This window comes from Miscanthus floridulus, chromosome 17 (assembly GCF_019320115.1).
Source record: "Miscanthus floridulus cultivar M001 chromosome 17, ASM1932011v1, whole genome shotgun sequence".
NCBI lineage: Eukaryota > Viridiplantae > Streptophyta > Magnoliopsida > Poales > Poaceae > Miscanthus > Miscanthus floridulus.
The window spans coordinates 32,487,885-32,559,779 of record NC_089596.1 but is presented as its reverse complement, the minus strand read 5'-3'; the positions used below and the strand labels follow the sequence as shown (position 1 = coordinate 32,559,779).

At 43.6% G+C, this 71,895-nt stretch overlaps 4 protein-coding genes across 6 annotated transcripts; 1 reads left to right on the top strand and 3 right to left on the bottom strand.

Annotated features, from left to right (window-relative positions):
• Positions 1–21,005: 21,005 nt before the first annotated feature.
• LOC136516945 (uncharacterized) lies at positions 21,006–22,604 on the top strand. Its single transcript, XM_066510449.1, has 5 exons — positions 21,006–21,383; positions 21,504–21,552; positions 21,888–21,950; positions 22,074–22,138; positions 22,248–22,604. The coding sequence occupies exons 1-5, from the start codon at positions 21,021–21,023 to the stop codon at positions 22,341–22,343; spliced, it is 636 nt and encodes a 211-aa protein (XP_066366546.1). The 5' UTR covers positions 21,006–21,020; the 3' UTR covers positions 22,344–22,604.
• Positions 22,605–22,762: 158 nt separating this feature from the next.
• On the bottom strand, positions 22,763–26,607 carry LOC136516944 (adenine nucleotide transporter BT1, chloroplastic/mitochondrial-like). Of its 3 annotated transcripts, XM_066510446.1 has the most exons (5): positions 26,551–26,607; positions 26,280–26,473; positions 25,307–26,003; positions 23,642–23,803; positions 22,763–23,524 (listed from the first exon to the last, which is right to left on the bottom strand). In XM_066510446.1, the coding sequence occupies exons 1-5, from the start codon at positions 26,590–26,592 to the stop codon at positions 23,054–23,056; spliced, it is 1,566 nt and encodes a 521-aa protein (XP_066366543.1). In that variant the 5' UTR covers positions 26,593–26,607; the 3' UTR covers positions 22,763–23,053. The 3 variants fall into 3 exon arrangements, with proteins under 3 accessions (XP_066366543.1, XP_066366544.1, XP_066366545.1); XM_066510447.1 differs by lacking the exon at positions 26,551–26,607 and having other exon boundaries at positions 25,307–26,224; positions 26,330–26,512; XM_066510448.1 differs by lacking the exon at positions 26,551–26,607 and having other exon boundaries at positions 26,335–26,469.
• Positions 26,608–31,215: 4,608 nt separating this feature from the next.
• LOC136516612 (uncharacterized) lies at positions 31,216–31,846 on the bottom strand. The gene is made up of 2 exons (XM_066510054.1): positions 31,498–31,846; positions 31,216–31,418 (listed from the first exon to the last, which is right to left on the bottom strand). The coding sequence occupies exons 1-2, from the start codon at positions 31,844–31,846 to the stop codon at positions 31,216–31,218; spliced, it is 552 nt and encodes a 183-aa protein (XP_066366151.1).
• A 2,392-nt stretch (positions 31,847–34,238) lies between these two features.
• Positions 34,239–35,247, bottom strand: LOC136518833 (embryo-specific protein ATS3A-like). The gene has a single exon (XM_066512524.1). It carries the CDS (start codon positions 35,054–35,056, stop codon positions 34,511–34,513), a length of 546 nt encoding a protein of 181 aa, XP_066368621.1. The 5' UTR covers positions 35,057–35,247; the 3' UTR covers positions 34,239–34,510.
• Positions 35,248–71,895: the final 36,648 nt, after the last annotated feature.

Here is a 71,895-nt window from a genome sequence, read left to right as displayed (position 1 = left end):
AGATCAAGGATATCCTCGTAGTCGTAGAAAAGGTCCTTGGATTCGGTCGCTAATGCTCCCAAAGTGGACCAACAGAAAAGAAAAAGGCCATTCAGTGGCAGCGTTATCACCTTGATGAAAGAAAAATTTATAGCACACATCTCGAAGGAAGATTGTGTTAGTTTCTTCAATCTCTGTACCTCACTGCCTTCGTATTTGTTGAAGTCCGAATTCGAAAGGCAAACACAGAATAAATACGCTACAACAAAAGATGAAGAAATACACAATAAAGATTTAAGGAACATACAGAAGTACATCGAAGACAACCTAGGATTAACCATGGAAGAGGCCGCGACCATCTATTATGATGTACAAGGGACGGCAACACCGGCAATGAAGTATGAAAGGGGCAATCTTTTGGTTCCCGATGAGGAGTATAAAAATCTGACAACATATATGCGCCAGTTGCATGAATATTACATGGCTCAAGCAACAGAGACGGACAACTTTAGTTTTGAGGTTATTATCCGTTCACCACATGTTTTCCATTATCCTGAAGAAGAGAAGTTCGATATCGAGTGGGAGTGCTTGTTTCAGCTATACCAGAAACGCTCTCTCAATGTTCAAATGTTGACGTTGTGGACTATGTAAGTACCCTACACGCATAATATTACAATTAACTACTCTCTCGAGACAAATTGTTAACTTTTGAGCACTTTCTATGATTTTATGTAGGTGTATAGCAAAATTTTACATTCTAAAAAGCAAATGGGATTACGTAGGCTTCTTGGACCCCTTGCGAGTCAATAAGAGGACATGTCTAGGCCTCTATGGATGTGATGTGGAAGACCTAAAACAGAGATTGATTGCTGTTTTCGACGAATTCACGATGAAGAAGAAAACCCACATACTTATAGCCTACAACTGCGAGTATGTGTTCTCGACTTTTAATTTTATGCTTCTTTTTTCATTAAGATTATTCGATAATTAGGATTCTGTGATTGTAGCAACCATTTCGTCTTCATTTATGTCAATCTTGCCAAAAATCTGATCGAGGTGTGGGACTCGAAGAAAAAACCATTTCATCATCTAGATGCACCGGTGGCAGTGATGAATTAGTAAGCGATCCTAATAACATATTATTTTCTAATCACACATACCGCTTTCTAATGTTTCTCCCTTTAATATTGCTCAGTGTCCGAAGAAGACATATCGGTGGGACGCCGGTCCCATTCAAGGTTGTCGGAATGGAGAGGAAGTGCCTATCACAGCCGGCGGGAAACAATGAATGCGGGTTTTATGTAATGTGGGCAATGCTTCGCTACATCGGCGGGAAATCGGAAGAAGCCGATAAGTTGGTGTGTATAATCCCCATTTCATTTATGTCTGTTAATAATTCAACAAAATGATTTAATGTTCCTCTTTGGATATCATCTTTTTTGAACAACAACGCAAGAAATATAACCACCAAAGGCTGTTAGACATGGAGATCGTCGCACTGCAATCAGAGCTCGCAAAATTCATCTTAGCTGAGGTATTGGAAAAAGATAGAGTATTTTCCATTGCACAATCCGTGAGGTACAAGGACCATTATGGCCCAGAGCAGCTCGTCAGATTATTGTAAGAAGTCCGAGAAGCATTGCACAATCTGTGAAGTCCGAGAACAATTTTTTTAGGGATCGAGATCTGGATAAGAACATTTGAACTATAACTGTAACATTTGTAATGTTTAATATTGATGGACGTGTCATCTACGTAGCGTATATAAAGCGAAACCCGATTCCACGAAAAAATATAAATTAAAATCAATTATAAAACAATAAAATGTGAATGGGCCATCACTGCCGGTTAGCCACGAACCGACAGTGTTGTCTTCCAAAACACTACCGGTTATCAACAAACCGATAGTGTTGTCTTGCAAGACACTGTCGGCTTGAGCCATGAACCGAAAGTGTTGTCTTGTTCAACACTGCCAGCTTGAGCCATGAACCGACAGTGCTGTCTATATCAACACTGTCGGCTTGAGCCATGAACCAACAGTGTAGGCTTGCTCAACACTGTTGGCTTGAGCCAAGAACCGATACTCTTGAAGCAACCATCACTGTCGGTTGGGACTACAAACCGGCAGTGTTGTTCAACTAGACACTGTCGGGTGGAGCCAGAAACTGACACTGTTTCCTGCAGATCAGTGTCGGTTTTTAAGAACCGACAGTGATGTCAACCCCTCATCATTGCCGGTATGCCACTGTCGGTTCAAAATCCGGTAGTAAAGGGGCTTTTTGAACCGACAGTAATGTTCAGATCTAGGGTAGTGCTACTCACCACCGCTGGAGGGCAACACTCAATAGGACAACGTTGTCAGCTATTCTTGTCCATGTTTCCATCTACTGCTCAAAGGCTCTAGTTTGGTTTTGGTAATTGAGTGACAACCTATGTGGACTAATATGTGTTTGGTGTGAGATAATACACAATGATTAGTCCATAGGTACACTAGTGTGAGCAACACTTAAAGCCATGGTGGAGAGATGGCTTGGTTATGTTGCAAGTGCTTTGGAGGAGCTCATTGCATATGAGACATGACATGGTGTCATGTGGTTAGGTGGAGAAGATCAAGAGACATGGCTTGGATACGAAGGACCAGGTTGCTAGTGTGAAGAGCAAGTCAGAGGCTTGGGTGCGATGATGGACCGGGTGCAACAGTGAAGAGCAAGCAAAGTTGCGATCAATGAACCAACAAGGACACGTGATGACATGAAGTGGATCATATCATCTATAAGGTATCAAGCCATGGGAGACTTGTGTTGACTACAAGTGGCTTGATGGTGGTTGGATGCTTGTGTGGCATTACAGAGGGAGGAGATGAAATGGGATGCGCAAGGCAAAGGTATGTAGTATGTTTATAGGGCATTTTATTTCACTGGTCTAAGGTTGAGTAGAGAAGAGCTTGATTGGGTTTAGGATTGATGACCCTATTATTAAGAGGGATAAACTTGTTTGCATATCGGTCATCTAATGCCACTTGAGCGATCTAAATTTGCATGCGTTGCTAGGATCGAGTGGGGATTGAAAGTTGAGAGAAAAACCTTTGAAAAATGGTTTGAAAATGCTACCTAAGGCTTGAAGGTGTTGATCATCCTGTGGGAGATCATTTGAAGTTGGCATACTTAAAAAAGGGTTTTTCGATGATCATTGGTCGGTATAAATACTAGCATCCAACTATCGATCAATATAAACCTTGTCAGTCGCTATAGATTTATAGCGACGTCACTTACCGCGACCATTACATCGGTCGATATAGGTTTATAGGGATCGATTTAGAGTCGTTGTGCAAGTTCAGAGCATCACACACCGGGCTCACACCCTGCAAGAACAGCCTCGCCTAGTTGCCTTCATGACCTCGAATTATGAAACCCCAGGCATGCACCAGCCTTGGCGTCCTGTTTATAAGCTCCATCAACATTGGTTTTTAGGCACCGACCCTTCCTCGGGTGGTTTCCAGACACTCTTCTCAGTTTTCCCTCTGATCACGTGTTACGCATGCAAACACTATATGCTCATGTTCATTATTATATTGTTCGTCTCCGTACGTGTCACATCATCAGGCCGTTCGGCCCGTTCCGAGAGTCCGAGACGCCCATGCTGCGTGACCCGGTGCCCTTTGATGAGCAGAGCTGTCCCAAGGGTAAGACACATGGCGTGTTGCTCATGTTCATTATTATATTGTTCGTCTCCGTACGTGTCACATTATCAGGCCGTTCGGCCCGTTCCGAGAGTCCGAGACGCCCGTGCTGCGTGACCCGGTGCCCCTTTGATGAGCTGTCCCAAGGGTAAGACATATGGCGTGTTGCTCATGTTTGCTTGTCTTATAATCTATACTTTTTAGTTTATTTTTTAGTTAGTATAGTATTTTTCTTCCACAATAAATCAGTCGGAACAATATTTCAGTTTATTTTTTCAGCGAAGCGAACGGGGCCTTGGATTGTTCGTTTTCAGCACGTGTTCCTTTGCTCTTGCTAACTACATCGGCAGATTTTGCTGCTATGTTTTGCCACGATTTGTGTGAACTCGGTCTGGAAAGGATTGAACTGGATTCTAAACATTGAGGCAGGAATGCATTCATATTGACTGGGACAAGATGAGAGATGAATCGATCTCAATCGTCTGGCATGCAGACGTACTACGTCGGATCCGGTCCACACAGACCACAGACGCCGGAACTACTGGACCGGTCGACGGCGTACGTTATCATCTGCGCCCAATCTAGCGTTCCTTGATTACCATATACAATACATGATGCATCACGCATGTCTGTCCATGATGCATACATAGCTTACGGTACACCTGAACTTTGGTTATTGAAATCAGGAAAACAAAAACGAAAAAGAAAAACTGTTGGACGGACATCGGACACCTGTGGGCCGCCGTTGGTTAGAAGCTGTCTTTTTCTGACCACTAGCACTATCTGATAGCATTTTTATTTTGGAAAGATTATCTAGCTGATAGTTTGTATCGCTGTTTCGACATACAGCCGTGGTATTACACCTACTTTTTCAAGTGTTCTGAAAATATTTACGTCCGATATAAAGTAACCACGACAAATAAACTAGTCAGTCCGTGACCTCGCCACCTCCACCTTCTTTACCGACCGACCCCCCAGTATACTAATGTGATATGCCGTGACACTTTAGGGACGTGGAGAATGTCTTTTGCATAAAATGAGACCCCGAGACCTAACAGCATCCTAGTCATTCACCTGTCTAAAAAAGCATATATCAACTTTAGAGACAGTATGTCCACTTCAATTTGTCGACACAGATCGAGCAGCCATGCAAAACGACTGAGAATCTGATGGAGTAGCTAACAATGCATGCATGGACCTGTAGTGAAAGTAATCCTTCACTGCCAGGTTGCTCCCCGCGATAAGAAATAAAGGACAAATCAAATCAACATGCCTATCATTATCATGTTCAGGAACAACCAGAGTCCTGCCATTTGCAATCTGATTACTCATGTCGTTTGGAACCAACTTTATATATATATATATATATATATATATATATATATATAACTACTACCCTATAGCTGGCTACAAAAATAACTTATTCTGTAGCCACTTTGAATTACGATAATTACTATGTTAATTTACGAGATTATAGTAACTCCTTACTAAGTGGTTAAATATCCCCATGTGTTATAGTAACCCAACTATCGTAAATATGTATTGACATTATCGTGGCTACATAATAACTTATTTTGTAGCTGGCTACTGAATATACTCTCCATATATATATATATATATATATATATATATATATATATATATATATATATATATATATATATATATATATATAGCGCGAGCGGCGAGACGTGCGAAGCGCGGCGAGCGCGAGGTAAGTCCACGCTCCTGTATGCAAAACTAAATGGAGACAACCAACTACGTGATGCCACCTAACTGCTTAACTCACCCACCAGGAAGCATGCATGCAGGGAATCTTTTGTTGATTCGAAACGAAAAAATGCGATATCTTCTAAACCATATATCTGATTTTAGTTCTGTTTGAAGTAGGTTGTTGAAAAAAATATGCTTAACAAAACGAGATCCATGAAGGCTATATTTGATGAAGTTTTTTTTTCAAATACGTAATTGCAATATGTTGTACTATGAGTTGCAAGCACTTCTACAACATAATTGCAACTTGGTTGTAGCGTATTTAGCACTGGTTGCAATGAAGGCTGTATTTGATGAAGTTTTTTTTCAAATACGTAATTGCAATATGTTGTACTATGAGTTGCAAGCACTTCTACAAACACAATTGCAACTTGGCTGTAGCGTATTTAGCATTTGTTGCAATGAAGGTTGTATTTGATGAAGTTTTTTTTCAAATATGTAATTGCAATATGTTGTACTATTCATTGTAAGCACTTCTACAACACAATTGTAACTTGGTTGTAGCGTATTTAGCACCGGTTGCAATGAAGGCTGTATTTGATGAAGTTTTTTTTTCAAATACGTAATTGCAATATGTTGTTGTATGAGTTGCAAGCACTTCTACAACACAATTGTAACTTGGTTGTAGCGTATTTAGCACTGGTTGCAATGCAGGCTATATTTGATGAAGTTTTTTTTAAATACGTAATTGCAATATGTTGTACTATTCGTTGCAAGTACTTCTACAACACAATTGCAACTTGGCTGTAGCGTATTTAGCACTGGTTGCACTGAAGGTTGTATTTGACACTAGTAGAGAAACGAGGTGTAGTCCCGGTTCTCAACCCCCTTTAATCCCGGTTTTGGAACCGGGACTACGAAATCGGGACAAAAGGTCTTGATGTTTAGTCCCGGTTCCTCCAACCGGGACTAGAGGTGTTTATTGGGTAAAAAAAGTTACAGCTGTGGAGATTCAAACCTACGACTTCTCACTTCAGCTCTTGCACATGTTACCATCTCACCTACCACCACATATCTTACTTAGATAAGATACTCTTTCCTTTTAAATTTAGTTTGGAGACACCTTTAGTCCGGGTTTGAGACACAAACCGGGACTAAAGGTACCTTTAGTCCGGGTTCGTGTCTCAAACCGGGACTAAAAGTCACACTTTTAGTCCGGGTTTGTGTCTCAAACCGGGACTAAAGATTCTCGCACTTTTAGCCGTTGGGCAGGGACCTTTAGTCCCGGTTGGAGCTACCAACCGGGACTAAAGGTTTCGTTAGTCCTGGGTGCGAAAAATACCGGGACTAAAGCCAAATTTTGAAGTGGATCAAAGGTCGTTTCTCTACTAGTGTGATGAAGTTTTTTTTTTCAAATACAGTTGCTACTCAGATATGATTGCAACTTAGAATTGCAACTTGGTGTGATTATAGTGACCAGATGCATATAATACACAGAGTTATAACTAGTTGCAACTAGGTGGTAGACAGAGTTGTAATCGGTAGTACATTGACATACAACTCGTTTAAAGGATAAAAAAATATATCCATATTGGATCTAGTTTTGCTCAGAATATTTTATTGAGTCGGATGCAACAAACGGTTTGTCACTCGGGGTTACGGTTTAGGAGAAAATTTGTTTCAAAGATTCGAACCAACAAAAAATTCCATGCATGCATGTATTCGCTTGGGCGCGCTGATTGCTCCAAGTTGGTACGCCCGCCAGCCTGGGTGCATTCTATATATAGGATGTACCCAGGTGTATTATAGCAAAACAGTATATATATATATATGGAGAGTATATTCAGTAGCCAGCTACAAAATAAGTTATTCTGTAGTCACCTTCATTTACGATAATTTTATATACTAATTTACGATAATGTCAATACATATTTACGATGGTTGGGTTACTATAACACATGGGGATATTTACCATAACGTTATAGTAAACCACTTAGTAAAGAGTTATAATAATATCGTAAATTAACATAGTAATTATCGTTACAGAATAAGTTATTTTGTAACCAGCTACAGTAGTTATATATATATATATACACACACACACGTATACTCCACCATCAGAAGCCGCTATTTTGTTTTATATGTTTCGGGAGGCAACTTTATATTAACAATTACTGCAAGAGACAAAACTCAGGCGGTGATATGTTAATATATGGTCAACATCTTGCTTTGCTACGTTACGTCTTTAGTTGATGCCAATGAGAAGAGATAACCAACACGTTGCCATGACATCTTGCTTTCTCAACACTATGCATATGCTTGGTTTCTGACGGGGTGGAATGGGATGGCTTCATCCCAGTTTTCAGGATGGGATCGTCCGAGCTATCTAGTGTTTGGTTTAGAATGGGTTATTCCTATTTTATGTTTGATCAGAGTGATTGAGTGAAATGGGATTCATAGAGCTTTAAACACTGTCAGCTACAACTTTCACGGACCTCACCTATTATTAATAGGCTCAACCTATCATCCTCTGCCCCAACTCTTCTCCACTGCCCATCTCTGCGCAGCGCTGCCTCCCCACCATGTCGCTCGCACCTCCACGCTGCCTTCCCATCGCAGTGCACCACGCTGCTAGCCTCCACGCCAAAGCATGCTGAAGGGACCATGAGATATGCAAACTCCCGTCGACGACTCCGGTATTTTTATGGAGGTATCGAAAAGCGTGCAAGCTTCCCCAAATCCTCGTTGGAGCCCCTCGCAAGGGCCAAGTTCCCGGTCGGGTAACTCCGTGGATAGCCCCGGGCCTTCTCCACGCACAAGTGGGTCTCCGGTGTGCCTCTCCCGGACCGCTCCCCGCCATCTTCACTATCAAGCTTCCGGACGAAACGCCGCGGACCTTGTTCCCTCTGGTACACGGTGGATGCCACACCACAAACGCGGTTAGTGTGATCTCGCAAGACTACAAGCCCCTCCGATGTACAACAATGGTGCGCGCAAGCACTGAGTGGCGAGAGGTATGCAAACCTCACTAAACACTAGGCCTAAACCTAGAGTAAGCGCATAAGCGGTGGTCTAATCAACCTAACCACTTCGCAAAGTACCTACGCTAATCAACTAATGAATCACTAAGCACTATGTAAGTGGAGATCACTAAAATGGTGTATCAACACCCTTGATATGTTTCCTCAGCCCCACTAATGTCAAATGGCCGGTTGGGGGTATATTTATAAGCCCCACTGATAAAGTAGCCATTGGGGATGAAATCCCTCTTTTCTGCTACTAACCGGACGCTGCTTTCGTCCTGACAGGACGCGTCTGGTCGTCCTGACCATTAGAGCCGCGATCAACTGATCGGATGCTGGTAACGTCCGATCACATGCCACCGGACACGTTCGGTCGCAATTTCGCCACTCTGGAACCTTTCTATACTCGATCAAACGCTGCAGTCCCACATCCGATCGATTTGCCGCCAACATCCGGTCAGTACTGAATGTGTTGCCGGTGATTATGAACAGTGCCATCGATGCATCCGGTCATTTACTGTTCAGCGTTCGGTCGCTGCTGCTGACGCCTGCTACTGTCGATCCTCTTGATCAGAGCGTCCGGTCACCACTGTGAGCTCGTTTCCTCGCGATCTTGCTTCCGGCTTAGTTCCTATCTTCGTGCTTGGATTTTGCTTGATATCTTGAGTCTACTCTTGTGCTTCTAAGGTCTTGCTTATGGTGTTGATCATCAGATCATCACGTCGCCTTCGTCCAAGTCACGTCTTGCACCCTATTGAACTACAAAACAATCACTTGCAAATTTATTAGTCCAATTTGGTTGTGTTGGTCATCAAACACCAAAATCCAAAGTAAATGGACCTAGGGTCCATTTCCTTACAATCTCCCCATTTTTGGTGATTGATGACAACACGACCAAAGCAAGCAAATAATAAAATTTTGGAATTTAAAAACTATCTACTTGCTAGAATGCAATGCAAAGGGCAAGGTTATATGATACTAAAAGGTACCACTTGTAAGACTAAAAGATACCAATTGTAAAGCTAAAAGATACCACATGTAAACATCTTTGAAAACTTATCTTGCCCTTGCAAATGTCCCCATGTGGCATTATAGATTTAAGCCTTGCTTTTGATCCTACAAATTCTCCCCATTACATAGACTAATTCATAATCCACTATACTCCCTTTCTTGAACCATTACCACTTGTAGACCATTACCAGTTGTAAATTATTATGATCTTGCTTTTGGTCCTACAAATTAATGTTTGTTTTTTATCCTCTAAATTCTCCCCCGTTAGAATCAAACACCGAAAAGGAAGACATTAGTAGCACAAGGGAGGGTCAAACTTTGTGATCCTTTGTATGTGGAGTGGAATAGGTCACAAAATTTCACTCTCACATTACATAGACTAAGCTCCCCCTAAATATATGCATACATATATTGGAGGATGTAGTTTATGCATAATTGACAAATTAATGCTCAAAGGAGTTTAATCTATATAACACATGAAGAAAGCATATAAAAACCAAAGTGAAATCAACATGATGATATCGGTTTTAAATACCACATGTGGAAACCTCTCCCTAAATTTGTGCACACAAGTATGGATATCGGTTTTAAATACCACATAGGTGGTGGATATTTTAAGTATGATGCTTAACTCCGGGGACTCCATTTTCCTTGCAATGAGACTACTACACACATGATAAGCTTGAAAAGGTGTTAGTCTCAAAGCATCCAACTTGTAGAGTAACATCTCCCTAAATTTGTGCACACAAGTATGGAATACTTGTAGGAGATATGCACATTGATTTTAGAATAAAAAATACCACTTGAAAGATGACATCACATGAATGTGAGAAACATTTTCGAAGGTGATATTCGGGAGAAATTATCTATGATTTGGACTTTGGCACATATTAAATGAACAATTGTAAAACAAGCTATGTGCCATGCTTCTAAACAATTTGAACCATGTAGGTTTGCTCCAAGGATTAAGAATGAAGCCGAGCAAGCCTACCATAAGATATACCTAGTGTATGCATGACAAAAGATATAAGCATACAAACGCAAACCTAGGCATGAAAAGTAACTAGATGCTAAAAGATACCAATTGTAAGAAATTAAATCTAGTTGCCTAACATGGAAAGGGGAATTTGGGTCTATAGTATTCACTAACCCACTTGGCAATATACATGATCCAATGTGATGCACCCCATGAAATGTATCCATACTTTGCCAAGTCTCCAAATTCCCCAAAGTCCATTGGACTTCTCACTTTCCTTTCGGGATCTAAACCTTCTTGGTGCTCTTCATATTTGCAATGATTTCATTTGGCAACCAAAAACATTTGACCCATTTGTTGACTTGCTTGTTCACCTTGATGGCCACCACCTTGTCATTTTTCTTCTTCAAGAGAGAGAAGGTGTGGAGACCTTTTTGTCCACCTTGTTGGTATAGGTATTAGAGAGCTTGCTTGTTTGCTTTTTCTCTTTCTTGTTTGCTCCTCCCCCATTATTCACCTTACACTCATAGGACTTGTGGCCTTCCTTATGGCACACGTAGCAAACCACAGTTTATCCTTCATCAAGCTTCTTCACTCCCTTAACGGTGTTATCTTGATGAAGTTGGATTTGCTTCGTCTTGCCTTTCACTTGAGTCAAGTCCTTGGTGAGGTGAGCCACTTCTTGCTTGAGTTGCTCATTCTCCATTGCAACCTCTTGTGTGCATGTATGTACAACAACTTTCTCAACATAAACTTGGTTGCACAAGGATGAGTCTAAACATAAATCATTGCAAGAAGTAGAGGCATCCTTTTTAGGCATGTCAAAGATAGAATTTTTCTTTTTAGGTACCTCCGTGGGGGTAGAACCGATGGCTTCAAGATTAGCAACTTTATTAGTTAGCTCATCACAATGTTTGCACATAGTTTCTATTTTAGCAAGCAAACTTTTATAAGCATCTTGTGAGCTAGCTAACTTTTTCTTTAATTTTTCATTTTTCTTTACAAGTTGCTCATCATTGATTGTGCAATTATTTGTGTTTGCACTAGTCTCAAGTTGCTCAAATTTAGTAGATAGCTCCATATTAAGGTTGGCAAAAGTTTCATATTGTTCAAGCAAAGTAGCATAAGCTTGTTGTGAGCTATCTAGTTTTTCTTTTAATTTTTTAAGCTTCTTTTGTTGACTAGTGTAAACTTTAGCAAAGTTAAGATTTTCTTGCACAATTTCATCATAAGAAGGTAGCTCATCATCACTATCACTATTATTGTCACTATCACTAGGGATAGACTTTTTGTTACCTCGTGCCCTAAGGAACACACGTGAAGTGCTTGATGATGAGTGTTTGTATCCTCGCCTCTTGTGATGGTCTTCTTTGTCACTTGAAGAATCATCCCATGACCTTATTGATGTGAGGGCTTTGTCCTTGCACACCTTCTTTTTTGTCTTGGGTGTGGGCTTGTTTGGACAAACTTCCACAAAGTGCCCCAACTCACCGCATCCATAGTATCCTTTCTTTCTTTGCTCATTTCTTTGATTGGTGAAGATGAAATCTTGAATTTGAATGGGCACACCCTTGACATTGAGCCTTTGGATCATCTTCTCCACCTTGTTGATAAGTTTGATTGATTCTTCATCAAGGTCGGAGGTGGAGGAGGAAGATTGATCATCATCACTTGAATCATCATCATCATCCTTATCTTCTTCTTCATCTTCACTTGAGGAGCTTGAGCTTGAGCTTGTCTCAACTTGCTTGCCCTTCATCATCTTTTTCTCACTACATACGAGAGCTTTGCCTTTGATTGATGAAGAGGCTTTTTCTTAACCCATCTTGCGTGACATTTCAAATGCCACTATCTTGCCAATGACTATCGACGGGGTCATGGTGCTCAAGTCCTCCATGTTATGAAGAATGGTGATGATGCTTGCATATTTCTTTTGTGGTAGCATAGAGATGATCTTCCTCACAATGTCCGCATCATCTAGCTTCGTTAATCCTATTGAATGGAGTTCATTGATAATTAGATTCAAACAAGAATACATATCACGAATAAGCTCATCATTATTCATTTTAAAGAAATCATAATTTTGTTTAGCTAGACAATGTTTTTGCTCACGGACATTAGTTGTGCCATCATGGAGCTCTTGGAGTTTTAATGAAATTTCATGTGTCGTATTTAAATTGAACACTTGGTTAAACACATCCATGCTAAAAGATTCAAACAAGCAATTTTTAGCTCTAGCATTGAAATGAATTTCTTTTTCTTCACTCTTTGTCGGTTATCGGGGTTCTTAATGGATTTCATCCTGTCACGAGTGACTCTCCAAACACCCAAATCTACCGCCTCAAGGTGACAAGCCATTCTAGCTTTATAGTAAGGGAAGTTAGTGCCGTCAAAGTGTGGAGGCCTAGAGGTATCCATCCCAGCCACTCTAAATAGCATTGGCTCAACGATGTTGAAGCCAATGGTCCAAATCGAGCCAATCAGCTCTGATACCACTTGTAGGGGACCATGACGCCTAAGAGGGAGCATGAATTAGGCAACTTAAAATTCTAACTCTAAACTATGGCCTCTTTTACTAACCTTAGCAAAACCTATGCAAAAAATAAACTATCTAAATGTGCAACTACGGTTTTGCAGTGTGTTGCTATCTCTACCACAAAAAGGAGTTATGCAAATGATGTAAATGCAGAAGCTAAAGAGTAAGGTAGAGATATGCAAACTCTTGTCGGCGACTCTGATATTTTTACAGAAGTATCGAGAAGCATGCAAGCTTCCCCTAGTCCTTGTTGGAGCCCCTCGTAAGGAATCCCTCGCAAGGGCCAAGCTCCTAGTCGGGTAACTCTGTGGATAGCCTCGGGCCTTTCCCATGCACAAGTGGGTCTCTGGTGTGCCTCTCTCGGACCGCTCCCCGCCATCAAAACACCGTGGGCCTTGTTTCCTCTAGTACACGGCGGCGGCCACACCACAAACGTGGTTGGTGTGATCTCATAAGACGTACTACAAGCCCCTCCGATATACAACAATGGTGCGCACAAGCACCGAGTGGCAAGAGGTATGCAAACCTCACTAAACACTAGGCCTAAATCTAGAGTAAGCGCATAAGCAGTGGTCTAATCAACCTAAGCACTTTGCAAAGTACCTACGCTAATGACCTAATGAATCACTAAACATTATGCAAGTAGAGATCACTAAAATGGTGTATCAACACCCTTGGTATGTTTCCTCAGCTCCACTAATGTCAAATGGCCGGTTTGGGGTCTATTTATAAGCCCCACTGAGAAAGTAGCCATTGGGGACGAAATTCCGCTTTTTTGCTATTGACTAGACGCTGCTTTTGTCCTGACCGGACGCGTCCAGTCGTCCCGACTGTTAGAGCCGCGATCAACTGATCGGACGCTGGTAGCGTCCGGTCATAATTTTGCCGCTCTAGAACCTTTCTGTACTCGATCGGACGCTGCAGTCCTACGTCCGGTCGATTTGCCACCAACGTCCGGTCAGTACTGAATGTGTTGCCGGTGATGATGAATAGTGCCATCGGTGCGTCCGGTCAATTTACTGTTCAACATCAGGTCGCTGCTGCTTACGCCTGCTGCTGCTGAGCCTCTTGATCAGAGCATCCGGTCGCTGTAAGATCAGCATCCGGTCACTGGGTCCGGTCACCACTGTGAGCTCGTTTCTTCGCGATCTTGTATCTGGCTTGATTCCTATGGGGGTATGTCCCCCAGTATCCTTAAGAAAAGACATGGCCACACCATCAGCAGTGGCCCAGCCCACAAGATCAAGGCGTGCACGGCGCTGTTCGGCGTGCACCGCAAGATATTGTATAGTACCAAATAGATACTTTCCTTGTAACCCTACCCCTCCAGAGTATATAAGGAGAGGCAGGGGTCCCCTAGCGGACAAGCTACATAAAGATACATACATCTGTAGGCACGCAATATCATATGATAGTCAATACAAACCAACAGACCACTGGAGTAGGGTATTACATCATACTGACGGCCTAAACTTGTCTAACTCGTGTGTCTCTGTTGCCTTCTTGTTCTTGATCTCACGCACCTCTATCGATCAATCTACCTTCGTGGGATACCCCTTGGAGGACTGCCGATGATATTCTCTCGACAGTTGGTGCGCCAGGTAGGGGGCTGCGTGCTGTTTCCTTGTCGAACAATATGATTTTTCCGTAGGCTCTTTGTTCCTCTCATAGCCCGGCCAGATCTTCATGGTTGGATCAATCTCGTGGATCATCAATGCTAACGGAGCCGGAGAGCTCCTCGAGCCGGTGCAGGTCGATTCTTCATCGATCACCCCTGCACCTACGGCTATAGATCCGATCTCGAAACCACCTCTGAGGTCACCTTTATCAACAACTCGCCACCCGCTTCCTCGCTGCCAGAGGAGGTAGATCAACAATGATGATCTAATCGTATCCATTGATCGGGTCGGTCTAAAGCTCGCCGATTGCCTCTCCATCGTCGAATCAGCTCTAGACACTCTGGTTCAGCACCGACCACCCTTCGATCTAGATCTATTGGAGCCTACTCGGGAAACTCCAGGGGTTATGGCCCTACCCTTCGGGTTCACCAACGCCGCCGCCGCTTACCAACATGCCCTGAGGGGCAGATTCGCCGACCAGGTTGAAGATGTCCATCCTCTCACCGACCCGATAGCGCCATACGTCGCCGACCAGACGTTCTGTCTAAAGCTAAGTCACGCTTTAATATTTTTCTAAATATTCTCCTATCTTCGTTAATCGCCATGATGTTTCTCCAACCTGTTTTCTCCATGTTTGCTCTCCAAATGATTTTCTGAACCCCCGAACAGTCCTGTTGATGCTCGGACGCCTCCAGAGACGGCCATGTCTCCGGCTCCTCCCTACACATGCATGAGCGTCTGCCCTCTGCATTATGGGTGGTCGGCAACGGCTCCTCAGCGATGCTTGTTCCTCCTACACATGCACGGGCTCCACGCTCCGCGTTATGGTTAACAGGCTAGTTAGGGCTGGAGACTCAGCTACACACTAATTGTTTGGGCGGTTTATATTAAATACATCTTCACACCAACTAATCGCCGAGCTACTTATGCTATTTCATCACCATTGCTGATTTTTCTCCGGAGTTCATATATTTGTACATCATGTACTACCCGTTCTATATATTTGTATTGCAGGATCATCGGACCACCTGGTGCTCGGGCTTCTCCACCAATCAACTGGTCAGACCGCTAGGTCCATAGACTTTGTCGCCGACCAGTTGATCGGACTGTTCGTCGGTCGCTTCTACTCAATGTTCACTTCGCCGCCGACCAGTTGACCAGACTGTTCGTTGCTCATGCTTCATCGCCAGCTACGTTGGTTACTCCTCGATCCTCGGATTCATCATGCTCGAGGACTAAGTGGGCACACTTCACCCCCACTTCACCTTGCGGACATCGCCAACTACGTCGGGGACTCCTCGGTGCTCGGACATCGCCAGCGGCGCTGAGGACTCCTCGGTGCTCAGACATCGCCAGCTACGTCGGGCTCCTTGGTGTTCGGACATCGCCGCCTACGCCGGGGACTCCTCGGTGCTCCAATATCGCAAGCTACGTCGGGGACTCCTCGGTGCTCGGACATCGCCGCCTACGCCGGGGACTCATCGGTGCTTGGACATCGCCACCTACGTCGGGGACTCCTCGCTGGTCGAACATTGCCAGCTACGCCGAGGGCTCCTTAGTGCTCGGACATCGCCGCCTACGCCAAGGACTCATCGGTGCCCCGACATCGCCAGCTACGTCGAGGACTCATCGGTGCTCCAACATCGCCACCTACGCCGGGGACTCCTCGGTGCTCGGACAACGCCGCCTACATTGGGGAATCCTTGGTGCTCAGACATCGCTGCCTATGTCGGGGACTCCTCGGTGCTCCGATATCGCTAGCTACGTCGGGGACTCCTCGGTGCTCGGACATCACCGCCTACGCCGGGGACTCCTCGATGCTCGGACATCGCCGCCTACGTCGGGGACTCCTCGCTACTCAGATGTCGCTAGCTACATCGGGGACTCCTCGGTGCTCGGACATCGCTGCCTATGCCAGTGACTCCTCGGTGCTTTGACATCGCCAGCTACATCGAGGACTCCTTGGTGCTCCGACATCGCCGCCTATGCTAGGGAGTTCTTGGTGCTCGAACATCGCTGCCTACATCGGGGACTCCTCGATGCTCGAACATCACCGCCTACGCCGAGGACTCCTCAGTGCTCGAACATCGCCATCTACGTCGGGGACTCCTCGATGCTCGGACAACACCGCCTATGCCGGGGACTCCTCGTTGCGCGGACATCGCCAGCTACGCCGGGGACTCTTCGGTGCTCGGACATTGCCAGCTACGCCGGGATCTCCTCGGTGCTTGGACGTCACCAACTACGCCGGGGACTCCTTTGGTGGTCGGATCTTGCTACGTCTCATCGGTGTGCTATCAAGCTGCTCCATGCTGTTCGGATCAGAGTGCTGATCTTGGGCAGCACATCTGGGGTCTTGATACGCACATGTCGGATGATGTCGGCAAAGCTTTTAGACTTCTTTTTCTTTGACCCTACTACAAGATTTATTCTTCATCTTACAACAGGCTTGGGGACTAAGTGGGCACACTTCACCTTACGATGAATGTGTGCTTTTCTCATCTTGAGGCTACGCCTAGGGACTAGCTGAATACTCGGCTGGTCTTCTACTTTTTTGACCTTGCTACAAGATTCATTCTTCATCTTCCAGCAGGCTCGGGGACTAGGTGGGCACACTTCACCTTGCGGTGAATGTGTGCTTTTCTCATCTTGAGGCTACGCCCTGGGACTGGTTGCCTGCTCGGCTGGTCTTCTATTTTCTAACCCTGGCACCACGTGACTACGTCACCTACTGTCAGGCTCGGGGACTAGCTGTGGGGGTATGGCCCCCGGTATACTTAAGACAAGACATGGGCCACACCATCAGAGGTGGCCCAGCCCACAAGATCAAGGCATGCATGGCGCTGCTCGACGTGCACTACAAGATATTGTATAGTACCAAATAGGATATTTTCCTTGTAACCCTACCCTCCAGAGTATATAAGGAGAGGCAGGGGTCCCCTAGCGGACAAGCTACATCAAGATACATAAACCTGCAGGCATGCAATATCATACGATAGCCAATACAAACCAACAGACCACAGGAGTAGGGTATTACGTCATACTAATGGCCTAAACCTATCTAACTCATGTGTCTCTGTTGCCTTCTTGTTCTTGATCTCATGCACCTCTGCGGATCAATCTACCTTCGTAGGATACCCCTCAGAGGACTGCTGACGATATTCTATCGACAATTCCTATCTTCGTGCTTGGACTTTGCTTGATATCTTGGGTCTACTCTTGTGCTTCTAAGGTCTTGCTTATGGTGTTGATCATTGGATCATCATGTCGCCTTCGTCCAAGTCATGTCTTGCACCCTAATGAACTACAAAACAATCACTTTCAAATTCATTAATTCAATTTGATTGTGTTGGTCATCAAACGCCAAAATCCAAAATAAATGGCCCTAAGGTCCATTTTTCTTACACATGCCGCCTACAATAGCACCTCCCCATGAACCATTCCCCCACCTGCCTAGAGCCGAGTCGTATTCCCACCACCTTGCCCTGTCGTTGTGGCCACCCGGGTCGTGCTACCTCGCCAAGCGTTGGCTCATCTCGCATCGCCTGTGCCTTGCCTGCATGTGTGAATGAATGGAAGCCGATGACATGTGATAGGGACCATGAGGGATATGTCCCGTCCCCTCAATTTTGAGGGTTGCGGCTCCGTTCCACATCTATGAGGTATATTCCTCGAAAGGGACAATCCCATCCTCCATGTTTCTCATTCAAGCACGCTCAATTCTAGGAGCGACCCATTCCATCCTCTTCCATCCTTGAAACCAAACACATGTTATAAAAATATTGCACTTTATTTTTAGTGTAGTTCACAACATTTTGTCGATACTACTTTCCTATAGAACATCCTAAGTAACTCCAGCAATGGTTATCAAATCAAGGCCCCTACATTTGATGTAAGGACTCTCTTACTCTTAAGATCTCAGTTTTCTAGGCTCAACTCTATTAGGGGTGCACAAATCAATCCCCCTACTTTCTTACGGCATGAACGACATGTCCATCATTAACATAGATTTTTCAATTTTTTATTTACTTTGCTTTCTCCTTCCACACCCCGTTTTAGGGTAGGGGTGGATGGGTGTAGGCGACATGTCATGGAGGTTGGCTTCGAGGTAGTGGTGGGCAACCATAGCCAATGTGGTTGAGGTTGGGGTCAGGGTTGAGGCGGTCGAGCGTAGATACGGTTAGGGTGGCTGTGGTCAAGCTCAATGCCGGCCACTACTCGAGGTTTGGGTAGGGGCAATTGAAGCTCAACCTATGCCTGGGAAAGAACACAAGAAGGGCTGGCTAAAGGTCAAGGTTGCGGTTGGCGGTGGTAGAGACTGGGCAGAACTAGGGTTCTATTTAGGCACCTAAATCCATCTAGGAAACTTGGCGAATGGGCTTGGGGGTTTAGGGGATGTGATCCCAAGCGACAGGGAGGGCAGATTTTGGCAGCAGGATTTGGAGGTGGCAACAGAGGAGTGGACTAGGAGGGAGCATGGGCGAGATACAAGCATGTGTAAGGACCTAATGACCCCAAGAGTGGGGTGAATTGGGATTATAGAAATTTAATTTGCAACAACCATAGCCTTTGCAATTCTATCATCACACCCCACTTGCGGATGCCTAAGGACTAAAAGATTCACACTTACATCAAGTGATTCAAGTCCTTAGGGCTATCACATTAAACATTAGTTAATATATTGTCCTTAGTTGTTGAACTTAGCCCTATAGCGAAGCATACTCTAGTATGCAATCCTAGTTGTCACACATAAGGTTCTTGCGCACAAACTAGCACTAACACATAAGTTAGAAAATTTAACTAATGCAAGACATAGGGCAAGGCTAAGAGACAACCAAATGTATCACGTGCTTGCAAAAATGCAACCCCTAGCCCACATTGGAGCTCCACTGAGGCACACTCCTGAACACCAAGCTCTATATCTCAATCACGGTGTTTGCTCAACCAACCAAAGGCAATGGAGGGAGAACTCACTGCCATCGCATCCTTGCCGCTACTACCAGAAATTTGGATCCCTCACCACTGTCATTGCGCCCTTTGATCTTCATAGCCACTTAGCCAGCGCAGTGCCCTTGCGTTCTTCCACTGTCACCACTCTCGACACCTGGCGGGAGGACAAGGGATGCGGAGAGAGAGGAAGTTGGCGTGCACAGAAGAAACTACTCGACATCTCCTGCATGTCGTAGCAAGATCCTGTGAACATCACTCCAGGACATCGATCTATACAATGTCGCTGCTTCCACCGGTGTTTTCACATGGGAGCACACGTGCCTCTCTATTCCTTGAATGCTTTTATGGAGGATTTTTTTTTTTTTGCAAAAATGACAAATACACAGACGGCAACAAACAGTATTTGAGAGTATGTTGTATGTGTCCTAAGCCTCTACCGTGGCAAAAAAAAAAGATAAGCAAAACGCCGGTGAAGTAGGCCTCAGTTTTCTTTTTTATTTTTGTGTTGCTCCTTCATTTATATCCCTTTTATTAGGGCGATGGATGTGCATGATGTTATTAACTTCCATCAACTACGGTACATTGTTCTAACTTTTTTTCTTTGGTTGCAATGAACGAGCCATGGTAAATATACAGACAGGCCAAACTATTCACGAGTTTGGTGCTCCAAGAAAGCAACGCAGGATCTATCCATAATCTTCCAAATTTTAAATATTTATTATAATTACAATTAAATAAAGAACAAAAAGTTTATTCGTTCTTAATTGCTCATAGTCGTTTGACGGATTCAATCTCTCTGGTGCTTACATTAGATTAGAAGTAGAGTGCCAAGCATGTTAACGCTAGTTCGAATTCAAAACAAATAAGAATTTGAATTATTTCCATAGTAGTTAAGTGTCTAGGCATCGTGCAAAGTCCTATCCTAAAATGAATTGGGATTCATGATATGATATGATTATTGACAAATCCCTAAACATTGCATACTCATATGAGTTAGAGCATCACACGGCCAGACACAATACTGAGTTTGATTCACAGACGAATTTAAACGCATCACATGATCACTAAAGTCTCACGTCGTATAGGTAACCACGCAACAATCTGAACATCATGTTGCAACGCATGGATATGTTTACTACTCCATCCATTCTAATTATAAGTCATTTTGACTTTTTTTTGTTCATCCATTTTACTATGTATCAAGCATATTATTACATCTATATACATAGCAAAATGGATGTACAAAAAAAGTCAAATCGACTTATAATTTAGAACAGAGAGAGTAGTTGTTTATGGCAGGGAAAGCAAAACAACTATAAAATATATAATCATGTTTATTTGAAATATATATACACAAATAAATGTAGAATCGGGTTTATTTGAAACCGGCATCGGCATGCAAGGTTGGTGTTGTATCAGCCCACAGGCCAGTTCCGTTTTTTTTTTTTTTTTTGAGAAATGCCCACAGGCCAGTTCATGTTATGGACCGGGGAGCCCTGCCGCTGCCGATGGAGGCCCACCAAAGCCCACTCGGATGCCGCAACCGGGCCAGAAACGGGACGGAACGGACTCGGTATCGATGTCCTCGTCTGACCCGCTCCCGAGTCCCGATCCGGCTCGCCTTCCCTCCTCTGCCTCCCCTGATCCGAGGCCGCCATTAATACCAACCGCACCACCTCGCCTCGCCAGCAAGAAACGCAATCCAATCCCGCGACGAGAAGATCAAACCCTCTCATTGATTGGTCGATTCGTCATCGGCTTCAACATGTCCGGAGACATGGCGGTGCAGGCGGGCGGAGAAGCGCAGCAGCAGCAGCCGCAGCAGGCCGTCGGCGGGAACCGGATTCAGGTGTCCAGCTCCAAGAAGCCGCTATTCTTCTACGTCAATCTCGCCAAGGTATCGATCCGTCGATCCATCTCTCGGCTCTGGCTTCTCGCTGCGCGCCTGCGCCCATCCTCTGAAATGGCGGTGGTTTCTTGGCTGGTGCTAATTCTCGTTGGCTTATGTTTTGTGCAGAGGTACATGCAGCAGCACGGCGACGTCGAGCTCTCCGCGCTCGGGCTGGGTGAGTCCCCTTCTTGGCCCTGTTCGGCTTACCCCAGGTTGTTTTTCAGCCAGAACAGTGTTCGGGTCCCATGATAATCTGTCACCTGTTATTGTTGTTGCAAGCTTTAGCTAAGGACGAAAAAATTGTTGGCCAATGTACTATCATATTAGTGTAGATATGTTGAACAATTCATCCCCTGTTCCATGTTCATAAACATTGGAAAAGGCTTTAGGTGTATCTTTCCTAAACAATACGAGGCTGGAGTTCACACTGATTTTTTTTCAGTAGTTGACCTATAATTCTATTTCTAAATAAATTTAGCACCTAACAGAGCCTGTTTAATTTGCTTGCAGCCATATCAACGGTTGTCACCATTGCAGAGATCCTGAAGAACAATGGTCTTGCTGTCGAGAAGAGTAAGAACTTGCCTTTCGTCATTATCAAACAACATGCATGTAGTTACATTGTGATAAGTTAATCTGCAGCCGTTGTTGGGGTATGCTCTGAACTCATCTTATTTACCCCTTTAACATGTGCAGGGATTAGAACATCTACACTTGAAATCATTGACGAAACGAAAGCCCGACCAATCCAAAAGGCTAAGGTTAGAAATCAGATCTACACCGCTGTACATTTTCTTCCTTCTTCCAATTTGTTTATCTTCATGTGGCACTCTTGTGTCGGAAAATATTGACCCTGAGCCCTGTCTGCAGATTGAGATAGTACTGGGAAAGACTGATAAATTTGATGAATTGATGGTGGCCAATGCTGGAGATGCAAACGCAGGAGATGGCGAGGAACAGACCTAGAAAGTTTGGAGACCTGTTATTGCTATTCCTTCCTGTGATCTCCCTTTTCCTCTCCTTTGTTAGGTCTGGTTAAACCGGGTGATGCTGATGCATTAAGATGAAATATGTTTAGATGTTTTATTCATATTCACTTGTTGAGTGCGGCGTTCATAGAACATACATTTGATTTGTCTCATTTGTTAACTGAGTAGTGTCTAATGTGCAATCGTTTTGTTCCTTTCAAAACGTGCAATCGTTTTCTCTATTTTGGTGGCGTTAATGATTAGTTGTGGCATCATAGACCAACATATGTACCACTGTTTTATACAGTGCTGAGTTGAGACTAGAGAAACCAGAACACAGTCTAGGGAAACTTCATGCACTCGTACTCATACAGGTGCATACAGAACCAAATCAGTTCCAGCTTCGCCACTTGTGAATTATGATTCCCTATGGCATCTGAACGTTTCCATACTTATTTGTAATGAGTTTCGAAAGACATGCTTTCAACACAAGTGGTACCCAAAAGTAAATCTGGAAAAAAGGGGTGAGTTTATCAGATCAAACCGAGTGCAAAAACGGGTTAAGAACTTATGCTGACTGCAGCAGTAACCTCAGTCCTGAGCTTCAACCAGCTCCAGCACCAGTCGATTCAAAGAAATACCGAAAGCTGCCTGCTGTCAGGATGTCGCAAAACTGAGCTCTAATGAGGTAATGCATCCGCACACACTTCACTCATCCTCTTCTTCGATCAGAATCTTCTTGCAAGCCTCGTAGCACATAAACGAAATCCCAGCAGCTGGCATCAACTTCATGCAGCTTGGCCCCAACCCTCTGTATAGGCCCCCAACCCCTTCATCCTCAAGAATGCTCAGGAGGGCATGGAGCATGTTCTTGTAAACCTTCTTGCCACCAACAGCTCCAACTTGCATGTGCTTCCGTGCGACCTCAAGAGGGAACGTCGCTGTGCTTGAGATAGCTCCTGCAGCAGACCCGATGAGCAGTGTTGGAATGTTGCCAATCTCATTTGTCTTGAACACCTTCTTGTACACCTTCTTCAGGGTGTCATAGGCGAAGTAGTTGGTTGCAGCATATGGCACCACTCCAATCAGACTTGGGGTTAAGCCTCGGTAGAGTTCAGTAGGCCCTTCATCGCGGACGATTTTGACAAATGCGTCAAGGAAGTTGTCATACACACCTCTCTGCAGAATTAGAGAGCAACCATTACAGCCTCTCATGTTTTGCACTTTAGTATGAAGGTTCGCTCATTCCATTAGATTTAGGGAAGGTATGAGGTATGCCTTGTGGTTAGCACTAACCTGTATAGTTAACCGTGTCTTAATCAATTCCAGAGGGTATGTACACAGTGTTGAGCTAACACCGGCAAATGCTCCAGCCACTAGTGAAGGAGGGACTGGGATCTTCCGTTCCTCCCCGGATTTGGGGGTCAAGAACTTATTAGCTGTATCAAAGGCAAAAAGCTGCAAAAAAATAAGTCAAAACAAACAATCAGATACTTTGAGGATGTACATATACATGTCTATGCCATAAGCATCATTAATATATCGTCATTTTACGTGACTAAATTATTACCAGAATCACAATGCATCTAATGATATCTATGTATGAAGCCATTAAGCCTATCCAAGATGTGCAGGTACTAAATGTAACTAGAAAATGCAGCATAAGCCCAGCCATACTGCTGAGAGAGTATTGTTGCGTGCAATTGTGTACTGCTCAGTTGCAGTTCACTACTAAGCCAGCAAGCCACCCAGTCTTACAATATAGGAGCTTAATCTTCTAATATTCACTAAGGGATAATAAAAGGTATAGATCATTACCCAACTCAAGATTTAAGGTCCAAACCTTGGTTTCTTTCAATAAGCAATTCTGAGTATTAAATTTCTCAAAAGACTAGTATGGTTACAAGAAGCTAGCTCTTCTATCTTGAGCAAAGAAACAGTAATTAGTTAAGTGTTTAAACTTTAAAGTCCTTGAATTTGTGCATTCAACAGCTCTATGACGCCAGTTATTTACCAGACCACGCAGACACCCAGCAACAGCCTATAGTGATTGGTCTCTAGGGTGCAAGATTAACCCAATTACCTATATGACCTAGCTCAGGAGTCAGGAGAAACAAGGAAAAACTATGTTTGAATTAACTCTGGTTCTAAGTACTCCCACCATTCCAAATTGCAAGCCATTCTAGCTTTTCTAGGTGCATTGCTTTTGCTACACACCTAGATATACACAATATCTAGATATACATATTAAAAGCAACGTATCTAAACAAAGCCAGAACTACTTACCATTTGGAATAGGGGGAGTACTTAACTGTAAGAGTTTCACTAAGATAAACCAATAACAAAAAGGTAGATTTTTCTTGATAGGTCATGGTAATGAAAAAACTAAGCTGGCTTAGCAGCTACTCCCCAGTGCTTAGAAGAATCTCAGAATCATAGAAATCTGAAGTATTGTACTGCAGCATGGCGCTTTGTTAGACTTTCTTGTGCTTTTGCTTGTAAGCTTGCAACCCCAGCATGGATGATGTAACAAACTTATTGCTTCCTTAAAAATTGAGGGAAACTCCTTTAAAAAAAAATAACAGAGAGAAAACTCTCGGTGTTAGCTTCTCCTGTTGATGGGGCTTAACTTAAGATCCAAACATTACCAAAAGCAAGCAAGTTCGTTGTGCTCTGGATGACCAACTTAAGCATATATTGCTCTATATATGTGTGCTGTGCCCAAGGATAGAAAACTCAAATTATGTAGCATTACCGACGAGGAAATATTGCAATAAATTAACACTAGATATAACCACCAACGAAATGTTCAGTTTATTTGCAAGGAGGTAGTATATATTCTGAAAAATAAATATGCAGCCAAGGGTTGATTTCCACATTGGTGAGGAATAATTGTGCCTACTGTAAATACATTGCAAAGAAAGCACAGTAAAAAATAACAGATGTGGATAAGCTATTTACCTCAATTGCCTTGCTTGGGGCTACCCGGATGACATTAACAAAGTTACCACGGAACAAGCCAGTCCATCCCTCATGCTTCATGATAGACTGGAACACTTCCGTCGTCGAATTCCCATTACTCCCAACCATCAAATGCGTCCTGATCGTCTCCAAAGGCGCAACAACAGTTCTTGACACTGTGCCTGCGATTGCCCCACTGATGAGCCTCTTGAGGTGATGATTCCCAACCTTAATCTTGAGCTTCACGACTTTCTTCTTCTTCCCCTTGTCCTTCAACCCCACCACACCTTCCCCAGGCAGAGGTGTCTCAACAACCTCCGGCGGCGAGACGTACTTCATGTACGGGTCCCGTGGTGTCTCCGGCGACGGGGACCTAGACGAAGCCCCCGGGAAGCCAACCCCAACCTGCTGGCCCATGCTGGCGAAGAGGCCGGCGGGCGGGTGGAAGGACTGGTGGAGGTTCCACGAGAGGTTGAACCCACCATCACCATCCGCACCGGATGCTGCTGCTGCTGCTGCCGGTGGAAGGGCCAGGAAGCAGCAGCTCCAATCCGTCGCCCGTTTGGCCTCGGCGCATTGCAGTCGCGCGCCGCCGCTCTTCCTCCTGCCCATTGGCTCGGCCTGTTTTCTTGAATCGACAGGATGGTGTTCTCTGCCCCCTCCAAACTCCAAAGCACAGGCGGAGAAACTACTAGTGCTGCAAAAGTGGAGGTGACGGCAATGGATTCAAAAGGTGTGGCGTGGAAACGAAGCGGAAACAGACATCTTGGGGCAGGAAAAAAGGTGCTATTTTTCAGCGGCTCGGCTCCCGTCCGAATCCACTCCCCACTAGTAGCGCGGAAAAGGACCGATTTCTAGGTTGGAACCCCACGCCCAATGAACAGGAAGGAATGGCGATACAATTGGTAAAGAATCAATCTGCAACCAGAGGAAAGGGAAAGGAATTAAAGAAATTTGGGTAGGGGATTATTACCCTATATAATAAAGATTGGGAATCGACCACTCCTCTTCCTCCTCGTTTACCTCGCCTTGCGTTTCTTGGCCGCCGCCGCCGCCACCACCGCCAGGAGAAGGAATGCGGGAGCGGCGGGTCAGGTAGGGAGTCAAAACCGGCAGCACCACCACGACGCACTTTTGTTGCTTTTTTTCTTGAACTACTTCCTCCGTCTAAACAAAAAAAAAGTCCACGTTCAAAGCTCGAATTGTATTTTTTCCCTGGACGGAGAGTAACTGGTTTTCTTTACTTGAGCAGTGACTAGTGTACTAGGAGTAGTACTGTTCTCCATCCACAAGAAGTCAAGAACAGCACTGCAGCTGTAAAGAAAAAATCATTTGTAGGTTAACTCCGAGGAGCTGACTATGCTATTTATATGTAGTGTAGTATATCTTTGCTTAGATCTTGGATGATGATGATATACCGAGGGGTTCGACTGTCGAGCGACGAAGCCACGCAAAATAGGAAAGCACGCAACATTTGGTCAGGTGGTACCATGGTAGGTGAGTGGGGCAATAAGAAGAGGAAGTGTAGATGCTTAGCTTATAATCTATACTATTCAGCTTGTTCTTTCAGCCAAAACAATGTTTTTCTCTCACAATAATTCAGTCAAAACAGTGTTTTCAGTCAATTCAGCCAAGTTTCAGCAAGCCAAACGGGGCCATAGGCCCTGTTTGTTTGATCTTATCAGTCAAAATCAGCCATACTTTTTAAGCATGAACAATATTTTTCTCTCATAATAAATCGGTCATACAAATCAGCCACAGCAGCAATAAATCCTGCCGAATAGGGCCATAATCCAGAGTGAAATACTGAAGCCTATAAACGACCTCAAATTTAGACTATATTTTTGCACACTTTTTGTCACAAGTATGCTTAAAAATGCCATAATCATGTTTAAAGTTTGGCCAGCAAAATGAGCATCATAAATTTGGCACGTTATGGACTGGCAAGATGTGGTTGCAACATTGAACGCAACGCCTACCTAACATGTGGTTACCGATCAAACGTTCTAGAATACGCAAACTCTCAAATATTCCTCCGTTCGAAATTGTACGTGTACAAAACATTTTACTGCGTACCTAGATACAACATATATCTAGTTGCATATTACAAACTAAAAACTTTACTACATATCTAGATACGATACAACAAATATCTAGTTGCATATTATAAACTATCTATCTAAAAAGTCAAAATAATTTACAGCTTGGAACAAATGTAGTATATTGTTAAGCACTTAATCCATGTTTGCTTTACTTCGCAGATCCAGAGCTTTTTAGGAGCACGAGCGGTTTAGTGGGTTAGGCCTAATCACTTTTATACATGGGCCACACTAATGAAATCTAGTGGAGTTCAACAGCAACGAGCCCGGGCGGAGAAGGCCCAAGGTCGACGGGCCCTGGGTCTGCCAGTGCTTCCTAACATTGACAAAACTGCTAGTGCGGACGCCAATTGCTTGGCGGGCGATTGAAAAAAAAATGATTGGGGTACCAATGAACTAGAGAAACAAGTAAGCTTGTGCGAACGCCGGACTTGCAAGTGAGGCAGCCAAATCTTAGTCACCAAGCAAACAACAGGCTAAGGCTCTGTTTGGTTTCAAGCTCCTAAAATTTTTAGGAGCTAAAAGTTTTAGGAGCTTTTATGAGGCTACCAAAACCTCCTAAAAGAGTGTTTGGTTTCATCTCCTAAAACTGACTAAAAACAATAAATGCACTAGCAAATAGACCATGCAGCTCTTTAGGAGCTTTTAGTGGGCAGGACAATAAAGGAGAGGTAGTGAGGGTTCAGGATGGACTTTAGGAGCTTTTAGGAGGGGGTGGAGCTCCTAAAGTTTTTGCCCCATTCTAAAGTTTTTAGAAGCTTTTAGGAGGAGGTGTTTGGTTCTTTAGGCAAATTCTATTCAGATTTTAGCTCCTAAAACTTTTAGGAGGGGTAACCAAACATGGCCTAAGCCTGTTTGACATACTGGACTTGCGGCATGGCAAACTTCACAAAAGCCATCAAAACATGTCCTAAGTCTGTTTCCTATAGTATGCTATATGCTATAACAGAGACATTTAGCATATCTTCTCATTAAGTGCATGTTTGGCACAACTCCAGCTTTAGGTGTTCCTCTAAGATGAAGAAGGCACAAATTACAATTCCTACTCCATACACGTAAAAACAATTCTAACTCATTTAGATTATGTTTGGCATAACTCCTACTTCAGATGTTCCTCTAGAGAAACCAAAGCCAGATGAAGGAGCCACAAAATTGCAATTCCTCCTCCGTACACATAAAAAAGTTCTAACTCCTCTTCTAGACATAAAAAAGGCTTTTTTTTCCTTCTCTTAGAGTGTTTGATACGACTCTTTCTGTCTGACACCACTATCGAAATCGGAGCCGTGCCAAGACGTTAGACCTTTGTTCTGTTGTAAAGGCCGAAAGAGGTGTACAGCAAGAGTGAAGGACAGAAGACAGAAGATATATAATCTATCAGCCTGTTCGGTTGACTGGTTCGTATCGTTGCTGGTTCGTGAAGAAGTACTGCTGGCTGGTTTGTGTGAGAGAAAAATACTGTTCTAGCTGGAAATTTACGATCGTTTACGACAAGCCACAGCCAAACGAACAGGCTGTATATCAGCTTTACGGTTGTGCCACATTGACAATTGAAGCGGTTAAATAGGTTTTGGAATCAAAATCAAGTTTAATTGCTTGACCATGTATCTTAAGAGTTTAATGATCCAGATGAAAACTCAGCGCAAGCTAGTTTAATGACATTTGATAGAATTTACCGTGTAATTGCGTAAATCTTATAGTACGAAGAAATACAAATAGCAAACGCTGCAATATGCATTTTTTATAATTATATAAAAGAATCATATTAATATGTAAAAGGGCCGTGGATAATACTGCTCCTGTGGACACACACGCCACGTGTTGGCCGGTGGTGTGTGGCGTGGACGCTAGCTGTGACATTCCACCGTGACCGTGTCTGCTTCAGCTTCCGGTAGATGTCAATTTCGTTCGTCTCCTCGCGTGGTTTGAATCAGCGGATGTCGCACTCCAATGGTTGGAGGGTTTCAGTGCGTCAAATAAACATCACGTGGCACGAGCACCAGGGCTGGACGTTTGGAGCAACCAAGGAATTTGGAACGGGCGTCTGCTACGTGTACTTCAATATGTTCAGTACCAAAAAATCACATACTCCTTCTCTTTTCCAAGTTAATGATGTTAATTAGTACTTGTTTTCTTACTTCTCCCTCCCCTATGACATCAATATGTTCAATATGTTCACTACCAAAAAATCACATACTCGATCGAGCAGACACTAGAGTACTTCAATATGTTCAGTACCAAAAAATCACATACTCGATCGAGCTTGGCCGAAAGCTAATCGCGTTGTTGCCAAAGCTATTTGGATGCTTCATCGTGTTCTGGCTGCAGCGAGAGTCAGTGCTAACCACCTAGACGGGCCCGCTGTTGGACCACACTACCACAGAGAAAGCGCTTGGTAGAGATTAGAGCCGGCGGCCCACACTCAGGCCCCACAGCACGAGGCCCAGGTGTGCTTCCTCTTTTTAGTTTTTCTTTTTTATTATCCCTTTTTATTTTTCTGTTTTTTGTGGATTTTCTTCTTTTAATTTCCTTTTATTTTTTATATTTCTATTCTGTTTTCATTTTGCTCTAATAAGTTGTTTTTATTTTCATGTTTTACTTTTTTATGTCCAGAATTTCATGAGATGTAATTGTAGTACCTTTGAGATGTTTTAGTGGTTTATTTTGATCTGCTCATATAGTGTGTGTGTGTGTGTATTAGTTATGCACATTGTATCTATGAGACTATGACATACATGTTGCATTCTACGTTGTTCACATAGTATACGTGCATGTTCTATGATGTATCTTTGATTACTCACATAGCACCAATGAGATGTCTATGGTATATTTTAGATTATTCAAATAGTATCCATGTGAAGTTCTTTTTTCACTTTACTCTGTTATGTAGACTTTACTCTATTTGTCCTTTTTATTCCTTTTTTCCTTTCTTTATATTTTGCTCTATTTTTTATTAATTCTGTTTATACATCGTAGATGCTCCACTGCCCCCCTTAATTAGCTAATAAATGATGGAATTATTAATTAGTGCTTTATTTGTTTATATCTTTATGTTAATTCTTGATGACATCTTTATGATTTATGACCAATATTCATATTATTTTCCCTCTACTTTGTTCTTGCTGTTATTGTGGTGGTTTTTTTATATCTAAATATTACTCTAGTTGGTTTGTACAATATATGCCCAATTAGTTAGTTAATGATGTTAATTAGTACTTGTTTTCTTACTTCTCCCTCCCCTATGACATCAATATGCTTCAGGATTATCTTTCTTTTATCATCTCCTTCTCTTTTCCTGTTATTACAGTAATTTTTTGCCTATGAATTAGATTAGTCGGATGGAGATTAGAGACTTATGGCTAATTGTTTTTTCTCTCCCGTTCTCTATATCAGTATCATTTATACTTTTAGCTTTCTTTTGTACCGTGAAACAAATGCTGATTTGGTTATTATATGTATGCACTCATGTGTATTTTATCATGTGTGATTATCGTCAGCATTATCAAAAGGGAAATATTGTATTCTTGCCACTACTTTGATGTCCAATTGTGATTTTACCCTCGTTTTTGTCATCGTTGTGATTTTACTCTTGCTTTGTAACTACTAAGGCTCAGTTTACCCTTACTTTTAACTTTGTTAGTTGTATCTGGAATAAAAAAATTAAAAAATAACAAAACCCTTCACAGTAAGACCAAAGGACAACAATACCCCTTATCCACTCATGCCCTCCCCAATCCCCCATCCTCTTCCTCTCTATCTCTCTCATTCCCCTCACGAGTGGCATGGCGCGCCGCCGCAGCTGGAGTGTCTAGCCTAGGTGAGCTTGTTGAGGAGTGCGGTGGCCATGGTGGAGAGCTGGTCGGACTCGCGGTTGGCGGCGGCCATTCGTGCCTTAGCCATCGCGGAGCCCGCTAGCGCGGCGTCGCACCCGATCCCGCTCTGGCCCGTGAGTGGCAGCAGCGCGCGCGCGGCGCCCCAGGCGCGCGCCGCCGCGTAGCCGCGCATGAGCCGCAGCGTGGGAACCGACGCGGTGCCATACAGGATGCCACACTCCTCCAACGCGCGCCGCCGCGTAGCCACGCATGAGCCGCAGCGCGGGAACTGACGCGGCGCCATACAGGATGCCGCACTCTTCCAGCGCGTCCCGCACGTCCTCGCCGTCGCCGTCGCGCCGCGCCATCCCCGCCGTGGTGTCACGCGCCGAGGCCCCGCTCGCGGCCGCCAAGTCCGCCGTCATCAGCAGGTGGCCGTGCCGGTCCACGGAGGCGGCGCCCGGCACGAACCCCAGTAGCGACACGCAGAAGGCCAAGTCCACAAAGTCGTGGATCGCGCCGCACGAGTCGCCCACCGTGTCCACCACAGCCACCGCGCCGCTAGAGAAGCTGGAGAAGCACAGCGTGGCGGCGCCCACGGCGAGGAGCGTGGCGGTGGTCCTCCTGCTCATGGCTTGCTCATTGGTGGGCATTTGTTGTGCGACCTACAAGCATGGTTTGTGGGGTGGGTGTTTATCAATGCATGCATAGTGAGGTTAGGGGGTAGGGGTGCGGCTGGGCGGCTCCTTGAGCCACGCGACGAGGGCACGGGTGTGGCCCTGAGCGCCCAGGCCTCGTTCGTCGGACGGGCAGGCGCCGGGGCATCGGGCGGCTAGGGCCCAACGGCTGAACGTGGGGTGCGGCTGAGCGGCGACGAGGGCATGGGCGAGGCCCCGAGCGGCCAGTGCCCAGCGTGGTCGTCGCGGCCAGGAACAGAAGCGAGCAGGCATCGTGGTGTAGTTAGCGAGGACAGGAGCAGTGACCCCGGCGAGATGGATTTATGCGACGTTGATGAAGAGATTAGGTAAGATTTGGTGCTCCTGTTGTTGGTTGAGGCTTGGTGCTGTATGGATATTTTTGCTATACTTTCACTTGATGTGATATTATATATCTATATTTGCATGCTGTGTGGAATCATATGTAACAAGTTGTGCAATGATGCTGCCAATTTAAAAAAAAACATGGGTAAAATCATAATATATTCAGATAAGTAGGGGCAATTTCGCATGGACAAACTTGTCCTTACTGAGCCCATTTGACACCATTACCTGCTGTTCACGGAATAGGGGTAAACATAAGCTTCGTTTTCAAAAAAACAGGGGTAAAATCACAACGATAATAAAAGCAGGGGTAAAATCACAATTGGACGTCAAAGTAGGGGCAAGAACGCAATAGCCCCTTATCAAAACGATTTCCTCTGGCCCCGTTCGCTTGGCTGAATTTGGCTGAAAAACACTGTTCCGGCTGAATTGTTGTGAGAGAAAAATACTGTTCTGGCTGAAAAAAAGAAGCCGAATAAACCAGAATATAAGGTAAGCCAAACGGGGTGTCTGTGCTCAAATTCTGGCTCCGGCGCTTCGGCCATAAGAAGAGGTGTACATCATCTTGGTTTATGTTGCGCGATAGGTTCTTTTTGTTTTTAATAAGCCGGCCCCGTTCGGTTGGCAGAATTTTGGCTGAAACTGGCTGAAAACACTGTTCTGGCTGAATTGTTGTGAGAGAAAAACACTGTTTCGGCTAAAAAAAAAAGCCGAACAAGCCGAATATGGGATAAGCCAAACGGAGCCTATATGTTTTTTTTGAAAAACTAATAAGCCTATATGTAGGGATGAAAACGGATCGGATACGGACGGATATCATCGATATTACATTTGTTTTCATATTTCTGTCCGGATTCGGATTCGAATACGGATAGTGTCAACTACGTCGGATAGGATACGATTGGATATCGACATCATAAATATGCGATTTGAGTATTCGGATACGGATACAGTATCGGATATTGGATATCCGGACTCAGATACGGACAGATCTTAACCCCTTCAAACGGATTCGATTTCGAATACGGTCGGAAAATATCCGTACCGTTTTCATCCCTACCTACCCTGTATGTTAACTGCCCGTCTACATGTTAATTGTAAAGGCGCGAGATCGACGGGATCCTACTAACTTCAGGGGGTACTATGTCAGAAGAACTACTTCATCGAGCAAGGATTCGGGAGAGCATGGGTCTCGAAGCACGTTCGGCGCTGCGGCGAGGGCTTTATCTTCCATTGATAAAGTTAAGTATCCAACAAAGTTCACGAAATTTAGCTTCTGTCACATGAACATTTCTGATAAATAAGGGGTACTGCTGGCTCGTCACATGGACCTTCTATCAACCCACGTTGCAATCCATGCAAATTCTTACTAAGACAATAAGATACCATTTAAGGGGGATTATGGGATTTTTTCTTCTTCTGTTCTCGTGTTTTCTATAAAATTGAACTGTTTCATGTGAATATGATTCTTGCGAAATTCCTGCATTCTAAACAGGCCTATTATTCAAAATGGCTAAACAAACGAAACAATATATTTAATTTCCAGTAGGTGATAATAAAGAGTAAAAGAGAACAACTTTTTACATCTTAAGCCCCCCCCCCCCCCCCCCCCCCCCCCCCCTCCCTCAAAAATAACTTAAAAAAATGTTTGGTCCAACTCCTCGGCGAAAGATGCCATCAAAGCTAAAATCGTGCAAAACAGACATAATTGATCAGCAGATTTAAATTGTCGATCTAAATCCGGATCAACACTCGACGGTGTACGCAAACTAGGAGCAAATAATACTAGATATTATTGTTAGGTCCGTTTGGATCTTTGAAATTAAATTTATTTTAATAATTATAATTTAGACACATATTAATTAAGCTAATATGATTACATATGGATTATATTTATACATTATTGTTGGCTATATGAGAGATATTTATGGTTGTATTTCTACCGTAGGGGAGCGAATTGAAGAACGTGTTATAAGTTGCAAAGTATAAACATAGAATTGTTTTCATCTCCAACTCTAAGAGTTTGAAATAGACTTACATTGAACTTTAAAAAGTGATGAAATATAAAATTTCAAACCAAATAATCTAATTTATTAACTAGATCCCAATGAAAGGATCAAACAGCCCCTTAGTATAATTGCTGCTTATTGATCCGAATAAAGTACATATCTCCTGATCTCCATCTCCACTGCAGCAATCCACGGGAAGAACGCACCCAATCGGCCACGGCCATCCTCGAGGGCGGATGGATGGGTGTCAGCCTCGTGGCGAAGCCGAGGAGTTGGTGCCAGCGGCGGCGGCGGCCTTGGGGCATCGGTCATGGCCGTACCAGACGCCGTCGGGCAGCGGGCCGCCGAAGTAGAACGTGGCCGTGGCCGGCGGCCGGTCTCGAGGCCCCGGCTGCACGACCTGCACCCACTCGGGCGCCCAGCCGTCGCGGCGGAGGTAGAGGTAGCAGACGCCGTAGCCGCAGGGCCCCGCCACGCGGAACGTGTCCGTGCCGCACCGCTCCAGCTCCCTGCTGCTCCCGGGCCCGGACGTGGGGACGACGAGCGGCCGCGCCAGCACCTCGTTTCGGTAGGCGTCCCCGAACGCGACGCTGACGGCGTCCGACGTCCGCGCCGCCGGCGAGCCGCAGGCCGTCTTCACCCTGAGCGTGTACGTGGACGTGCACGCGGCGGCCGCCCTACGCCCGGTCCCGCGGCCGCCCGCCGCCGCGACGAAGGAGGACGGCGCGAGCGCGACCAGGAGGACGGTGAGGAGCAGTGGCAATGGCTGTGCCAGCCCGCCGTGCGTCGCCATCGTCGGCGAGGGTGGCACCGGAGGTCGATGCGAGCGGAGGCCAGCAGCTGGCGGTGAGGACTGACTCACGACTGAAGTTGAAGGAGTAGTAGGCGCGGTGAGGGAAGGGATATAACGTGTCAGGGACACCGACGAAAGTCAGAAACGCCTGCCTGGGCCCCGAACATGGCGGCTGGCGAGTGGACGGCCGAGGCCGCGTCACGGGTTCCAGTTCCAGGCCGCCCGTTTGGTGTGATGAAGTGGGCGCGACGGCTGGCGCTCTGGCGCATGCGCCACGCAAGGAAGAGGCAACAGCTGCAGCGGGCTGCTTCTCGTATCTCGTGTGCTCTGGATGCCTGGGAATCTGTTGCGTACGCACTCACGCTGCCCGCCCGCGTTGGAAGCCTGGCTTCGACGCCGGCGTCTCACCCGGGAAGTTGCCTCTCGCGCAGACGTGTTATAATGGTCAACTGATGTGTTCACCATGCTTAGAGTCGGTTGATCTTCGAGTATCTCTCAGCTGTGTTCATTGTCTAAGTATAGTTGTAGGTTTGTTCGTATACCGTGTATGTGAGGTGTGCGTGTGTATGGTGGTGTGTGTCTGTATCCGAATAGATTCTATAACTGTACTGAAGATAAGAGGCCAAAAAAAACTTTGCTACCTTTTAAAAAAAAAACTGTGGTGTACAGACTGACAAAAGACCTAGGCCAAACAAAGCACCAGCAAAAAAGCTCAAAAAGTAGGAGTACATGCCTCGTTTAGACGTGTTGCTCTCATGTAAATTCAAAAATAAACTCCGGGCGAACACTACTACGTGAATGGTTTATAGGGACGGCTGGTAAGAGTTTATAGAGATGACTCGGCCAGCCGTTCCTACTATATCGTCTCTAGAAATTATGTATTTGTAGGAACGGTTCTCAGACCGTTCTTATAAATCGATTTATAGAGGCGGCTGGTGTTATTAGCCGTCTCTACAAAATCGATTTGTAGGGGCGGTCGTAGTACCAGTTGCTCCTATAATATCTGTTTGTAGGGGCGGTTCAGAGTAGACCCATTCCTACAATATATTTTTTCACAAAAAAAATTAAATTTATAATTCAAATTTGACCAGAACATATATATATATATATATATATATGTGCATATATAATTCAAATCTGACCACAAGCACAAGAGCATTATATAAACTACCATTACAAGTCCAATTCACAAGAATATATACAATCCATCATTAAATAGACATAATTCACAAGTCTAATTTGTTCCACAAGTCTAAACCGTCGCACAAGGTAAGACCAATGTCAAATTCTATACACATTGTTATCAACGGCCTAGAGCTAGCCTTTCAGTCTCACGAAGGTGTTGGTACTGAGGATTTCTACCTAAGTCAGAATCTCGGTCATGGTAGATGCCTTTGACATGTACAATCTAGTCCAATATGAAGTTGCAAAGGTCGTCGACGAGCTCTAAGAGTTGGTCATTCTTATATGTGTCTCTTTTCATTTCTTTCTCTTTTTTCTACTACAAGAGAACAAGTTTTGGTTTAGTATTTCATATCATGTGCGAAGTTTTTATATTACAGGTGAAGAGGTTCAAACTTACCCTTAAGGGGTGTCTTCTGTAGGCACCGGTGTTACTCATCATAGAACATATATAATATCTATAATGTACACTCTCAGGCTTTTGCTTGGGGCACTGTGTGTTTTGCATATGGAAATGTTAAGTAATGTTTTTGACAGCCATGTAATGGAGTACTAAAGTAAGTTACACTTACCGCACATAGTATTTTTATAGTCAGGTTTTCCTTCCTTACTGGATCATGCCTTCCGTGATGTTTATTGACATAGAACATGAATGCCCTGTTCGAATTATTTTATATAAAGGCAACTTGTTAGTATCCAAAAATGAACGTTACAAATATGTATACAAAGATATAAGCTAATGAGGATTATCGATATGTATACGTCTTAAGAATTGATATGAAGTCTTTGTATATCACCGGATCCCTATCTATTGAATCAAAGACCCATGCCATGCTCCTCCCGATATCGACGCCTATACAAATTCAGTGGTTGCTGCAAAAATTTAATCATAGAACTAGATAAGCTCTTTTGCATCGAATAAAATATATCGAACAAAGCTTTAAGTATAGAGTTGAACTTACTCGAAGTTGTATGGTAGCCATATAGTAGAGTGATGTTGGAGATTTTTAAAAGCCAGGGCAATATATGCTAAAACCTTAAGGGGCTCTTGCCTTAGTTTCTTCGCATGGATGTCATCTTTCTCCCGAAGGGTCTTTCCAGCAGCTAGCTCTTTAGCATCCAGTTTCCACTATCTCGGGTAATTAAAATTTGTTTGTGCTATAGCTTGAGGGTCTATATACCTGGCTTTCACACTTGGCATTTGTTTTATAATGTGCACTTGCATTCTATAAATCACGGCGTGGGTTAATTACAACAAAATCCAAAGATTACATTCATATCATATCGGGAGGGCAAGGACTTACAGGCACCACGTGTGAATTAGATTTATTTTCATTGCTCCAAGGTAAAAGCATGTCTACATATCATTGAAGTCAAAGATAATTTTTTTCAGATGGGCTTCCAAATGTGCCGGTGGGGAAGCATGCTTGTACAAGGTCTATGCTCGTTAGGAGAACATGCAAGTACCAATCATAGAACCTTCTCATTCCAAGTGGTAGGCGCTGGATGTCCCGGTTTGGTAGGAATGGCTTGCTTTTTTCATATGTTTTCGGGTAATCCTTTGACCATTTGATGGCATCAACATTTGGATACTTCTTTGCTATTTGGTGGACTTTGCTAGTGACGGCCTCCTCAGAAGCCCGTGTTGGGACTTTTTTAACTTGGTTCTCAGGCTTGAACTGGTCATGGGCATACCACTTGTGCACCGACGAGACGTCTTTCATCGAAACATAAATTGGCCTTATGGTAATTGGATGCTTCTTTCTAAGTTCCCATTCAGGCATGTCCTCATCTTCTTGTGCGTCACTTTCTTTAGGAGGCACTCGATTCTTATGCATCACCTTCTTTAGGAGGCACTCGTTGTTCATGTATCGGCTGTGCTTGTTGAGAAGACTGTGGCATCTCATCATGCACTTGCTCGGTACGAGCTGGAGAAGGTTGTGGCTTATCAGACACATGCTCACTAGGAGGCAAAGAAGAATGTGGCATCTCAGGAATATGGTGGTCACGAGACGGTGAAAATATCTCCCTGTCCTCAATAACTCGCTTTAAATTTGAGAGAGGGGAGGTGGCGAAGAAGCAGTCAATATAATGTCTCGTTTGTGCCAGAGGTTGAACTGCCCCATTACGTCTCTGAGTAACACCAGCCCCTCGGGAGTTGCGTAGTCTATCCTCCACTGCATGAACTCGGGCTTCACAGTATGCACCTCGACCCTAGTGTAGTCCGACAGTATCTTATTATTGTGGTGTAAGCTATCGGAAGGATGTACCACACCCGTTGCCACCTCCATCACAACGTTCTACCAGCCGCTAAGAAACACCAAGGTGCAACTAGTTGGTTCCTGTATGCAATCGACGGGAGTTGTGGCTATAGTGGAACCTTGGCTGCTAGGAACTTTCGGAGGGCTACCAACTAATGCTAGTTCTCCCGGTGGCGCCATTAATGTATGTGGCTCCATAGATAGTCCTTGCTCCTCCAGCGCCTTCACAACTAGAGCCTCACTTTGAGCTCAAGATTAGCCTCCCGGTCTCTGCCATGTTTCTTGTACATGTGCCTATCCTATTCGAACCCGTGCTTGCAGGTCGTCCTTTTCCCTAGCCCCTGGTGCGACCTGTGTGCTCGTTGTTTCCCAAGCCAAGGCTAAGCTTGTCCCTCTCTCTGGAAGGATTGAATGATCCCTTCTCCTTGTCTTTAGCATATTTTAGTATCCTTGATACTGCCTCTTGGGTCTCTGGCTTATCAAACTTAAGATTACCGCTGGATGATTCTATACTCCTCGCACATATATAATTCCTTGAGCGTACCTTCAAATTCTTCACATCGATATTCCTAGAAGTTATGGCCTGTTTGTCCACCTTCCTAAACTGCTCTTTCTTGGTATAGTAGCCACCAGAGCCTAGATGATGGTGGTGTTTGTTTCTCTTCGCCAGCTCGGTGTTACGAGCACTGAGCTTCAATGCCTCCGATGAAGTCTTCTGAGCCACGGCTCCTCCCATTGACTAGGAGTTATGTTGCCGAACTCGTTGAAGGGAGTTAACCCCTTTTGGATATACTTCTTGTTGAGCTCCGACCTCCAATGTCGGAATGACTCTCCCATGATCTTGAAAGCATTTTTTACCAGTTCTTGCTTACCCTCCAAAAATCTAAAATTGAGCTTCAGCTGCTTATCCCATAGTTCATCCTTTTTCCTCTCTGGTACCTCTTTCCAATTAGGGATTACTGGGTTCAATTTATCTCTTACTAGGGCCCCGATCGCATTACAGAATCATCCTCTGAATTCCTTTGGCTCAAGGATCTCCCCTACTGGCCTGACCTTCGTTATCACATAGCATGACTTATCTGGATATTGGTTTGCTTTTCTATCCCCTCGTTTCCTCTTTGGCTTGGTAGTCATGTTCGTGGTTGTGTCTTGAGGTTGTGGAGCAGAGGCCTTAATGTCCGTCTCTGTGGCTGTTGTCTCTGCTCTTCTTTCCTCTACTCTGTTTTGTCCGACAAGATGTCATGGACATCGACGTCGTCTTTTTCGAGTTTCAGGAGGGACCTGAAAGCATCTAGGCCCCTAGATGGGTTTCGGTGATTAATGACAATACAAGATTACTGTGACTAACGTGTGTTTTGTAGATACAATTAAGTTAGGTCATGGTAATGACAATTGATTAGGCAATCATGGTTGTCATGCCTCTATGATGGAAATCGTTTTGGTTTTCAAAGGATGGACGACAAGGTTAAGGATGGATTAGTTCTAAGTGTCGTTTGGTATTGAAGTGACACTTAGAGTAGTTTAGGACTTTATTTTTCCTTTGGCCATACTATTAAGGGGGGTTAGGACGGGTAGCTATCATGAGGAGGACCCTGCTACCGAGGATGGGATATCGCGAGGGATTGACTCGCATTCAGTTGTGGCTACTGAACACTCTGATACAGCAGACAATCTTTGATGTATGGGATGTCATTCTTTCTGAGATGGAGGATACACTTGTAGAGGGATTCAGAGGACACAGATAGCTACCGTATGCTCACTAGATCACTTTTCTGATTCACAGGGTAGTCACAGTGAGGCCTCCTGAGATGTTGGCAGAGTATTCTAGTGTTTCTATAGAGTTTCTAGCATATAACATGACACAGATGCTCCGCCATAGTACAGCGAGGACACCTAGCCAGCCGCATCATCGGCCAGAGGTGCCAGAGTCTGTAGCCCAGCAGGATGAGACTATCAGGGGCATTACAGCGATAGAGGAGGAGCAGCTAGATACTCAGCAGGAGGGTATGGTCGAGAGCGACCCCAGTGATAGCTCAGATGATGATTATCAGGATATCCCTCAGATGCCTCCTCGACTACATTACAGTGAGGCCAGTGGCTCTAGCTCAGCTTCACCTACACCGTAGACAGACCCCGCTCTACTTGCTATACTTGAGCGGATGAGGCAGGATCAGGCTCGCTAGGCCCAGGAGACAGCAGCTGCTCTAGCATAGGTTCAGGCCAGACAGGACAAGTTCTAGCAACAACAGCATGCTATCCAGCAGCAGCAGGCCATGCAGCAGTAGTAGCTCCTCATGCAGCAACAATTACTTGGATTCATGCATCATGTTGTTACTGCTATTGGGGCTCCACCACCACAGCTTATACCTCAGCTCAGCCAGCCTGCCACCACTTCATAGACTCTAGTTCTATAGCCCAGTGGGCTTCAGAGTCAGGGACAACCAGCTCCCCAGTTTGCTTCACTAACAGAGCAGGTGTCCTAGTGGTTTGCCTCGCCTTTGACAGCCCAGGGTCTTTCCTTCACACCTCTATATACGGGCTTCACACCGGCTCAGACATCTTCGATGCTTGTGATAGATACCCTAGTTTCCAGGAGCCTTGGTGCTACCTTCAGTGAGTTGACAGGGCAGCCAACACCGCCAGATCTACATGTCCTTGGTCCTTCCATAGTTGCTCCTATTATTGGGACTACAGAGATGCTCCCTTCATCAGTCGCATCATTAGAGCCGCCTACTTCAATGATACCTACAGAGTCACAGGCCACACTAGTCCCAAATCCGACCCAGACTGCTTCAGCTTCACTTCCAGCGATAGAGGGTCATATAGCTCAGAGCTTAGGATCAGATGATGATGATACCCAGTTCCAGATCGCTCATCGCACCTCAGCACCCGACTCGTCCGCTGTAGCCCCACCGACCGACCCTTAGGTTTTGGTGTTTGACGCCAAAGGGGGAGAGGGATCGAGTATGATAGACTTAGGGGGAGCGATATATCTAGGGGGAGCTTATCTATTACATTTGGCTTTTTATGTGTGATACTTATTATGCATTCATGTTTACTTTTATGCATTGAACTACATAAGTGTGATCGTAATCGTGATATTTATGTGATTGTGACATTTATGTGATATGTGACATGTGTGCTCTCTACTTTGATCTTTATATATGTCATGTCATGTCACTTGGTTATGCTTATTTGTTTTGCTTCCGCGTTTTACTCCAATGCAAATGAGTTTTATTTCTTCTACTCATGCTTATTTCATATCTATTGAGTACATCATGTTGGCTTGGGTCATTTAAGCTTACCTAACTCTTTTGTTCTTATTGTCAAAAGCTTATATGAACCAAACATGTTGAAAACCTCGTCTCTTTTATATACTCGAGGTTATATTATCATCAATCACAAAAAAAGGGGGAGATTGAAACCATCTAGGCCCCTAGTTGGGTTTTGGTGATTAATGACAATACCAGATTACTGTGACTAACGTGTGTTTTGTAGATGCAATTAAGTTAGGTCATAGTAATGACAATTGATTGGGCAATCATGGTTGTCATGCCCCTACGATGGAAATTATTTTGGTTTTCAAAGGATGGATGATAAGGTTAAGGATGGACTAGTTCTAAGTGTCGTTTGGTGTTGAATAGACACTTAGAGTAGTTTAGGACTTTGTTTTTCCTTTGGCCATACTATTAAGGGGGGTATGGACGGGTAGCTTGACCTAGGTGAGTCTAGTGGGTTAGGTGTGGTGCACACTTATCAAATCTTGCACTAGGTAGCTCCTAAGTAGCCTTTAGATCAATTGGAGCGAACTTTATTCATATATGATTGCGAGTTTGAAGTGAATGGAGGGTCAAATGTTGACCGAACGATGGTTCCGGTGTGACCGGATGCTGGCGCAGAGTCCGGTCAGTTCATTTGATCAAGATGAAGTCGCCTGGATGCGATCGGACGTTGAGTGAAATGTGACCGGACGCTGGGTGCCAGAGTCCAGTCAACTCCAGTAAGGTCCTAGAGAGGGAGAATCCTGATCTGACATGTCCGGTCAGTGCTGACCAGATGCTGGTCAGGTTTCGGCTACTGATCGGACGCTGAACAGCAAAGTGACAGGACGCTGGGTGCCAGAGTCTGGTCAACATCAGTAAGGTTCTAGAGAGCAGTTCTTATGACCAGACGCTGGTCAGGGTCCGGTCACAACTTAACTGCTTGGTGGCGGGGAGAACTGATTGGAGCGTCCGGTCACCTTGACCGGAGCGTCCGGTCACCCCGTAGTGGCACATAACGGCTTGTTTTGAATGAGGGGTTATAAATATTTCCTCTATTCACTCAAGGGGTTACTTTTGCTCATTTCAACAGCTGAGAAACACCCTTGAAAGTGCTAAGGAGAGCAAGGTCCTAGTGAGGTGATTGAGATTTGAGAATCCAAGAGAGAGACCTCATTAGTGAAAAGAGAGTAGCAAGTGTGTATCCACCCTTCTCATTAGGCTTGTTGTGGTCAAGTAAGAGTTTTTACTTGTTACTCTTGGTGATCGCCATCACCCAGATGGCTTGGTGGTGATTGGGAGTTTGGTGATCATCCGGTGGACCTTGTGGATGACCCAACTCAAGTTGTGAGCGGTTGTGGGTGATTCACCGCGATGGAGTGTCGAAGAATCAACTCGTAGAGAGCACTTGATCCTTGCGCGGATCAAGGGGGAGCTACACCCTTGCGTGGGTGCTCCAACGAGGACTAGTGGGGAGTGGTGACTCTCTGATACCTCGGTAAAACATCACCGTGTTCCTTCTTCTCTCTTTACTTTGAGCATTTACTTTGAGTAATTCAATTCTTGTCTTTACATTCATAGAATTGCCATGCTAGAGTAGGATTGGAACTTAGGGTGTAAAATTTTTGTGCGGTAGAACATTAGAAACACTCTCTAGGCACAAGGGGTGAAGTGGGTTAAGTGTAGGGTTTAATTATTGCAAAGAATTTTAGAATTAGCCCAATTCACCCTCCCCTCTTGGGCATCTTGATCCTTTCAGGACCTATATATACGACAGGTCAAAGTGTTAGCAGAGATAACACAGCGAAAGCTTTAGCAAAATTTATAAGCTAAGGCTTTATCCCTACCTCCTCATTCAGGTCAAAATCCTTATCCAAATCTTCCTCCGTTGGCCTTCTTCTGGCTTCACATGGCAAATGATCCTCGGGACTTGCATATCCCTCTTCTGAGTCCACATCATCATCATCCTCTTCTTCGCCTTCAGCAGCCTCTCCTGCTCTCTCTTTCTCCTCGTTACACTGCTCCTGAGTAAGCATCACTTCTAGATCATTTTCTAACTCATTATCGAACTACTCTTGAGTAAGCTAGTCCTCTAGTGCTTGCTCCTCATAGGTTCGCTGCTCATCATGCTCGGGGCATCGGGCTGCACTGTCTGGTGTCCGTGACATTACTTCGCGCTTTGTTCTAATAGACGCAAGAAAGTGTGCTTTAGGTACGCGAGAAGGTATAAGAAATCAAAAAGGTCTATAAACTAAAGTAGTCCTATAAAACAACAATATATAAAAAAACGAGTAGTAGCAGTAGTAGAGGCCTCAAAAACATGTCAATCATCATTTGATCATGAACTTAGAGCATCAAGGCATCATAACAGAGAAGAGAGGAGAATGTAATGTAGGGGCGGCTGGTAATGATGCCAAGTTCCTCACAAGTTCTTGATCATCAGCTCATATTCCGTATAATGTATGGATTTAGACAATTTCATCATCGGTAAAATAAAGGAGAGGAGAGGAGAGGGGAGATTTAGCAAAAAAAAAAGCAACAGCTGCTTAGCAAACAAAGAGCAGCAGCTGATGACAAAAATAGCCAAAAAACAGCAGCATTGGTCTCATTAGTAGCAGAAAATCGATTAACTTTTAGGCTTCCGAGCTGCTGAAATAAACGTTTGTATCCCTTGGCCCTTGCAACTAAAAAAGAAAAAACATGGAAGGAGCATTTGTTATAGTTTATGGTCTGATGAACTCTTGTCCAGTAGAATGATTGTAATTATTCCCTTGAAAGAGGTATGCAAAATTAGTTCTCGAATTGGAACTTCACTATAGGCTTAGCATCAACACGCAAGGCTCTAGATGTGACTGTGAGTATTTTTAGTTGGAAAACTATAATTCTAGACGGTATTCCAAGTGATATAGATACGTAAGTTCCTTTGAACCACCTCGCAGAATGATGCAATAACTATATTGTATTATAAATAATGGCTAACACTTCATTTATAATACAGGAGTTTATCTGGCTTCTGTGTCCTGCAATTAATGGCGGCCTAGGATAATGGCCAACTCACACGAATCAATATGGTGAGCGTCAACGTTGTTTCATGGTCATATATACTTTTTGCTTTATATTACACGATCTCCCTGTGTTTTAAGTCAACAGAGCAATTTATGTTTATATGGTTATCCTACTCATAGCATGCTCTTAATGTTACTAAGATCCTAACTCTTATATATTGTTCATATTTATTAATAGTGGAGTTTCCCTATCTTGATCAGGAGCAGTGACAAAGCTAGCGGTGGGGCTACCCCTACCGATCCTAGACACGTGGAGCCCCCCTAAGTCCTCTCTTAAAATTTTATACATATATGTATTAGGTATGAGGGGCTAAGATTAAGAGAAGATAAAAAAGCCTCTATTCTTTTGTTCAGCCCCTCCTAAATTTTTTTCTGACTTCATCACTGATCAAGAGTGTGGAACATGCTACTACAGCAACAGAGAAAGGTTCCGCTGTTTGTACAGGTTGACTTAATGTGGTTTTATGACTCAATTAGTCAATTATGATATTCTGTTTTGTTTCTTTTTCCCTACTATTACCATGAAAAATATGATGCGCCCGTCATTGTTACTGCTAATCTTTGGGTAAGTCATATATCCTTTTTATTTATCCATATCTATATAGGGACCTGTACACCTGATTAGGCAGCAAAAAATACTCACACCATCTCAGACGTTACAGTTCAAAATATTTCTTTCCTTGCTCATCCCTTTTTCCCTTAAAATTCAAATAGTAATTATGGTCAGTTTATCAGAACGTATTTAGTTATAATGAAACTTAAATATGATACTTAGACAGATAATTGAATAATAATCACCCTAATAGCAGTAGGATCAAAACATCCCTAGAACCGCACAATAATAAATGTAGTTGCCACCCTTTGTGCAAAGTTTGAAGGCATTAAACTATCGATTCTTGGGCATATATAGAGACACATACTTTTACTACAACTGTTTGTCGATGTTATTTGTATTGTTCATAACCTAGCAAAAGGCAACATGAATCATCTTGCTTCTTATAAATCAATGATTAACTCTAGTTAATTTTCAATAGCGATAGTGAACTGGTTAATATTCAACGGAGGTTACCTCCATCCACAACTAGTAGAATCAGTATCATTTTAGACTGAGCTCCAGTCCTCTTTTGCTAAATTCATCGATACTTATTTCATAATTTCACAAAGAATAAAAATCATGGATCTGGATTTATCTGTTTGTTTGCAGTAAAGCTTTGGCAAGAAAGAGGAAGAAAAAAAATTAGGAACGTGATCACTGCCTGTAACATAATGCTCATTTCATTAACATAAGGGCCAGTACGTCTTACCTGTAGGTGTTAGGTGTTGGCGTTCAGGGCTTCCTCCTGCTCCTATCTTTTGCCTTCAGACCATGATTCAGGGTGCTGATGCGCTCCTATCTGCTGCCTGTAGAGATTTCAGAGCGGAGAATGAGAAGGTTTACTCAAGCTCTTAGACAGACTGTTCCCAACCTTTTTGCATCATCGATGTCATCAGAAATTTTTTTTTGAAGTATTAACTGATGAACAAAGTCTCCTTGTAGACCATAATAGAAGCACATATTTAACTCGGTTATGCCTATGCAGATGCGGCAGCGGCAGCGGCAAGTATATACCTGAAAATCCACCGTCCTTACCTGTAGCCCGTACGCGATGGGTGCTGAGTTGCTGGCCTTCCTCGTGCTCCTATCTGCTGTGTTGAGACTTGAGAACGTGGAGAACGGAGGGCGTGGTCAGAATGTGGAAGACAGCAGACTTGATCACTGCCGGCGGAGGGAGAGCGCACGGGCACCAGGACCGCCTAGGGGAGGGAAGCGTGAACACCGGAGCGCACGGGTACCAGAGCCACCGGGGGAGGAGCAGGGACGCCAGGGCGCACCAGCACCGGGGCCGACGGCGGAAGGAGAGCGCACGGGCACCAGGGCACCAGGGCCGCCGGGGGGAGGGAGCATGGGCACCGGCTGCGGAAACCCTAGCCGCCGGGGCGAACTGCGGTGCGCAGGGCAGGAGACGGACCGGGGGTTAGAGGCGGATCGGAGGAGGTAGGGCACTACGGAGGTAGGGCACGGAGGCGGCGGCGGCGGAGAAAAACTTGGCAGCCTGCCGGCGTCGTGCAGGAGAAAAACGCGCCCAAGACTTAGAATTTTTCGGTCATACGCGAGGTGCTGTTTATATACCGTGACTGATTTGTGGGGGCGGCTTAAAACTCCAGCCGCCCCTACAAATACATTTGTAGGGGCGGTTCCTTAGTCAGCCGCCCTACAAATAAATAAAATATTTAAAAAAAATAAAAATTGAAATTCAAAACTTGGAAATAGTATTTTATGACATTAAATGATCGAAAATAAAAATATTGTAAACATCAAAGTTGTAGAACTCATTAAAATCTGCAACTTTCATTTTGGTCATATTTTCATGTGACTTTTTTGAATGATTCAAAATTTGAATTCTAAAAAGGGACAACTTCAAACAACATTTTGAAAGAGTATATGATTTCAAATGTAAAAGTTATGAATATAAAATATGTTGAACTCATCAAGTTCTACAACTTTTGTTTTGATTATTTCTTCATTTGAGAAAGTGATAGCAAACATTGTTCATAAATTGACACATCTCTCATCTAGTTTCATAAACTATGTATGAGATTCATGAATTTGTGACCAATGTTTGCTAACACTTTGGCAAATAAAGAAATGACCAAAATAAAAGTTGTTGAAGACATCACTATCTACAGCTTTTATTTTGGTCATCTTTTCATTTGACAAAATTTGAACAGTTCAAATTTTGAATTTTAATAAATGGTAACTTTAAACAAGATTTTGAAACATTAAATGATTTCAACTACAAAAGTTGTGAACATAAAAGTTGTTGAACTCATCATTATCTACAACTTTTATTTTGATCACTTCTTTATTTGACAAACTATTAGTAAATATTTTTCACAAATTCATATATCACTCATAGTTTCATGAACTATATGAGAGACGTGTTGATTTGTGAACAATATTTACTATCACTTTGTCAGATAAAGAAATAACCAAAATAAAAGTTATAGATCTTGATGAGTTATACATCTTTAGTATTCATCACTTTTTCAGTTAAAATCATTTGGTATTTCAAAATCTTGTTAGAACTTGTAATTTTTTTAATTTAAAAATTGAATTGCTCAAACTTTGTCAAACGAAAACAATGACCAAATCAACACAGTAACTTGATAGGACATGATTTTAGAAAAATTTAGGAAAAAAATCATCACATTTAGAGTTAGTATGAGAAAGAAAGACTAGTTACAAATTTTATCCAGAGATTAAAAAGAAAAATCACAACTGTTCATGATGATCAATGATGAACAAATATGATTTCTCTTTTTAATCTGTGGCTAAAACTTGTAATTAGTTTTTCTCCCTCATACTAACTCCAAATGTGATGATTTTTTTTCTAAATTTTTTTAAAATCATGCTCTATCATTTTAGTCTGGTCATCTATCTTTGTCACTAATTTTTAACAATTTAAATTTTGAATTTCAGAAAATAACAACTTCAAACCTGATTTTCAACCAATAAATGATTTTAGCTGTAAATATGATGAATATAAAAGTTGTATAATTCGTCAAGACCTCCAACTTTTATTTTGGTCATTTCTTCATTTCATAAAGTGTTAAGTGCTTGTTTTAAGTGTTTCAATAGTAGTCCGAACATGTTGCAGTAGTAATAAGTGCATGTTTCAAGTGTTTGCGTGTTACAGCTGTTTTAGTAGTAATAGAGTGGATGTTGCAATTGGTTCATCTGGATGTTGCAAAGGGTAGTCTCACACACATGCATAAATATAGTCTCACACACATACATAAATATATAGTCTCACACACATGCATAAATGAAGTCTTACAAAAACACACATTTACACAAACACTCTACGTTCAACAACTAGCTAGCCCGCTGTAACGACTTTTCCCTTGACACATTTTCGTCCCCATGGCAATATGTCTTTGGGCAGGTTCTTTTCCACAACACTGATCTTCTTAGGAAAGTCTATTAATAGCGACATCTCATCGTAGTTATTGTAAGCGTCAACATCGTCCACACCATAAACTCCGATAATGTGCTGTTTCCCGGAGGCAACCACATGCTTTGTATTCTTCTTCGGGGGGAGGTTACTTTGTGGGTTAGGCATATAGAAAACTTGTGCGACACATGAAGCGAGCACACAAGGTTTATCTTGGTAGCCTAGATTCTCGAGGTCCAGGACTCCTAATCCGATCTCGTTTAGTTGGTGTTGTTTGATCCAGCGGCATCAAAACAGGGCCACCGTTATATTCCTTCCATATCAAGTTCTCATATCTCTTCAATGATGCCAAAGTGTTGGATCTTTCGCCCCACTTCATCGAGTGCTTCTATTCGAACGCCGCTGTTTTGGTTCACATATTTACTATCCTTTGCGTGGGTATAGTACGTGTACCCATTGATATCATAAGCTTTTCAAGATGTCACTTGTCTCGATGGCCCCTCTGCCAACCTACTGATGGTAATAGAGTCTATAGTTTCTTCAGGCGGTATGTTTTGGTCTTTCAACCATGTAGTTAGTCATTGCTTGTGCTGTTTCATGATCCAATCATCTGAATGACCAATTCTCTACACCATAATGATAGCCAAGTGTTCATCAATTATGGTTGCATCAGTTGTGTACTCTGTAAGACACTGTAATGCGCCCGACTCACTTCTTTGTAATCATGGTCGATGAACACTTTTCTACCACTGGTGCCCTTCCCAGCCAGCCTACCCTTATGACGAGAATCGGGTTTACCAATCCCTTTCTGTACTTTTAGGTACTCTTGACAACACTTGATGACTTCTTCAGTACAATAACCCAATATCATGGAGCCCTCTGGATATGCTCGATTATACATGTATTGGCTTAGAACTGACATGAACCACTTGTAGGACCACATTTCATGCAAGTAGCAAAGGCCCAGCGCCTGTATCTGATGAACCATGTGAATCATGAGATGTGTCATTATATATAAAAAAGCAGGAGGTAAACACATCTCTAGTTGGTTTTGTGTCTCCACCATAAATTCATGTAGGTCACTCAGCTCTTTCTTGCCAATCGTCTTCTGTGAGATCTTCGAAAAGAAGTAGCACATGTGGGTGATGGCCATTTTCAAGAACTCTGGCTTTATAGCCCTGATTGCAATAGGTAGAAATACTGTCAGCATCATATGACAATCGTGAGCCTTGCAGTGTGTTATTGACAAGTCCTTCATCGACACTAGCTTCTTCACATTCGCTGAAAACCCAGTCGGGACTTTGACCCCCCTCAGGAAAGTGCATATAGCTCTCTTCTCTTCTGGTGTTAGGTTGAAGAATGCCACAGGTAGAGTGTATTTTCCATTAGCCTCAGGTACCGGGTGAAGCTGTGGCATCATGTTTAGCTGCACCATGTCTTTCCATGATTTCGTACCATCCTTTGACTTGCATGTGTCCATCAAGGTAGCAATGAGACTCTCAAAAACATTCTTCTGCATGTGCATAGCATCAATGGCATGGGGGACCTCCAAGTCTAGCCAATAAGGCAGATACTGAAAGAAGATCGATTATTTCTTGAAATGTACGCCTTCGATAGGAGGTGTGCTTCTATCTCTGTTCGTCCCATCCAGATTCTTCTTTCCATAGATGATGCATATGTTTTTCACCATTTTGTACATGTGTTCTCTGTTATGATGTCTCTCTAGAGGGGGTTCAATCTCCGAGGTGTCATAAAATCTAAAGAACAATTTGATGTGGTACTTGTGACTTATCTTTAAGAAGCGTTGGTTTCTTAGATAAACTATCTTCTTGGATGCATCTAGGAACACCCATGTAGTACCATCTAAGCAAACTAAGCATCCTGTCTTTCCTTTGATCTGTCCAGACAAAGCAAACAGCGTGGGGTATTCATTGGTAGTAACAAATATTATTGCTCTATATATGAAGTCCTCCTTTCGGAACGCATCATACATCGGCTCCCCATGCCTCCATAGCCTCTCCATTTCTTGCATTAAAGGCTCGAGGAACACATCTATATCAATACCTGGTTGTTTAGGGTCAGAAATAAGAATAGTGAGAAGAAGGTACTTTCTCTTCTAACACAACCACGTTGGGATATTGTACATGGTCAAGATCACTGGCCAAGTGCTATGGTCGCTCATCCTCTCATTGAAGGGATTCATTCCATCGGTGCTCAAGCCAAACCGTATATTCCTTGGGTCATCGTTGAATTCTTTGTGCTTCTCATTGATCCTTTGCCACTGACTACAATCAACCAGGTGTGCAATCTTATCATCATCCACCTTGCGCTCATCATCCCACCATATCATGAGTGCGACTTCTTTAGGGTTTAGGAAGAAACGTCTCAAGCGATCGGTCACTGGCAGGTACCACATTACCAAGGTAGGAATTCTTCTCTGCTTTGCATCATTGCCTAATGGAGTGTCTTTTGGGGGCTGAGATTCTTGTACCACCATTTTCGTACCCTTCTTATTCCTCTTTTTCGTCATGGAGGCTTCGTCCCCACCGTAAAGGTTATTGTTCTTGTATCGGCTGGCCCCACATCGGAGACATTTATCTAGTGACTTGAACGTTTCACCACGAAAAAGGATACAATGGTTGGGGCATGCATGGATTTTTTTCAATCCCGATTGTCAATGGACTTATGACCTTCTTCGCTTAGTATGTGTTGGCGGGAACTGAATTTGGTTGTGGCAGCACCCATGACAGGAGATGCAATAGATCATTGAAACTACAGTCTGACCAGCCGTACTTAGCCTTCAGGATGAATAGCTCAAGCATAAAACATAGCAATGTCTAATGTGTCAGACAACCCTTTTCAACACCATGCACAGTCTCCTTCGATGCTTTTGTCACCCTTTCTAAATTTTCTAGACCTTTTGGGCTCTTTAGTAAAATCTCTGGTCCAAGGACCCGAATCATTTCCTCCAAATCATCAAAATCATCTTCATCACCAACACATGCTCTCCCATCATTATTGGCACCACCTTCGTCATTACCATTCCAACCACCAGCATCACCACCTTGTTCATTGCCAAACTCAGGATACATTTGTACATCAAGCTCTTCTGAGTATCGAGACATGTATTCTAGGGTTTCGGCGTCGTCGTCTTCATCATCGTCATCATTATCGACAACTGTTGTTTCACCATGATGAATCCACACTATGTAGTCATCAACAAATTCTTGCACAATCAAATGTTCTCTGATGATACTCACATCTGTCCATACCATAAGGTTCCTGCAATCTTTATAGGGACAAATAATTGTATCCTTATTCTCTGTCAACGTTGTTGCATGCTTCTCTGCAGCTTCAATAAATTTGTCCGCCTCTTCACGGAAACCTGCCTTGAACCTTAATGAACCATACATCCAAGACTTCCTGTACTCCATCTTTTAAAACACAATAATCAAAGAAAATACATTAAATGACTACTAATTCAGATATATATGTAAAAGAATCAAATTAATAATTAATTACTTGACAATAATTCTATATACTTTAGATATATATAAATATAAATATAAAATAAAATTACATGAAGCATATCAAACACACACCATGGTAGAGGGTAATTAATTAATGGCCTATTTATCAATAAATAATTAAAAATATATATTTATTAATTAAAATAAATAATTTCAAAGACAACAATTTGCAATAATTAATATTTTATCCACTACCTTTCATGCAAACCCTATTCCAATTTCATGAGACATAAATTTACAAAATTAAAATTAAAAAACAAAGAAACCCTAGATCTAGATCTAAATCTACATGTACTGATGTACATGAAACATACATGAAACTAGGGTGTAATCTCAACTAAAATCAAGCAAGATCGACTAATAAATGGTGTAATCTCATTTATCTAACTAATTTACACTAATAGCTTTAAAACTAGAGTCTAATTTGCTTCATACAAAGCTCAAGCACCATAGAAGAGAGAGAAAAGCAAAACTCTAATTACGATCACTAACTAACCATTAAAACTTCAAATAAAGGCTTGGAATAGCATTTTCTTACCTTGTACAACCTCTCCACCAAAGTATTTGAGATCAAAACCTCCCCCCTTAGTAGAGTAATTTTTGGGAGGAGCCCAAGGCCTCCCAACCTTTTTTGCTCGGGTTGGAGAGAGTGGTCCGAGGTGGAAGAAGGTGGCTGCTATATATACAGCGAGCATTTGTAAAGGCGGCTGGTGATTCAGCCGCCCCTACAAATGGACACATCTACCAGCCGCCCCTACAAATCGACGCATTTGTAGGGGCGGCTCGTATTACCAGCCGCCCCTACTGTGCCATTTATAGGAGCGGCTGCTGTGCTGGAGACCGAGCACGCCACTGTAGGGGCTGCTCCAATGCCAGCCGTCCCTAAAAAAGTCTCATTGCTACAAATTGTTTTTCACGTAGTGGGAGCGAGCAGCGGTCTGACACCCCCGGCCCTTCTTTCTTGTTTTGTTAGAACTTAAAAGGTTGTAAAAACCCTTCTTTCTTGTTTTATTAGAAGGTTGTAAAAGGACAAACTTGATCATGCCATGTTTTTGTGCAAAACTAAAAAAAGACATAGTTTACAACCAAGTATCTAAATTAAATTTTGATTATATTACTGTGTTTTCTTATGATCAATTTTTCAAAACAACACTTGAGTATATTAAGATAATATTTTGTTGAAAAACAGTTTCCTTATGAAGATAGAACATTTGTTTTCATTAACCACGAACAATGTTTTATGTTTATAGGAAGAAGTATCCCATCTTCATCAGATAGATGTTCTAACTTCTAAGTTGATGGGATCAACATTCTAGATTTAAGAGAATGAAGTTGTAGGTTTAGGTGAATGATATTCCATAATATTCACATCTAGTAGTAGTAAAAGAGAACATCTCATGAATGTTATTGAAATAATTGAAATATACAGTGGATCTCCAGGATACTACGTAAACAAAATAAATTACACCATAGAACATATTATTGGTATTATGCGAATAATTGAAAATACATCGTGGAACATCTCATGGATACTACATAAACAACGCAACATGTAAGATGGAACATGGATACCATGTGAAAAATAAAATATACATCATAGAATAGATATATTAACAACATAAAATATACCATATGGAACATCTCATGGGCAATGTGTGACCAATCAAAATGCACCACAAAACATCTTATGGTTACTACGTGAACAATCTAAAATATGTCATGGAACATCTTAAGGGTACTATAGCAACATTGCAAAATACACCACATATAAAAATAAAAACTAATAAATAAAAAAAGCAAATTAAAATCCATGTAATAGAGGAAAAATGTAAAAAGACAAGAGAAAGAAAAAATCTCACGGCTATAACTATGTGAACAATCAAAAAAACATCATGGACCATCCCGTAGATAATATGTGAGTAATCGAAAATACATCATGGAACATTCATGCGTACCGATGAACAACAAAAAATGAATCGTGGAACATTCTATACGCTACATGAACAATAAAGGTGTATAACATGAAACATCTTATGGATACCGTAGGACCATTACAAAATACACCATGTATGCAAATAAAAAATAAAATAAATTGATTAATTAATTATAATAAATAAATAAATAAGGAAAAAGAAAACTAAACGAAAATAGAAATAAACAAATATCATGTTTATTGTCTTGTGGGCTAGTAATAGTACTATGGGTACGTTTTGTTATTTCTCTTCTATAGACTATCCTTACAATGTTTTAGCCACCTTGTACTGAATATTTAATTGGCCATGGACTACAACATTGTGGTTGCTTCAATAGCAAATCTAAATAAGGCTATAGTGGGCTATAGCCGTTAAATTATACGTGGACACAAATAACTTGATATACCCCAAACAACTATAGCAGGCTCTAGCGACACTATAGTCAAAGATTTGGAACCTTGCTCAATCCACATATACATGTGGTTTGAGATAGATACGAGTGCAGTCAAATAAGACCTATTTTTGCTTCGTGTCCTTATCGAATACTCCAATATAATCTAAGGTAATGGTATTAATTATCTCCAGCGCATGGAACACCATGCATCTATTCCTATTGAACTCTTTTTTTCCTTATTGAACTGATGGAAAGGAGGACTAATAATGCTAACCCATCAAAACATACTCCCTCCGTCCCAAAACAAGTGACGCTATGTGATGCGTGTTGGTCAAATTTTCTCAACTTTGACTAGGATTATGAAAAATATTAGCAATATTTATATCTCCAAGTAATTTTATTATGAAAATATAACGGTTCATCTAATGATACTTATTATGCACCATAAATATTAATATTTTCTTATATATGTTTACTCAAAGTTAAAAATATTTGATTTTTCAGAAAGTGAGAATGATTCTTATTTTGGGGCGGATGGAGCAGCTAGCAACTTGGAGACCTGAAAAAGGAAATCACATCATCAACTCCTGCAATTCATCTGTAGCTGTTTTTCCACTATCCATCAATAGGAAATAATAGCAAAAGACGTATTCATGTCAGCACAAAACGACCGTTCGCATGATGACGACCTGTATAGTTGTGAATCAAGCGCTCGTGGCCGTCGGTGAGGATTGCTCGTCATGTTGTTTGGTCCACTAAAAACCTAGCTTCCTCACCAGCGGGAAGCAAGCCGACGTGGCTGCTTACGGCCACTGCTGGCGACGGCGACGGCGGCGGCGGCGGCGGCGGCTCGCTGGTGGTGCTGTCTGGCCCACCAGGAACCAACCTCAGCACCGAGAAGTCGACCACTGGCGGCAGCGGCGGCGGGTCGCTGGTGGTGCTGTCAGCCCCACCAGGAACCAGCCTCAGCACCGCGAAGTCGACTGACGGTGGCGGCGCGTCGCTGGTGATGCTGTTTGGTCCACCTGGGACCTGTCTCAGCGCCGTGAAGTTCGCCCTGCTCGTCAGTATCAGCGGCCGGCGAGTGGCTGATGCCATGGATGGGAGCGTCGTCAGCGGAAGGAGAAGGAGCAGCGGCAGAAGCGCCACGGCGGCGACGTTCTTGAGCCCGGCCATAGCGCTCAATCTAATCTCCCCTTCGACCGCTTCTTGTTGTGGGTGTGGCCGTGACAGCAATACACGGGCCCGTATTTACTAGTTTTTCGGGCGCGCCCATGCGCGCGGTCCAATGGCCACACGTTTTTTTTGGAAAAAAAGGTATAATCAAAGTTGGACTGTATATTAATTTGAGAAAAATCTGAGGAGGTTTTCGTAAAAAACGGTGAGAGGGTTTCTGGACTGCGGGTTGATTTCAAAATAATCCGAGGAGTTTTTTGCAAAATATCCTGAGAGGGACTCTGGAGCGCGGGTTGATTTTCGAAAAGTAGAAGGGTTTTTTCGAAAAATGACCGTGGCTCGCCCGATCTGAGCCATCCGCGTGGCCGATCGGACGGCCACGAAAAGCGGCCGACGTGGCCACGCTGGCTGGCCGTCGAGTCTTCACTTTTCTGGACTGCGGGTTGATTTCAAAATAATCCGAGGAGTTTTTTGCAAAATATCCTGAGAGGGACTCTGGAGCGCGGGTTGATTTTCGAAAAGTAGAAGGGTTTTTTCGAAAAATGACCGTGGCTCGCCCGATCTGAGCCATCCACGTGGCCGATCGGACGGCCACGAAAAACGGCCGACGTGGCCACGCTGGCTGGCCGTCGAGTCTTCACGCTTTCATATTCTTTAATAGGGGTCTGTGCTGTGCTGAGTTGCTGACACTGCAAAGCTGTAAAAATGGCAAGCTCATTTCGTGAGCATTAAAAACGGTAGAGTACTAGGTTAATTTGCATTGTTGGCCGATATAGATTACCAATTAATCCACTAATGATTCTATCTCTATCTATCTGGCGGTATCTGTACACCGATTAAACGTCGTGGCTGTCATTTTTGTGGTTCTGCTGCATGCACTAAATCAGATCAAATCAAACCAAATGGATTTCCATGAACATTTTGTTTCTAGTTTCTATCTCTTGGCAACGCCTCAACACCCTGGTTTTTTTTTTGGTATTTGGAATTCTATAAACATGCAGCCTGTTCGTTTGGCTTTGTGCTTGTCGTATACGATCGTAAATTTCCAGTCGGAACAGTATTTTTCTCCCACACAAACCAGACAACAGTACTCCTTGACGAACCAGCAACAATATGAACCAGCCAACTGAACAGGCTGATGGTCGATCCAGCCTAGGCTGATGGTCGATCCAGCCTGGGCGCAGGATAGTTGGAACTTGCTTGGAACGAGGAATGCATGCCGGATATAAATGGGGCCACAGCGACATGACTTGCAAGCAAAATTAAATGAACAATTGACTAGGACCACGGAAGCAACGGAAGTGAGCTCGTGGGTGGTGGCAGTAAGCATATTTTAGACGAGTGCAGCGCCGATCCTACCATTTTGAGGGCCATGTGGCGGACTCGTCGTGGTGACCCTTCTAGACCATGTATAAAATCTTATAACATATAGACGCTAATTTTATTTATAAAGCGAAAGCAAATCTAATAATATATTTTTTATTTAACATGTCTGATAATTATAGAAGAAAAAAACTATATAAGTATAAAGTACTATAAATCGGGAATACTATATAAATAATTAATTTGGATTAAAAAATGAACAAGAAAAAATACCTAGGGCCTGACATGAACTGAAACGACTGATCGACGATCTCAATGGGCAAGAAGGAAAGAACCAAGATGTCATCGTTATGGAGGTGGAGCCCTGCCTGGTCGCCGCCGTCGTGCACCGTTCTCTGGCAGTCTAGCTCTCCGCGGTGGCGCGGCTCGTCGCCGCCTCGCCGGCTCCATGTGACAGCGTGTGTGCATCCGGCGTCGACGCGTGACGCGAACTCACGAGTCGTGATCGCGATCAGAGTGCGGCGTGGCTCCTTGCCTCATCTCAGGGTCGTGGTGAAAACTGGGAAAGAAAGCTAGAAAAGTCGACGATCTTTTTGGGCTGCCTGACCAGCTCCCTACTTCTCTTCTCATTAGTTTGTTGATGCTTAATGGACTATAGGGTCTGGGGATTTGTATACATGAGTTTGGGCCCCTCCCCCGCCTAGGCCCTCGGCCGTCGCACCCCGTGCCCGTCCCTAGGGCCGGCACTGGACGAGTGTTAGGTTATATACTCCCTTCGTCCCAAATTATAAGATATTATGGTATTTATATATTTATAGCTTTTACTATGAATCTATTCGTAACATATATCTAGATACGTAACAAAAGTTATGATACTAAAAAATTCAAAGTGTCTTATAATTTGGAACGAAGAGATAGTACTTATTAGATCGAATACTCCCACTACGTATGTGCATGCGTGTCGGGCCGTGGAGGGGACATTGGCACCATAGGGATATCTTAGGTATTCATTTGTCATGAATGTAAAAAGTTGGACCGCTGAAGGCGTCAACCCTGAAGGAAGAGAATATAATAACCAACTTTTTTTGTGAGATCTAATTACGGACCTAGACACTGACATACATGAGCGCACACTCACCCTTATGAACGCACATACGCACACCCTATCCTATGAGCATATCTTATTTCGAACCATATTGTGGCCCATATGTTATGCTCTAGTGGAATTAGTGCCACCTTAGTTGTTTAAATAGATTCAGATCGGCTTATAATCATTGTTGTGGTTCAAAATATAGTACCTCTAGATTAGCCGTTTTATATGAAAATGTAAGAGAGCTCATTCCATGTGGGAGCTTGGCTGTAAGCAGATTTTTGGATTGAGTATAGGCTAAAGACACATCTTGTATAGTGGCAGATCTAGGATTTTATCTAAGGGTATGTCGTCCAAAAATTTTCATATGCAATTCGGTAAAACCATTTGGTAGATTGTTGTTGTTAGTACAGGTGCGGCACTGCCACACTTTTGTGCGGCACTGCCATGACACGGCAGTGCCGGGCAAAACTACGGTGGTGCCGCGTGTAGAAGCTTGTGAACACAATTAAAAAAAACTATGCAATGGAAAATAGATCGAGTAAATTTCTGATGAACCTGAGGTAGTACAAAGCCTATTCAACCACTTGAATCTAGTCGGAAGCTATCGCACAACAGCACAAGTAAATCGGGACCAAACTTTAGAATCACCAACACAAATAAGTATAGCACAATACAAAGCAAGAACGCAAGAGACAAGGTGTTTATCATGTGGTTCAACTCGCCACTCAGGCTTGCCTACTACCACGTTGTTGAGGAAACCACCAAGAGGCTTATTAGGTTTCGCAAACCCTATCCTCTTTATCAAGTCAAGAGAGCAAGTCTCTTGATTTGAGAGGTTCTTACTAGAAGAGTGAGTGACTACAAACGTCCCAGAGCACCCACAAGAGTTGGGAGCTTCGACGGGCGACGCCTAGCCAGCAAGCAGCCTTGCTCCAAGAGTAACAAACACAATCCACCAGCTTGAACGTAAACCAAGTGCTCTAGAAGTTGAGGATCAGGTTGAGGAGCTCACTAATCATGTTTGGAGGCTTAACTCTCAAAGAATCACAAGGGAATCAAGGGAGAGAGACTGGGGGCCTCCAATGGAGTGAGAGAGAGCCTTTTGAAATTCTGAGCAAGGTCTAGTCGAGATAACCGTTGGGAGGAAGAAAAAGAGATATAAATACCTCCCCTTTCCCAAGTTGCCCTTAAGCCACGGCAGTGCCGCGTCAGCCATAACAGCAAAGGTGTAAGAGTTAGGCATAGGATGGCTTGGCTTGGTTTAAGGATTTGTTTGGTGGGTAAATGAGCATTTGGTTGCATATTGAAGCTTGTGCATTGTATCCCTTTAAAGTGCGGTGTTTTCTATACTCAAATTCAAAATATAAAAGAGTTTAAACACCTTTGAGTCCAACACCATGTCCTTTTGTAATTGGGGCTCCACCATTGTATGTATTATCCTCATAAATATTTCACATACTTGTCAACTCAATAAATCTCACTAGTGCTTTAAATATTTGGTCATCATCACCAAAACCCACAAACTGGGCTTGATTGCACTTACAGTAAGAGACGACTAACAACTACTTATCTGACTTTTTTAGTCAAAGCTTTCTAAGGGACATAAATATCTCCATTATATCATGCTTCTGAAAAAGAGATGCAATGTCTCCACTTGAAAACTTAAAAGATACCCTTGTCACTGATTTCCATGTGTTGTTCAATCTTGCAGCAGCAGCAGTGAATGAGTCATGTATGTACTCCCTTTGTCCCTAAATAATTATCGTTTTTGGTTTCCGTGCCGTAAGTTTGACTAGATTTGTAGAAAATACGTGCAACATTTGTACTCCAAATAAATTTATTATAAAAATAGATTCAACGATCTAACTAATGATATTAATTTTGTACCATAAATATTAATATTTTTATATATTTAGTCAAAGTTGTTTCTTGAGAAACGAAAACAATAGTTATTTAGGGACGGAGAGGATATGTAACTTTGTTTTCTTTTTTATTTTATTAGTAAGGAAAACTGAAAAGATTCTCTCGTCACTATTTTCCATGTGTTGTTCAATCTTGCTGCAGCAGCAGTCATTGAGAGTCATGTATGGAAAAGCAATAGACAGAGTTGTTCTTTACACATATATGCAACTGCGGTATGTTATGGGTCGTAGTTGTGCTATATTCAATTTGTAACTATGTCATTTTTTGTTTCCTAGTATATGTATTTTTGTCGTGATCCAGAGCAAGAAAAAAATCATCAACCTTTCAATTACTCTGAGTGCTCGTATTTTGTGCCTCGTCTTCATCTCTCCTTCTGTTACGCGTGTGACCCGCGTAGTTCAGATCTTAACTGTTTGTTTCCTCCTTCTCCATCTTCCTAGGATGGCCTATTTAAGCAGGGTCTGGTGCACCTGTTGGGCTCATTGGACACCTTCTTCCTCCAAGAACCCTCCTTAGATACATAGAATACAGAGAAAGAAAGCTCATGATCCAGTCATCCGTCTTCATCGCCATGTCGCTCCTTCTTCAAGTCCTCCGACGGTGGCACTGGCGCTGGAAGAAGTCCTTCAAGATTGCCTTCTACCAGCATCTAGGCGCAGCAGGGTTGCTCGATCTAGGTGTTAGTGAAAGTTTTGCGATTGAGGGAAGGATGATTGTTGTTCATCGGGAGCCCCTGGGATGTTGATGGTTATGTTACCATCAAAGCTCTATGGTTGCTCTGGTGAGTAGGGCAATTTTTTTGCCTGAGATGGCCCTAATGCAATTCATCAATAGAAAGCATGTTGCTCAGAACAGGAGAGCACCTTGATGATTGCAAATCTTCTGTTGGGTTGTACCCATACTCGACAGGTCTTTGTTATTGTACACCCAGTAGTCTTTGCTAGGTCTTTGTTATTGTACACCTGTCGAATGTAACTTACTGAAGATATCAATAAAGATTAACTTCTACAAAATTTTACTTCATGTGGATGTGATACTTGCCGTCCACAGATTTTCAGTTGGGTTTGAGACATGTGCATAGTCTGTTTTGTTGTCCTCTTGTCTAGTGTGGAAGAATCTAAAATACGCATGTTCAAAAATGTGCTCTGTGACTGAGTACTAAGTATCTTTGTAACATTACGGAACAAAGAGTTTTAACCGTGATTTTTTGTCATCTTTTGTTATACAAAAAACTACATTTACCCCAAAACACATAAAAAAGCATTTAGTAACTGACAATTCAATCATTTTGTAACTCATTCGCAGTCATAAGTCAGTCGTGACTCTTGCTTTAACTCGATTCGTGCTTTAACTCATATATTAATTGGTTGTAATTCGTTGTTTAGTTGTATATTAATTGGATTTGTAACTACGAGGTATATTGACTTGTACAGTAACTCGTTGTTTAGCTGTATGCAACTCAGAAAACACACCACAGCACAAAAAAACATCCTGCAGAGAACGCACATGTCTATTTTAACTGTGGTTTGTAAGTCATTGTATTTTGATTTTTAACTGTGTAGTACATTCAACTGTAACTCGTTCGTTTCCTATAAAACGCAACACACAAAAAAAAAATACATCGTACAGAAAAAACCGCACGTGCGAGATCCGGTTGGGCACGCGCGCGAGCAGGTTTAGTTGAACGTGTTGTAGGGGGATGTGCGTAGCGCTAGTTCATGATGTACGCGCGCACAGAATGGTCGCTCCCTATATCTGTGTAGGGATATCAAAAAATTTTGTTTAAAATTTAGCGGGAAACTTTTTCAGAGGCTGTCGTAGTACGAACCGGCGGTGATGAGCATGACCGCCGGTTTTCAGGAAACCGGCCATGAAAGTGGTGATGGTGATTATCATTTATGTAGTAGGGTAGCCCTCTATAAAACATATTTGTAGCCACCTCTAGAAATAGATTTCTAGGAACGATTGTTGCTGCCAGCCATCTCTACGGATCTCATTTCTAGAGGCGGTTGGGCAATCATCTCTACAAATCTCATTTCTACATCGAACGTGTGGCGTGGCAGGTATGCATTAGTGTAGTGCGTCCCTAGAGGTAAGGGTTTCTCGATTGGAGGGTAGAGCACTAGAGGAAAAACAGTCTTGAGAAGCAGAAGGAAGACAAGAGGTTGAGTAAATGAGTGGATGATGAATGGGTAAATATTTTTTTATAGAGAGATAGGCTGACAAACACTTGGATCATAATATTATCTTATAATTTTGTAACTTTGACTAGAAAAATAAAAAAATTATGTTACCCTATAAAAATGAAGTATATATAATAAAAGTATTGCTCGTAATGAATTTGATTATCAAATTAATCTATATATGGCCGAACTAAGAAAAAGTTGACTTAGAACAAACCTAAAATGCCTTCAAATTTCCTAATGAAGCTAGTATATACTACCAGGCATTATCAATTTATACTTGTTCTAAGTGCAACACAAAGGCCTGTTTTGCCATGATTCAGTAGTATTACTGTGACAGAACCGTCTAATCTAATGTCTCTCAGGAGTACTTGTCTTTCATTAGACACTAAACACTCAAGGGAGAGCACTAAATTACACAGTTTCGTCGGGCACACCCCAAGGGAGAACCTGAAAATCCATATTTTTCCATCAGGATCACAAATGAGATAATAAAGCTTACATCATTCATAACCATTTCTTACATCACTTTTAATACAATCATTAGAATATAATATTTATTGTTATAACAGCGGAATGTAATCATATTATCAGAGTTATGAACAATTTAATTGAACAACGGAATATAAATATGTGAACAGAGTTACAGCGGAATTAAACATCTCTTTATGACGTGATGAAATATTGATATATAAACTACGACAACAGATTAGAAAACTTCCATTTAATAAAATATTTGGTGAGAGTTATAAATAAAAACTATGATCGTTGCATAAAGAAAATCCTCTCCGAGCCCACCAGGAGAAATTCACACACAAGAGTCAGCTCTAGCATCCATCTATCACCTACAACAGAAAAAATAAAACCCTGAGTACTCAATTGTACTCAGCAAGACTTATCTGACAGGAGGAAAGAAAAGACTTCAAGAATATGCAAGGCTATCTGGCTTGTGGGTTTATTGCATCTGCATCAAGCATTATTAAGCGTGCGTCCTTATGTTCGATTTTTATTACCTGTCGCATTAGTTCATTAACTAACCATTCTATGTAAGCACCTGGGCTACTTTCAAGCAGGTGGTAAGCAATCAGAAACATTTTTATCATCTTTCATCTTCCAGTTCTTACTACGGTGCTAGAGTTTAGACAAGTCGTACTGACACGGCGGCGATTCGTGAATCAATGAGCCCAGCTGGGTATCCCAAAAACATACGCCCCACTTGTACCCTAGGCACAAGCAGAACCAACCCACTACCCTCTTGTCACGGGGTCCAGGTCCCCGTCTAAACTAGGACTCCAAGCCCCTGCCCCTGAGTCCCGGACTCAGTGCGGTGCAAGGACCTCCTACCCAAAAACCACCCTGACAGTCGGTCTGGAAAGAGCCGGAACCCATGACAAGAGAGTAACAAGTCTTCTCTGCGCCCATACCCAAGTATGTGCTCGGAATAATAAGTCTGTGACTTGTCTAGCGTCCAATGCAACGACCGGTCCTTAACCGACACAGACAGGGAAAACAGTGTAACCAAGCTATGTCCTATTGGCCGTAGGACACAACCTCTTACAGCCACCAATACCCAAACCATATCCCTTCCTGGTCACCATTTTTCCTTTTCACCATTTATATATATTCCAAGTGATAATAATACAGTAATATATTTTGTATCTCTCACGAGTGACAGACAATCACTCGACTTCTATCAGAGTCCTGTAATATAGCAATCTACATGATCCTATCATACTAGTAAGACACATAGGATAAAGATATATATGCAAGTGGGTTTCATTCAACTTCTTAAAACTTAATGCACAAATATAATTTAAAGTGCAGAAAAGTAGGGGTTATGCACCGGGGCTTGCCTGGGCAAAATAGAACTAAAAGTTAGTATTTGCATCTTCAGATCATCCATCATCATCTGAATAGAAAGCCCATTGCATCATCTCCTAGAGAGAATACCATTACACCATCTTCAGATTCTCAATCATCCTTAAATTGATCCGTTGATCCATCATCGTACCTATATGATATGCATTGATGTAAATGATGCAACAGATAATTAACAAGGCAACAACAACTCTTAAAACCGAGTACATACTACGAACTAACAAGCTAGCTCTAATGACTAACGTTCTAATCTACGCATCAACATCGTCAAGAAAGGTGTTATCTCTCAACAAGTGTTTTAGTCATACAATTCCAAGGTGTCTCTTTATTCCATTCTATCGGTTTAATCTTTATTCAAAATAGGGCATCATTATCTATCTAGCAAACTAAATATTCTGGAGCTACAAAAATTACGGTGAGTAACTAATAATATTAGGAATTTACTATAAAATTTTCAGAGTCAATACTATCACCGATTTACCACAAAAATTCCTACAAGTTTATATCTTAACATTCTTAAATATTCCAAAATAATTAGAGCAGCCCTAGAAACATTTTCAAACTAAATGAACCAATTATGCTAATAGATATATCATGATTTTAGGAGCCTAATAAAATGGGTTTCACCATCTATGGACACCTACACAATTTTATATTGATTTTACAAGTTTGCTTCAGCATTAAATTAGAAAATACCTCAAAAATAAAAAAGGGCTAGCGGCAACTAAACTGGCCCAGCAGCCCCACGGCCCACGCGGAAGTAGCTGCGCGCGCAGCGGCTTGGCTCGACCCGCAAACACGTGCGCGGCCTGCTAGCCAGACGCGGCTGAAAGGTCCTAATGGCTAGAGGGGGGTAAATAGCCTATTAAAAATTTCTACAACAACACTTAACAAACCGGTTAGACAATAATAAGGCAAAGCAAGTGTTGCGCTAGCCTACTAAAATTGCAAGCCACCTACCACAATTCTAGTTTATATAGTTTCTATCCACACAATAGCTATGTCACTACACTAAGTTAGTACGCTCTCAAAAGCTAACTAAAGAGCCACACTATCGACAGAATATCATCGGCAGTCCTCCGAGGGGTATCCCACGAAGGTCGATTGATCGGCAGAGGAGCGTGTGATCAAGAACAAGAAGGCAACAAAGACACACGAGTTATATAGGTTCAGACCGTCAGTACGACGTAATACCTTACTCCTATGGTCTGTTGGTTTGTATTAGTTATCGTATGATATGCCGTGATTTTAGAGGGGGTCCCTGCCCACCTTATATAGTCCGGGAGGCAGGGTTACAAGTCAGTTAGATCTAAGAGATAACCGGAAAGTAATAACTAATTATAGGAATCTTGGGATCATACATATCCTAACAGATCTCGTAGTATCTTCAGGATATCTTCCCGATGTCTTGCGGAAGGAGCTGAGCAGACTCGTGCCCCGCAAGGCTTCTTCTTGTGGGCTGGGCCACCCCTAGGGGCGTAGCCCAAGTGGTCCACCGTGGGTATCCGGGGTTGTACACCCCACAGCTAGTCCCCGAGCGCCTTGTACCCTTTGTGCAACGTCGTATTAAACTTGTCCGAGCAGGTGCGAACAACGGCGAGCAGTCAAGCTCATGGTCCAACCACCATGCTGAACTGCCAAGCTATGTGAGCCGTCGTCGAGCAGTATGAACCGTTGTCGAGCAGCATAACCTGTCGCCGAGCAGCGCGACCTGTCGCCGAGCACCGTGAACCATCGCCGAGCAGAGTGACCAAAGTATGGCTTGCCATAAGGATGTAAGGAGCTCAAGTTTAGAATCAAAAATTTCTCCGCAGTTGACCAAGTGTGCCCACTTAGAGTTCGAACAAAGTTGTAGGAGTCAATCTTCCTCTATAGGCATGTAGTCTTCGAGAAAAAACCCCGCACACTCACCGCAAGGTGAAGTGTTCCCACTTAGTCCCTGAGCCTGACAGCAGATGATGTAGTGATGTGGTGCCAGGGTTAGAAACTTGAAGAATAGTAGAAAACCAACCGATCAAGAAGCCAGTCTCCGGGTGTGCCCCAAAAAGAGACAAAGCACATTCACCGCAAGGTGAAGTGTGCCCACTTAGTCCCCGAGCCTGATAGTAGGTGACACAGTCACGTGGTGCCAGGGTCAGAAATAGAAATACAATTAAAGACCAATGGAGCAGGCCGCTAGTCCCCGAGCTGCAGGCGGAGTTATCGGAGAAATCGAATCGTGGAGGAAAAAACCGGCGTAATTGTTGTACAGTGTCAGTTACTTAGCCTCAATAAATGTCGGAGATGCCAGCGATATTTCGGCGAGGAGCAACTAAAGGCAGCGATAAATGAGCGCCATGGGCTACGGTTACGCGGAAGCCCAGGTAACGGCCCATTTACCGCATCGGAGAAATCGCAGCGGCGCAGATCACGGGAACGGTTCCCAAAAAACCCTTGAATGCGGAACGGTGGGGAAGATCCTATATAATAGTGCCGTTGTAGACCCCGTTCCCACCTTTTCCACTTCATCTTCCTCCTCATCTCTCGCGCCGCCGAATCCGCAACCACAGTTTCCTCCGCCGCCGAAAACCTAATCAGATCTGAGAGATGGTGCCGAAAAGAGGAGCTACAAAACCAAAAAAGACAAGTCCCAAGAAGGCGGATGCCATGGCCCGACGTGACGAGGAGTGGGTGCCATCACGAACAGGAGAAGCTGAGCTGAACCGATTGGTGGAAGCCGGCGTTCTCCCCGATCGTGCGACCGCCGGATGGCGGCCAGCTTCCGGTGAGTCCTTTCCCACACCTCACACTGATGAAGCAGTAATATTCGAAGACTATTTCTGGTGCGGGTTAGGGTTTCCTGTTCATCCATTTATGAGGGATCTGTTGGAGCTCTGGGGGGTTACTCTATGCAATCTCCACCCTAATACCATTCTGCACATCTCTATCTTCATCCACTTTTGTGAGGCATACCTTGGCATCCTACCCCACTTCAATCTTTTCTGTCACCTATTCTGGCTGAAGAAGAGAGGCGGCGCTGGTTCTAAGGTGGTCGGCGGGGTGTATCTCTAGCTTTGGGATGGGATGGTGAGTGAATATCTTACCATACCGCTGAACACATCACTGAAGGGGTGGAACACCAGATGGTTCTACATGAGACAAAGCCACCCAGCGGTGCGTTGTAACGCCGACCACATCCCAGAAAGCTAGAGGAGTTGGTCGGAGCTACCGAGCAAGGACGACATGGAGCAAGTGAATGAACTCCTCGGCTTGATAAAGGGCGTGAAGACCAATGGCGGATTGGTAGCGGTGAGTTTCATAGTGCGCCGCATACAACCCTGTAAAGAGAGGGCGCACCCAGGCTTTGAATTCAAAGGGGAGACCGACGAGACTCGAGAGAGGCCAGAAATACTATCCAGGAGCGACGTCGAAGAGCGAACTGCCAAGCTACTTGCTCCGCTATCCTCCTTCAGGCTGTCAGGGTACACGAAGCCTTTTAATTGCAATAATCTACCTCCTCAGGTGAATGTCCTGACTATATGTTTCTGAGAAATTTATTTATGCTGCCAAGCAATAAACTGATCCTACTCATGTGAAGATCCATTTGCAGGACAGGGTGGTGTATTTCTTGAGCGTGCCGAGAAATGATTGGCCACCATCAGTAGATGCACGGCGACCTGTTCAAATTGAAGAAAGCTCCGTCGGTGTCTCCTCGGAATCCGGAGGAATGGACACTGGTCGGACGGAGAGTCCTCCCCCGGTGTCGGTGAAAACTAGGGGAAAGAGGCCGGCGGAAGATGAGCTGGCCCAGAAGAAGAGGAAAACAGCCACGACTGCTCCCCGCAAACTAGGCGAGATCTCTCTGGATGATGACCAGACCAATCGAACACGAAGAACCACAGTGTTCGATTGGTCTGACGATGATGAGATTCTCACGAACCCTCTCCCGAGCATGAAAGAGCCTCCACGCAACCCACACATGGAGCAACAAACCGGGGTAGGTGAAGAAGTCCATGAGGCTCCGACAAGGAGAGTCCCCGAGCATCGAGCGGAGGGAATTGATGCGCGGCAGACGTCGGGAATCCCCACAGAGCGGGCAACAGAAATCCTAGAGCAACAAACGGTAGTAGCCCCAGAGCAGCAGGTGGAACCAAGGCCGACCAAGGAAGAGCCAAGAATTCCTCCGTCGAGCACAGGAGTCAACCCCGTAGCTACGCCCGGAGGCTCAGGCCGACACCGTCGGTTCAAGAAATTGAACCGTCAGACCAAACCATAAGTGTCCTTGTGCTGATGTTACTTTGTTATATTTCCCTTGCTTCTGTTGCGACTGAATAACTGATTTGGTACAGTGCAAAGCCAACAACTAATCCAGCCCCGCCCGCTTAGACTGAGCAGCAACCAAAAATTGACCCTGGAGCGGTGGAGATGCTAGTAGACCACATCCAGGAGTCCCCGAGTGTTTGGGAGCACATGGAGGAGCCAATTCCTGCCCCTGGTGGGCTTGATAACCGCGAGCGAATGCCTACTACGGCAAACGAGTCGGCGACAGCACCTTCGGCAACGGTGGAATCAGTAGCGGAAGAGCTTTCGGCGCCGAAGGAGCAAACGGCAATCCCCGATACTTCGGAGGGCATTGTCAGACCTGCTATCTGACCACCGAGCCCCAAGGTGGTCCCCCTGGCTGCAATGGAAGAAGATGAGGTGGAGGAGATCGTGCGTGATGAACCTCGACCCCAAGCAGTCCGGATTCTTCAAAAGCGCGGTGATAAAATAGTTGTTGTTGAAGAGGAGGACACCACCAAGGAATTTAGGAGACTGGAAACTTCTCTTAGTGGTGTGATGAAACAGATTAAGGTGAATACTTTGTCTAGAAAGATCCTAGTTGTTTATTAGAATTGGTTAACTATAATGTCATCATTCATTTTGCAGAAGATATCTCGAGTTGCCGAGCAGCGCCGCCAGCTGATAAAGCGAATGGAGCCCCTTGCTGTGGAGAACGAAAAACTCAAAGAGGCCAGGAACCTCTCAGAGAAAAATATCCAGAGGGCCCAACGCGAACGAGATCTTGCAGAGTCGAACGCGCGGGACCTGGAATACTAGAAGGGGGTCCTTACCAAAAAGCTGGCGGCTGTGTCTGAGCAAGTGCGGAGCCAGTCTGAGCAGCTGACCGCTGTCGCCGACCAACTAAGAAGTGCTTCCGAGCAGCTAGAGAGGAAAAATGAATAGCTCAATAGTGTATCCAAACAAAAAGCAGGTACATCAACGAATGTACTTTGGTATTGCTGAACAACCGCACTTCCATTAACAACTGTTGTTCTTGTAGAGCAAGACGCTGAGCTCGGACAAATGCGCCAGGCCATCGATCAACTTTGCCAGGAGAAAGCAAAAGAAGCAGAGCAGGCGGACAAACTTGCTGAGGAGCTAAAAGGTGAATTCCTCTTAGTCGGAATTATTGTTGGAGTAGCTTCCTTGTATAATGGATCATTGTAACTCTCATAGGCTATCGTCATAAAGCCAAAGCATAGTTTGACGTGCTGGTGCAGGAGGCCAAGGTCCAAAAGGAGAATTTTGACGTTGTAATCGCCGCAATTAAGTCGGTGATTGACTGCGTCGATCTGGAAACGGCTGCTCAGCACGACGACAAGCGTCAACGTCCTGACACCATAATCCAGAGGTGCAAGGCAATATGGGAGAACTTCAAGACTTTCAACCGCGACGCCATTACGACCGTCGCTACCCATGTCCTCGTGGTTGTTTAGTCCCATTACCCTACCATCGACCTTCAGTCGATAGGGGGTGGGTTCGCCGAAGGACTAGACGACGCGGGGACGCAACAGCTGGAGGACGAAGTGGAGGACGCAACGAAGATGCTGGCCAATGATATAGACCTGTTTGGTGAAATGGATGGTAACGGCAAAGCTCAGTAATCAACTCAGATTATCATCTGTAAAGGCCTGACAGTGTAATTAGAAAGCGCGAAAGCGCAAGAAACAATTATTTGTCGAATAAATGCTATAAGGTGCATGTATATGTAATATATGTAGTTTGCTTGTTGTTCGGAGAAATAACCTTTGCAGTTTCAAACCTGACGTGATTATGCGTAGTTCAAATAACATCTGACCAGTTGGTCTGCTACTTATCCCTATGGCCTTGGCCAGCCCATAGTCCATAACATCGAGCGTGGAGCCCGTGCACATGTAGGAGTAACAGACATGACCCAGGAACCATAGCCGACCACCCATGACGTAGAGCGCAGAGCCCGTGGCACGTGTAGGGAAAAATCGGTGGCTGAGTCTTTTCCATAAAAAACAGCGCAGAACATGTTTTGGTCGGCAGTTGTTATACGAACTTGGAGATAAAGGCAACATAAGCGGCGTCCGAGCAATGTATTCTATGTTGAACTCTCGGCCTTGGCTGACCCATAGTCCATAACGTCGAGCGCGGAGCCCGTAGACATGTAGGAAAAATAGGTGTGACCAAGGGACCACAGCCGACCACCCATAACGTAGAGCGCGAGCCCGTAGCACGTGTAGGGAGAAATCAGAGACTGGGTCGTCTCCGAAGAGAACAGAAAAGAAAGGATGTTGCTCTCCGATCAAAGAATTTTTGGCGATGTGGGGAAAACATGCTCGGCGATTTGGAGAAATCGAGTTCGGGGATTTGGAGAAATCATGTTTGGCGATTTGGAGAAATCGTGTTTGGTGATTTGGAGAAATCGTGTTCGGCGATTTGGAGAAATCGTATTTGGTGATTTGGAGAAATCGTGTTCGGCGATTTGGAGAAATCGTATTTGGTGATTTGGAGAAATCGTGTTCGGCAATTTGGAGAAATCGTATTTGGCGATTTGGAGAAATCGTGTTCGGCGATTTGGAGAAATCGTATTTGGCGATTTGGAGATTTGGAGAAACTTATTCGGTGATTTGGAGAAAACGTGATCGGCATAGTTATGGTGATTACGTATTGGCGTTCATCGTGAAATAGCGTATAGCTCGGCGACCACAAGTGGATGTTAAACCACAATAGAGACAAAACGGAGACAAGTTATGGAGACCAAAAACTTTACTGAATATAAAATTGTAGAGAACATATCTGGAGTGTTTCAAGGATAGAAACATATAAGGTGTTCGATGTGCCATGAGTTGGGAACATCGACTCTTTCTAAGTCACTTAGGCGATAAGAACCTGGTCGAGTAACCTCTTTGACAACATAAGGCCCTTCCCAGGGGGAAGAGAGCTTGTGCAACCCTTTAGTTTTTTGTTTTCTGCGGAGAACAAGATCGCCAACAGCAAATGAACGACCTTTAACGTTTCGGTTGTAGTACCTCCGCAATCCTTCCAGATATTTAGTTGTACGGACGCAGGTGATTAGGCGTTCTTCCTCGGCCCTGTTGACATCCTCAGACCGAACAGCCTCGGCCTGCTCTTCATCATAGTTTTCCACTCTAGGTGCTCGGAAAGTAACGTCCGCTGGTAGTATGGCTTCTGAGCCGTAGACCAAAAAGTATGGAGTCACGCCGGTGCTGCGACTAGCTTGAGTACGCAGTCCCCAGACTACAGCTAGAAGCTCCTTGAGCCATCTGCCTAGGTGCTTTTCTTCTTTCTGATATAGTCGCTTTTTTAGGGC

Excerpts from the sequence above, each read along its gene's own strand:
- LOC136516945 (XM_066510449.1), top strand. The coding sequence starts at position 21,021 with ATGCCGCAACCGGGCCAGAAACGGGACGGAACGGACTCGGTATCGATG. Across the intron at positions 21,553-21,887 it reads GCTCTCCGCGCTCGGGCTGG|CCATATCAACGGTTGTCACC; the intron begins GTGAGTCCCCTT and ends ATTTGCTTGCAG. Across the intron at positions 22,139-22,247 it reads GACCAATCCAAAAGGCTAAG|ATTGAGATAGTACTGGGAAA; the intron begins GTTAGAAATCAG and ends CCCTGTCTGCAG.
- LOC136516944 (XM_066510446.1), bottom strand. The coding sequence starts at position 26,592 with ATGGAGAACAGTACTACTCCTAGTACACTAGTCACTGCTCAA. Across the intron at positions 26,004-26,279 it reads CCCAATCTTTATTATATAGG|CACTAGTAGTTTCTCCGCCT; the intron begins GTAATAATCCCC and ends CCACTTTTGCAG. Across the intron at positions 23,804-25,306 it reads CCCCAAGCAAGGCAATTGAG|CTTTTTGCCTTTGATACAGC; the intron begins GTAAATAGCTTA and ends ATTTTTTTGCAG.
- LOC136516612 (XM_066510054.1), bottom strand. The coding sequence starts at position 31,846 with ATGAGCAGGAGGACCACCGCCACGCTCCTCGCCGTGGGCGCCGCCACG. Across the intron at positions 31,419-31,497 it reads TGGCGCCGCGTCAGTTCCCG|CGCTGCGGCTCATGCGCGGC; the intron begins CGCTGCGGCTCA and ends CGTCGGTTCCCA.
- LOC136518833 (XM_066512524.1), bottom strand. The coding sequence starts at position 35,056 with ATGGCGACGCACGGCGGGCTGGCACAGCCATTGCCACTGCTCCTCACC.